At 37.0% G+C, this 70,931-nt stretch overlaps 6 protein-coding genes and 1 pseudogene across 7 annotated transcripts; 4 read left to right on the top strand and 3 right to left on the bottom strand.

Moving 5' to 3' along the window:
* Positions 1–1,508: 1,508 nt before the first annotated feature.
* LOC133866804 (U-box domain-containing protein 52) lies at positions 1,509–6,689 on the bottom strand. The gene is made up of 8 exons (XM_062303449.1): positions 6,423–6,689; positions 6,152–6,237; positions 5,278–5,399; positions 4,950–5,153; positions 4,343–4,679; positions 4,112–4,213; positions 2,691–3,119; positions 1,509–2,445 (listed from the first exon to the last, which is right to left on the bottom strand). The coding sequence occupies exons 1-8, from the start codon at positions 6,601–6,603 to the stop codon at positions 1,702–1,704; spliced, it is 2,205 nt and encodes a 734-aa protein (XP_062159433.1). The 5' UTR covers positions 6,604–6,689; the 3' UTR covers positions 1,509–1,701.
* Positions 6,690–22,636: 15,947 nt separating this feature from the next.
* Positions 22,637–31,478, top strand: LOC133866749 (peptidyl-prolyl cis-trans isomerase CYP57). Its single transcript, XM_062303378.1, has 10 exons — positions 22,637–23,209; positions 23,503–23,681; positions 23,767–23,865; positions 24,069–24,175; positions 24,301–24,418; positions 24,774–24,996; positions 25,972–26,011; positions 27,208–27,406; positions 28,281–28,418; positions 31,003–31,478. Exons 1-10 carry the CDS (start codon positions 22,990–22,992, stop codon positions 31,141–31,143), a joined length of 1,464 nt encoding a protein of 487 aa, XP_062159362.1. The 5' UTR covers positions 22,637–22,989; the 3' UTR covers positions 31,144–31,478.
* Positions 31,479–39,445: 7,967 nt separating this feature from the next.
* Positions 39,446–41,403, top strand: LOC133865947 (protein ALP1-like). Its single transcript, XM_062302474.1, has one exon. The coding sequence runs from the start codon at positions 39,529–39,531 to the stop codon at positions 41,077–41,079; it is 1,551 nt and encodes a 516-aa protein (XP_062158458.1). The 5' UTR covers positions 39,446–39,528; the 3' UTR covers positions 41,080–41,403.
* A 4,940-nt stretch (positions 41,404–46,343) lies between these two features.
* LOC133865508 (glutathione S-transferase T3-like) lies at positions 46,344–47,673 on the top strand. Its single transcript, XM_062301932.1, has 2 exons — positions 46,344–46,798; positions 46,937–47,673. Exons 1-2 carry the CDS (start codon positions 46,379–46,381, stop codon positions 47,342–47,344), a joined length of 828 nt encoding a protein of 275 aa, XP_062157916.1. The 5' UTR covers positions 46,344–46,378; the 3' UTR covers positions 47,345–47,673.
* Positions 47,674–48,406: 733 nt separating this feature from the next.
* Positions 48,407–49,650, bottom strand: LOC133866124 (uncharacterized; annotated as a pseudogene).
* A 2,208-nt stretch (positions 49,651–51,858) lies between these two features.
* Positions 51,859–55,745, bottom strand: LOC133867465 (RNA-binding protein 2-like). 2 transcript variants are annotated; one of them, XR_009900059.1, is made up of 7 exons: positions 55,505–55,745; positions 54,937–55,061; positions 54,553–54,853; positions 54,186–54,247; positions 53,195–53,276; positions 52,471–52,682; positions 51,859–52,073 (listed from the first exon to the last, which is right to left on the bottom strand). XR_009900059.1 is itself a non-coding variant. In XM_062304239.1 (6 exons), the coding sequence occupies exons 1-6, from the start codon at positions 55,545–55,547 to the stop codon at positions 52,567–52,569; spliced, it is 729 nt and encodes a 242-aa protein (XP_062160223.1). In that variant the 5' UTR covers positions 55,548–55,745; the 3' UTR covers positions 52,383–52,566. The 2 variants fall into 2 exon arrangements, 1 of the variants encoding a protein (XP_062160223.1); XM_062304239.1 differs by lacking the exon at positions 51,859–52,073 and having other exon boundaries at positions 52,383–52,682.
* A 10,174-nt stretch (positions 55,746–65,919) lies between these two features.
* Positions 65,920–67,587, top strand: LOC133865463 (uncharacterized). The gene is made up of 4 exons (XM_062301876.1): positions 65,920–66,863; positions 66,967–67,071; positions 67,142–67,219; positions 67,297–67,587. The coding sequence occupies exons 1-4, from the start codon at positions 66,066–66,068 to the stop codon at positions 67,567–67,569; spliced, it is 1,254 nt and encodes a 417-aa protein (XP_062157860.1). The 5' UTR covers positions 65,920–66,065; the 3' UTR covers positions 67,570–67,587.
* Positions 67,588–70,931: the final 3,344 nt, after the last annotated feature.

Below are 70,931 nucleotides of genomic sequence, written 5' to 3'. Positions count from 1 at the left end.
GTTCGAACATGACTTCGCACCATTATAATCCTTTATAGATTCAGATTCCTTCACTTTTCATATTTTCAAATTCTCTGCGTAAGAATTGAAGTCCTACCGCTATTGCGCCTTGCTATCACCTTCAAAATCTCGTTGTAGAATCTCCCAAGCTTGCTTTGTTCTGCTAACTCTAAAATTCTTGGAAAAATAGAGGAAGAGACTTCATTTTGCAGCTTTGAGAGAGCTTTGGCATCTACCATGCATTCTATTGGCTTCAAGTTTCTCCTTTTCTGCCTTTGTAAGTAGATTCTTATCAGTAGGTTCATCGAAACCTTTGTCAACGATATACCATAGCCCCTCTGACAAGATCAAGGTCTCTTCATTTTAACCTTCCAAAATTCATAATTTTCTCCTCCAAAGATTGGAATAACAGAGAGTGAAACATTGAAACTTTCTCCAGTAAAAGACGCCATCTTGTTTTGCTGAATTTCATATCCTTCTAAAGATTCCGATAACGCCCAGATAATATTGACAAACAGGCTCTGATGCCACTTGTTGATTTGGAATAATGGTTAAGACATTGGGGAAATAATCTGCTCCGAAGTCACATGAACCCCATGACAAGTCGGAGGTTCAACCCACAAGCATGACCCTGCTCGGTCATCTCCGTCAAAACACCTCAGATATTTGTCACAACCTTATATGAAGAAATCATCTCGGTGCCTGATCACTTCGGACTATAACATATTTCGGTAGATGGAGCACCTCAGACGTAAAGACTCCACAGGGTACGGAATATATTGAGATCTCCTAGTCTGGATGGAATGAATACTTCTCGGATATTTTCACCTTAGAGAATTGGTCGAAGTGCGATATAATCGCCTCCGAATTTTCTCCTTAAATTCAATAAGTGTTTGAATGCAGTTAAAACTCTATATCCAAGATTCATGGACACAGACTCTATATCCTAATAAGACTCCAATCCCAAGATTCTCGGGATTGACCCTTATCACGAGAATAATGGAATAAGATACCTATCAGTATGGAGTCTATCTAAAGATGTAGAGTACTATTCAACTTACACCCGATTAAAACTCTACGGGGATAAGGTTAAAACCTACTCGATCCAGGACTCAAACTCTTAGTCCAGCTGTGCTTTAAGAACTCCAGTAAGTTTGTAATTGTGAGCCTATAAATAAGACTGCTACTCCATGTATTTACGTATATATTCTCTAAGCTCTGAGATTTTGGATTCTCTATAGAAAGTCACGAGTTGGAACTGATTTAGGCATCAGAGTGGTGTAGTCGGCACCCCCGACTAGTTGTTTGTTATTTTTGCAGATTTGAGGAAAGTACGTCTCAAGAAGAAAATGACGAATTACCAAACGACATGTCACCGTACCGAAAACTGTATCAACAAGGCAAAATATTTTGGATGAGTTGCTACTGAAGAACTCAAGAATGCAATCTGAAAAATGCAGAAATAAATGCAATCTGGAATTATTTCATTAGGCTTTACAGAGGCAGCATTACAAAGAATATGTATTTATAGACTCATTGGACAATTCTAGAGACATTAATTAGTGAGAACCGATCAATACTCACTTAAGTTATATATAGACATAGAACAAGTTCAACAGATATGGAAAGGTACAAGAAAGTGCATTAATTAATTTCTAACAAAACCTAATTTGAGCTTCATGTCCTTGAATGTGAAGTCGATCAGGAATGACTCTGACCATTATTGTTGCTGAATCCATAATTGGTGTGAGTTTCACTATTCCTTCCCAGCTCTCTTAATCGGTTGAGCTCCGGCAAGACAACCGTGGCAAGATCTGGCCTGTCCTTCTTCCTCAGCTCCGCGCACTTAAGTGACAATTTAGCAAATAATAGAGCCTCCTCTACAGGCCAATCTGTCACAGTGGGATCAAGCAGCTCTGCAAATCTATCTCTTTCAATGGCCCTTTGAACATGGTGGGCAAGACCCATTGGGGGCTTGGAAGTGATTATTTGGAGCAGCATAATTCCCAATGAGTATATATCGGATTTTGTTGTCAACTTTCCTGTTTGTTGGTATTCAGGATCTATGTAACAAAAAGTCCCTGCAGTAGAAGTCATGTGGTATTGTGTGACACTGTTAGCCACAGAAGGTGGGACTAAACGTGCTAGGCCAACATCACTAATTTTGCTCACATAATTGCGGTCTAAAAGGATGTTGGCTGGCTTAAGATCCCGATGCACAAGGGGTTCTGGCTTTGCTTGGTGAAGGAATAGAAGCGCAGTGGCAATCTCAGCGGCTATTTTGAATCGTCTCCTCCAGGAAATTGGAGGGCTGTTGCTTCTTCGAAACAACCTGTCTTCTAAGCTGCCATTATCCATGTATTCATAAACCAAGCATCCATACTCAGGGCAGGCGCCAAGGAGGAGGACCATGTTAGGATGTCTAATGCAGCTAAGGACCTCAACCTGTACATGTTTAATTAGATAATAATAATAATGCAAAATTAAAATTGTTTGGTGTCAAAATATAAATGATTAAATTCATCTCTTCTGATAAACTGCAGCATAAAGAGTACTTAATTAAGAAGTGTATGGAGTGCATACAGCCAAAATAATGATTTAATTGGTGCAATAGCACGCTCAAAATAAGTTGTATTATCTAAGAAAACAGATTTAATACAAATGTAAAGACAATTAAATGCATATCATACCTCCTGTTGGAATTGCTTCCTCCCTTGAGCAGCATCAGGTCTCAAAACTTTGATGGCAACCGGGGTGTGATCAAGTCTGCCTTTATACACAGGTCCATATCCACCTTCACCAATTTTCATTGATGCAGAAAACTTTTCAGTTGCTGCTTCAATCTCTTCTATGCTATATGTTCTACACCGGATATCATTATGAGTCAATGCAGACAATGCCCGATTTTTCTCTTCTGCCTCTCGCCTGGCCTTAGTCTCTGCCAGTTTTCTTCTCTGTGCTTCCGTCTCCGCTAGCTTCTGTGCTGCCTCTGCGGCTTCAATGGCGGCCTTGCACTTAGCCTTCTCTAGTTCTGCGATAGCAAGAGCTGCTTCTTCAGCAAGCCTAGCTTCTTCAAACTTGCGCGCCTCCTCCAGCTTCCATTGGTGAAGCTCTCTAGCCTGAAAATTAGTGACACAACATTTTATAGTTGACACTAGTCTAGTAGTATATATACCAATCATATAATATTCTACTCAATAATTATTCATTTAGCATACTCATTTCAATTAAAGAATTTTTAGATTTATATGTTATTCATTAAATAAAAAAATATTATATAATTAATATGACATATCACAGTTTATCTTAGCTAGGTAGATATATATACTCACAGAAATGTTAACTACACTTCTATTAGCAACATCAGTTGCCTCGTAACAAATTCGTAAGATACAAAGAGAAGGATATGATTGCAAATTTCTGAGTGATTTAAGGACTAGCTAGCTTAATTGTAACTCTCTAAAACTCTAAACTTCACAAATTAAATATAAGTTTTATGTAATTTTTTAAGAAGTTAAATAAGTACTTGTATTTATTTTTACGATGGGCTAAGGTCATTATATTTCTTTGGGGATCATTCCCACTGCCTAACAAGATGGAGAGTCAAAGTTGAAGGGAGATAAGAATGCATCCAGATCAGAAAAGCGTATGGAGGTTTATTGAAAAAATAATATTAATTATTACATCTAGAAAATAATATTACATTCTAGCTAGCAAATAACATGATAAAGCCTCCTAACTAAGAATCAACATTAATTATTAATAGAATAAGAAGTAGATATATAGAGGTGAAATGTAATTTAAATTTATGTGGGTCAATTGCGGGGGTTAAGTAGTTTGACATGAGATTGACCCGGCTATTTATTAATCGTGTCTAATCGGGTTAACCTGGTTTGTCCTTAATCTTATTACACTAAACCTTAACCTGCTATATAATTTCGTATCGAATTTATAAGTCGTATAAAAAATTAACAATCCTAGTTTTAATGGTAGGTAAACGAGCTAGTGATGCAATATAATTTATGGTTAAGTTGTGCATAAGAGTTTCTTCTCGTTTAATTTTTTTTTATTTAAAAAATAATAATAAGAAAAAGTGACAATAGAAAATCACCTTATTTTTGGCCGAGATTGCTTCTTTGCAAGCTGAGCTATACATTTCCATGGTTTGCTTTAGCTCGAGCTTCAATCTTTTCATCTCAGCTTCTAGCTCTCGCTGTAATCAATAAACCAGAAGAGCTGATAGTCAAGTTACTTGATGATCATGACCACCTCTTTAGGTTAGGCAATAGGATCGAGTAGTTGTAATTGTAAGATTAACAATCTGTGATCAATTTTCACTTACTGCAGTCTGCCTGGCCGCTGAGGAATCCTTGGGAGAATGCGGTGCAATGCTGAAATCTAAACTTTGGCCGGAGATATCGATCGACCCGAACATCATCGGCCCTGTAATATGATCATGATGAGGGTCATCGGAGACGGAATTGCGGCTAAATGAAGACCTTGACCCACGGTTTGGAAGGTCCATATTTTCCACTGAGAGATTGGTTGGACTACTCCTCGCCCTCTCGCGTGTTGGCCCTCTCGTTCCATCATTGCTCCTTTCGTAACCCATTCTTTCTTGCCCTCCATTTCTCTCCATTCTCTCTTGCCCTCCATTTCTCCACGCCGTCCTTGCATATCTGTGTTTCACCAACAAACAATTTATACAGTTCCAACTCAGAACTCCAGCTCCCATATATATAAATATAGAGGACTCATCTAACTAATAAATGGTTGGAGAGTCCTAAAAGCCGTTTATAATGATGAACATAAGTGTCTAACACCAAACTATTCGTAATTCCTTATGTTCTTTTCTCTTTCTTACTTTCGCTTTTATTCTCATATTTTAGATTTTTACACAAATCTCAGGTTTAATCAATACTTTATATATGGAATGGTAAGATGAGTACCTGGCTCCATTTTCATCCCCGCTGTGGTCAGGTGTTGGTGGAAGTCCGGCTGGATATTGTTGTTTTGGAGGGGTAGCAGTATTAGCCAGAGGCCTTAACGCTGTCCGCGCTGACAATATCTTTCCTTTCGAAATTACATACACAGAGCAGAAATTTGGTGCCGATTTGATTAAACTACCCGGGACATCATAAGCTTTGAACTTCCTGTACTTTCGTGTCAACCCCAACGGTATGCTTTAGTTTATCTTTTCCATATATATATATATATATATATATATAGAGAGAGAGAGAGAGAGAGAGAGAGAGAGAGAGAGAGAGAAGAGAGGACCTGGCAAGAGCATTCCTTGTTGATGCACCAACAACAATACTGCTGATGCAGTTTTTCTGGATATAGTCCAAAAGTGCTTTAGGAGCGTCATTGTCATCGAGGAGAACCTCTTTCAATTGAATCTGAAGTTCAAAACTTAGATCTCATGTTAGTTTGTTGGTGCTATAATTACCTGCATAATATACTTGTTAACCCCACTAATTAAAAAATTAAAAACTTCACTTAATTCTTTTGAGCCTTCATTTTATATTTGTATTCGCTCTTAAATTTCAAAAACTCTCAATTTCATGTATTATTCTTCCTTTTTATTTGTATTTTTCAATTTCACATCCCTATTAGGATTTAAATCCTAACGAAGGGGTGTGGATTTAACGGAATTTTCAAAAGTATGCACACCTAAATCTTTGAAACTTTGCCTAACCCCCCAACTTTCATCAGATTTGTAATTATCTCCTAAACTTTAAAAACTCTAAATTTAATGTATTCATTTTTCAATTTTTTTCAATTTCACCCTTTTGTTAGAGAAAAAAAAAAAATTGCACAGATTTAGTCGTTTGTCAAGATTTAATGAATGAAATTTACAAAAATACTCATGCCTAAATCTTTGAAAATATATATATATATATATATTTTTTAAAAAAATATGTATATTTTAAAAATCTTGACAAGATTTAACGAAAAATCTTGACGGACGGATAAAATTGAAAACTGATACACTAAATTAAAATTAAAAAAATCAAGTTAAGGTGGTGTAACTGCAATAACAGAGTCAAGAAAGTTAAAATTAAGTTTCCCTTAAAAAATACAAATAAAAAATGAGAAGAAGTGAAAATTTGTTGTCATCAAGTGCCATATTTTGAACCAAACGACGTACCCCTTTACGAGCACAATACGCGCGGTAGGGGACGAAGAGCTGTTTGGCGTCAGAGTCGCCTGATTGATCAGCATCACTCGCGCTCTCTGCATGCCTCTCAACGAAAACATAAAATCAGAACCACAAACGAATCAATTCGACTCTTATATATATATATATATATATATATATATATATATATATATATATATATAATCCAGTACTGGGAATTAATTAATTAATTCGATTTAATTATGATAATATTAATTAAGATTAGTGAGAGGGTACCTACGATGTGGGGTAGTGCTGCTTCTGTGCCTAACGTGGATTAGGACGATGACCGGGTTGCTAATCACAAGATGATCAATAGCCCAGCGGACAGCGTGCGGGCTGTTCTTGTCCTTGTCGACGGCCACCGCGGTGGACTTGATGTGTGGAGTAGTATGATCATCGGGAGGGAAGTGAGGAACCATTTGGCGAACCACAGCCACAGCCACAGCCACAGCCACCGCGCGCCCTCTGCCTCTGCCTCTGTCTCTGCCACGACGACAAATATTCCCCCACAAACCAAGATCGATCGATCGATCGATCGAGCAAGGAATTAAGGAGGGGGAGAGCAGCTAGCTAGCTAGCGTGCATGCCTGCATGAAGTGGAAGCCGGACCTAACTAACTCTTAAATGAGACTCCCCGCCACTCGCTTGATTTAGGCAATTTGACCAGGCCATGACGCGGATATACAAATGACCTGGCAGGTCTCAAGAAATCCGTACGCTAGTCATGCGGATGACTATACTATTACTGGGTCTTTGGAGAGAGGTCAGTACGTACACTATATTGGGTTAATCTTGATCATACTTATCTATCCAAACATTAGAACCACAGATAATATCTCTTTAAATTATAAAGTTTTTTTTTGTAATCGACAGCTTATTAATTAATTTGAGATTAATTAGTTACCAATATTTGCTACCTAGCTACTATATATGCCGGCCAAATAGATATCACCAGATTATGGAGCTACGTACCCGTTTAATTAATTTGGTTGTGCAAGCATTTGAAAATGCTTAGAAAGCTTTTTTTTTTTATATCGTCTTGGGGGGCTTTGGCAACCCAATAATTTTTTTTTTTTTTTTTTTAAAAAAAAATTCATATAAAAGACTATTTTTAATATCATGGTCCCATCAAATGTATAATTTTTCAACCCTCATGTGACATGTCTACTCTTACATACGTCAAATCTTTTTAATTTTAAACGTGGGACGTGTCTCGAACTTGCTTTCGGTTTGGAAGCAAGACATATTCATCAACTTGACTTTTAAAAAACGCAATTACACCATGATTTAATTTGCCAAATTGTTCTTCACACTGCAAAAGGGGCAATAGATTGAGGAAGAAATTGCTATGAATTTCATTCCATAATTCGAATTACATATTTTTTTTTTTTACATGTTTATAGCAAACTAGAAAACTTTTATATTCGAAAGGAAAAATTCATTTTAAGATGATTTTATAGATATGCAACTTTTGTATACAGTTATAACTTATAACTTAGTATAAAATTGAATTTAATACTTGTTTGTTTTTATTTTACAAAAGCATGTACACATATAGCAAGACTACATGTATCTATATGCTTATTTATTTCCGAAAGTTTGATTTATCAAAAAAAAAAAATTGGCTCTGCCCCTAAAGATAAGAACGAAAACAGTATGACATTTGCTCTGAGTGTAAAACAAAAGCAAAATGTTTTTCAAATAAAGGAAAATGCATGAGGAACAAGACAACACTATAATTGAAATTGAAGCATTCAAGTTCATTATTCTTCTCACTACATGTTTTTGGGCCTTTGAGGATGATGAAGCTCATATAAAAGAAAAGAAATAAAAGGAAGAAAAGACAAGAAAGAAAGAAGGGATGTGGAAGCAAGAAATTATACAATTACAACGTGGTATTTGACGAAGACATTGTAAGATCAACTCCGATCATCTCCTATCAAAACCCAATAGTGTGTGGTCTCCCATGCTATCATACCTAGCACCAGCAGCACTTTGCAAAATTCGCCAATAGTAGGCCTATCCTCCCCTTTCACTCTCAAGCACCCCTTTGCAAGATTAGCCACTTCCTTCAACTGCACCGCGTTCCCTTCATTCCCTATATGGTTCTCAAGAACATAAAACAATCTATCATCTTTTAAAGAAGAAAGAAAATACTTGCCTAGAATTCTATCCTCCTCCGGCGTTTCAAATGACAACACTTTTTTTTCCTGTTAATAGCTCTACGATGACCACTCCAAAGCTATAAACATCACTTTTGTTAGAGAATAAATCTCTATAGCAAGTCATCTAGGAGCAGCAAGTCATCAAGCCATGTCATCCACGCCAGTCTGCACAGCAAGCCAAATCTCTGCAGCAAGTCATCAAGCCATCCTCTCTGCAGCACAGCAAGCCACCCACGCCAGCACCATTGCCACAAGTCACCAAAGTCATTCCTAAATCTGCCTAATCACTCCTACATCTCCAAAAAGACCATCTTCAACCATACCTACTTGTATTTCTCTTTTAGTTTTTCCTTTTGTACTCTTGTCTTTAACTTTTGTTAAGTCTATATATAAACATGTCTTGTAACCAAATAATGCAATGAAATCAGTAAGATGTAGTCTTTAGTTTTTACCTTGTGTTCTCCTCCTCTTCTTCTTCCCTTCTATGTTTCTCCTTTTCTTTATTTTTATCATAGTATCAGAGCTTGAATAGGCCAATGTCAAATCTATTCAATCCTTCACATGGCAACCACAAACCTCTCCACAACAACCCAACACCCATACAAAAACGTGCACCACCTCTACGGCCCTTCACCTCATCTTCACCTTTATTGCCAGCCACACAGGAAGTTCCAAAGAAACCCAAATCATACCTCTTTGTATTAACATCTACAGCATCACTCACTTTAACCCCACATCTCAGCCGTTCCCAGTCCAAAAGACGCCTAAACACACCCATCACCTGGTCCTGCCTCTCCAGAAACAGTAACATCCATGAAAGACAAACGTCGCCTCTCTGTAGCTCTTCATCAAACACTGGTCTTCAAGGTCTTCAACCCCACTTTCTTTTTTTATTTTGCTGCATCGATACAACACTTCTCAATCTCACCACCCAAACCAGTACACTCAATATTTATCTCAACAACATCCTTCTCTCAAAAACACAATCAGTCCAACAAATTTCTCATTTTGTCTCAACAAAAGCCAACATCCTTTGTGTGTGTCTCTCTCTCTCGGGCACTTGGCAAAATAAGGTGAAGCTGGACTCTTGATTGTCTAGTCAATCCCAACATGGTCTACAGTCTACACATGTCCCAGTGGAAGGCTCGAGAACCTTTAACCATTGGTTTGCATTTCTCTTTTGTGCGTTTTATATATTACTTTGCTTACACTTTTCACTTGTTTTCTTTTCTGTAATTTCGTTGACAGGAAGTGTTTTGGTTGTAATTCTTATGTTTAGTTGAACATTATATATATATAGGGTTAAATACATTTTAGCCCCCCAAACTACCACCCTTTCTCTGGATGGCTCCCCAAACTACAAATGCTTAGATTTTGGCCCTCCAAACTACCACTTTCTGATTTTTTTTTTTTACCCCATCCGTCCATTTATGCCATCAAATCTAACAAAAATTTGGTCATGTGTACAGCACGTGACCATTTTAGCCCAAAAATCCGAAAATACCTCTCTTACACTTTGAAATTCCCACTGTTAAGGGAGAGGTATTTTTGGGTTTTTGGGCTAAAAGGGTCATGTGCCGTGCACATGACTCAATTTCTGTTAGAATTGACAGCATAAATGGACGAATAGGGCCAAAAAATTAAAAAGTGGTAGTTTGGGGGCCAGAATCTAAGTATTGGTAGTTTGGGAGGTCATCCGAAGAAAGTGTGGTAGTTTGAGGGGCTAAATGTATTTAACCCTATATATATATATATATATATATATATATATATATATATATATATATATATATATATATATATATATATATATATATATATATTGGCTCATTGTTGGCCCAATTTCTTGCTTGTGGTAAATGTTCAAAGACCCAAGCCTATTTTAAAGCCATTTAGCTCTTTTCTTGACCCATTGTTGGCCTAATCTCTTGCTTGAGGCAATGTTTAAGACCCAAGCCCATTTAAGTCCTTTGTTGGCTCTTTTCTCTTGGCCCATTGATGGCTCAATCTCTTACTTGTGGTAAATTTTCAAAGACCAAAGCCTATTTTAAAGTCATTTGGCTCTTTTCTTGGCCCATTATTGGCCCAATCTCTTGCTTGAGGCAATGTTTAAGACCCAAGCTCATTTAAGCCATTTGTTAGCTCTTTTCTCTTGGCCCATTGATGGCCCAATCTGTTGCTTTTGGTAAATGTTCAAAGACCCAAGCCTATTTTAAAGCCATTTGGCTCCTTTCTCTTGGCCCATTGTTGGCCCAATCTTTTGCTTGATGTAAGGTTTAAGACCTAATCCTATTTTAAGCGATTTGTTGGCTCAATCTCTTGCTTGTGATAAATGTTGAAAGACCCAAGCCCATTTCACCCTTTTGTTGGCTCTTTTTTTGGCCCATTGATGGTCATCATTCAGGCTTCGAGGTACAGTTTGAAAATCTAGGTCAATCCAAAAAAAAAAAGCAAAAGACAAACTAAAGGAAGTTCCTCCCATCAGTTTGCGGGGGATGTTAGAGAATAAATCTCTGCAGCAAGTCATCCAAGAGTAGCAAGCCAAATCTCTGCAGCAAGTCATCAAGCCATGTCATCCATGCCAGTCTACACAGCAAGCCAAATCTTTGCAGCAAGTCATCAAGACATCCTCTCTGTAGCACAGCAAGCCACCCACGCCAGCACCACTGCCACAAGTCACCAAAGTCATTCCTAAATCTGCCTAACCACTCATCTATCTCAAAAGACCATCTTCTACCATACCTACTTGTATTTCTCTTTTAGTTTTTCCTTTTGTACTCTGGTTTTAACTCTTGTTAAGTCTATATATTTACCTATCTTGCAACCAAAAAATGCAATGAAATTAGCAAGATGTAGTCTTTAGTTTTTACCTTGTGTTCTCATCTTCTTCTTCTTCTTTCCTTCTCTGTTTCAAAAAAAAAAAATGATGATAAGAAGTGTAACGACCACCCCCAATGATATAATATTGTCTGCTTTTGGCTCCCCCGAACCAGACTTTCCAAGAAGTTACCCATCCTGGTACTACTCTCGCAAAAGCACGCTTAACTGCGGAGTTCTGATCGGTTCATGGCCATTACGACTTTAAAACACATTGTGTCAAGGAGTGTGAGAATATACATATAAGCACATACCCCTTCCCATACTCAAGTGATTTGAGATGTCAGAATCACTCCCTCTTGGGACCCAGCGTCCCCACTAGCGACCCTTATGGGATCACCCCATTCTTGGCATCCCAGCGAGTACCCGCTAGCAACCCTCATAGGCTTATGCACGCTCCTTCATCTTAGGTTAGACAATGGCTCTGATACCATTTATAACGACCCACCCCCAATGATACAATATTGTCCGCTTTTAGCTCCCCCAAACCAGACTTCCCAGGAAGTTACCCATCTTGGTACTACTCTCGCAGAAGCATGCTTAACTACGGAGTTCTGATTAGTTCATGGCCATCACGACTTTAAAACGCGTTGTGTCAAAAAGGGTGGGAATATACATATAAGCACATACCCCTTCACATGCACAGGCGATGTGAGACGTCACAAGAAGCAAAAGACAAACTGAAGGAAGTTCCTCCCATCAGTTTGCATAAATCTCTATAGCAAGTCATCAAGGAGCAGCAAGTCATCAAGCCATCCTCTCTGCAGCACAGCAAGCCACCCACGCCAGCACTACTGCCACAAGTCACCAAAGCCATTCCTAAATCTGCCTAACCACTCCTCTATCTCAAAAGACCATCTTCAACCATACCTACTTGTATTTCTCTTTTAGTTTTTCTTTTTGTACTATGGTCTTTAACTTTTGTTAAGTCTATATATTTTACTGTCTTGTAACCAAACAATGCAATGAAATCAGTAAGATGTAGTCTTTAGTTTTTACCTTATGTTCTCCTCTTCTTCTTCTTCCCTTCTCTGTTTCTCATTTTCTTTATTTCTATCAACTTTTCTCAATCAAATTACTTGTTTGTAAGTATTCAAGGTCTAAATATCCAACAGTTCCTTGCTACATTGTGGCTACTTGTACTTAGTCTAGTGGAACTAATCTTGAAGCTCCAAAATCAGACACCTTTGGTGTATAACTATTATCTAGCAATACATTTGAAGACTTGACATATCTATAAATTATAGGTTGAGAAGCTACAGAGTTAAAATAGGACAAAACTTCTGTTGTTTCTGTAGTTATCCTAAGATGAGTTGAGAGAGAGAGAGAGAGAGAGAGAGATGACCTAAAGTATATAAAGAAGATGAAATACTATATGAAAGCATACACTGATATAGCATCTATATGTACCTCAGAAACTCAATCATGTTCTCAATGTAAAGAAAGGAGTTGGAAGATGGAAAACACCAAGAGTGGTAATTTAACTTTTTGACAGAGACACAAGCATTAGACACATGGCAACTCTCCTAAACTAAAGGTTCAATAATGTTAGAATTAAGGTGCATCTATGCAATGCCAATCTAGCTACACCAAGTATGAAAGCCATTCTCCACACCAAAAATAAAAATAAAAATAAAAATCTAAATTTTATTCTAAGAACAATGAATTCATCAAAACTAAGACCATATATGAGTGAAAATAAAACAATAAAAAAAAATACGCTAGTATCTAGCTCAAATAGGATAACAAGTAATAAGATTACTATGTAAGATAAAGTAAACAGATGCTGTTAAAACAAGAACCTTAATAGAGAACAATATTGATGTGTAGGAATAAATATATGACAACATGGGACTCTCGTGAAGAAGCATATGAGATTCTCAAAAACATATTATTTATGAATTTTGTCATCAACAACAATTGGCGTCATCTAAGCTGGTACCGCAGAAGTAACATCAAATTAATATGAAGAGAATGAACGAATGGAAGGAATCTTATAGTTGACTGAAATTCAAGTTCCCTTCTCAATAATGGATGGATTACTCGTCCAACTATTGCATAAAATAATTTGAGATACAGAGGAATTGATTTCTTAATTAATTTCAATAGTAGCTACAAGTTATATACTGATTTACATAAGTGACTAAAGGAAAGACTATTAAAAATTACAATAAAATATTCATGTGTGACAGCCGGCTTTTCTCATCTTCCTTAAATGTTCTGCAATCCCTTGACATACGGATTATGATTGCTCATCATCAATGAGCTTGATGACCACGGCAAGTATTGCCTTGCTGGTTTAGGTAGTTCTTGCCTTTCATGTATAACTAAGTTGCCTTCGATATCATGCTGCTTTAAAGAATGGTATGCGAATGCTAGGGCTACATTGATCATGATTGAGTGATCAATACAAGGCAAATATTGGTCTACTGATCTAGGCAGCATTTTCCTTGCATAGAATATCTGTCGAGGCAGGTTTCCTTTGATAGCCTATAGCCTTGCTGGTTGACATGCTCAATTAATGCTAATTGGTGGGTGATCTTTAGTATTTAATATTGTGGGCATGCAATCTTTGACAATAACTGGCATAGCAGCTGTGTTACACATGGGGGCTGTCGTGGCAGCCTTAGATATCATGGGATGCAAGGCATGCATAGTGGCTTCTGTGGCAGTAAGAGCTACTGCCATGTCCGCCGCCATGTCACTAGACTAAACATCCCCCCTCAAGTTGATAGGGGATGGAATCACTTTCAACTTGGATTTCAAGAAGAGAAACCGGGCAGTGGACAACCCCTTGGTAAAGACATCTGCAACCTGGTCAGTAGTAGATAAAAAGGAGATGAGGATATCTCGATTGAAGACCTTCTCGCGGACAAAGTGATAATCAACCTCTATATGCTTGGTATGTGCATGAAAGACAGGATTGGAGGTGAGTGCAAGGGTACTAACATTGTCACACCAGGCCACATGAGCAACCAGAAGAGGGACTTGAAGTTCACAAAAGAGCATACGAATCCAAAACAGCTCGGCAGTAACAATTGAGAAGGAGCGATATTCGACCTCAATGCTTGATCGGGACACAACTGGTTGTTTCTTAGCACTCCAAGAGGTCAAGCAGTCACCAAGGAAGACAACATAGCCAGAGGTGGAGCGGCAATCATTCGGATTGCCTGCCCAATCAGAGTCGGAAAAAGCATTGAGTTGGAGAGTGCTTTTGGAATAAAATAGGCCATGATCTATAGTATTTTAGAGAGGCTGTAAAGCCAAATTCCGGCAGGAAAGTGGAAAGTCTGGTGTAACAGGCTCGAGGGGCCTACTTCAATCCATATATAGCCTTATGAAGCTTGCAAACATGGTCTGATTTTTACTTGTCAATGAAGCCCAAAGGCTACTTGTAAGGGATATAATATAGGGGTATTCTAGGAAGATATAATATAGGGGTAAATAGGTAAATTAGCTTGGAAGAATTAGTTAGGATATGCTTCTAGAATATGCTTTGGTTAGTTATTTAAAGTCTATAAAAGGGAACCAATATGAAAAGAAAGGCATGAAATGAATATTACAGAAATTTATTCCCTTAGGAGAATTGTTGTTCTTAAATCAGCTTGGAAACTTGGGCATCTCGAATAGCTCATTATCTTGTTCTTATTTCCTCATCTTCAATCCATTATTCATCATTCCAATCTCATTTCCATACAAAAATCCCAAAATATACATAAATCCAAGAAAGGTACATAACAATCGGTATCAAAGCCATTCATTCCTCATCCATGGCTTTCACTGTCTCTGTTTCCCTCAGAAAAAATTTTCCTCATAAAAATTTTCTCTTAGCCTCCGCTATCCACCATTTTTTTTTCTCTCATTTTACAGTCCTCACCACAAAATCTATCATGTCAGTTCTGTGGCCACAGCAAGCACCATTGCTTCGAAAGGCATTGGCGGTGTTGGGCCAACTGCAAGAATCTATGCAGAGAGTGGTGGAGACCACATGCCATTTTGGGCATCACTTGGACAATCTTCATGAGATGGTCCACGAACTCAAGGACGAAGCCGCAATCGACGAGTAATTCAACTCAACAAACCCGAATCTATGTCTTTCTACTTCAAAAATTCTGCCCCCGAAGTTACCTGAACCATTGGGAAGCTCTGCGCATGCAGAAGCAACCAAGGAGGACTTCAAGAAGGCAGACCCGACACCAGGTCTTTTTCTGACTGAACCGCAGAGCCAGCCTTTCCTTGAACCATAAGGGAGCTTCACTGCACCGCCGGCAAAGACCTTGGCCACTCTCACTTCGATTGGCATTGGAAATATCAAGCTGACAAATAGGTCAATCTCTAAACACTGCCAAGGCTAGGATAAGGCGAATTGTGGAGGGTTTGATTACTAGACTAAAAGTCTCAGTGAAGTCAATTCCAGATTGTTGGTCAAACCCTTTTGCAACTAGACAAGCCTTAAACCTTTCCACTGAGCCATCAGCTTTTCTTTTGATTTTGTAGACCCATTTATTATGAATGACATGCTAGTTGTGAGGTCAAGGACATAGAGTCCATGTACCATTAGACAGAAGAGCTTCAAATTCAGCCCTCATAGTAGCATGCCACCTTGAATTAGGAGATGTTATGCTGTAGCTGAAGGGTTCAATTTTTGAAGAAACAGAGTGATAGCTAAGTAAAGGGTACTTAGTGTGGAAAGCTTGGAAATCAAGAAATTGCTTGGGATGAAGGTGGCCAGTTTGTGATCGAAGTGATCATTGGATGAGTAGAAATAAGAGGTGTTGTAATGGGAGCAGATGAAGTTGAGATATGTGAAAGGGAAGTAGAGGACGAGTCTGCCAAGGAGTCAAGTTCTTTAGAGTGTGGAGAGGAATGCAAAGTTGGAGATGCAGAAGTCTCAGCTGGAGGTGGTTCTGCCAGGGAGTGAGTAGGAGGAGTAGAGTGTATATCATGCAGGAAAAAATTAGTAGGAGGACCAACAGAAGGAACAACAGCCAAAGGAGAGGAAGAAAAATTAGAGGGTGCTGCAGGAGGTTCAGATGCTAAAACAGAATCAGGAGAAATGAGAGGAAAAGGAATGGTAACCTCACATGTGGCTGGAAGCTGAGAAGGGACGAGTGCAGTAGCATGATCCTTGGCAGGGAATGAAGTCTCATAAAAAAACAACATGGCGTGACAAATACACTTTGCTGGTGACTGGATCTAAGTATTTGTAGCTGACATATTGATAACCCAAGAAGAGACATGGTTTGGATCTAAAGTCAAGTTTATGTAAGCCATAGGGGCGCAAGAGAGGGTAGCACAAGCAACCAAATACCCAAAGTATGTGGTAATCAGGGGATTGGTTATAGAGCTTCTCATAAGGTGAGGAGTATAGCAGTACATAATCTGTTGATGGTATGGACAGCAGTGAGGAATGCATCAGGCCAATATTTGTTGGAGAGGTGTGCATGAGTTAGAAGTGTCAATCCGGTCTCAAGAATGTGTCTCAATTTCCTTTCAGCAATGCCATTTTGGGGAGATATGTAAGGATAAGTTTTCCTGTGAGCTATACCATGATTGATGAGAAAGGTTTGAAATTGGAAAGAGTTAAATTCACCTCCTCCATCAGATTGTAATTGTTTGATGTGAGTGGTAAAAGTATTTTCAACAAGAAGCTTAAATTTGACAAAGGTATCATAAGTTTCTGACTTGTTTCGAATAGGGTATATCCAACTAAATATGGAGTAGTCATTCACAAACACCCCATAATATTTATATCCGCTAATATATAGAACAGGTGATGTCAAAAGATCAGTGTGAATTAATTCTAATGGACATGTTGAAATTCGGGTGGATGCATGAAATGGGAGTTTCTTCCCTTTGCCCAATTGACAAGAGGAACAAATAACATCTTTATTAAAATCAAAATGGGAAAGAGGCAGTTTATTTCCTTGCACTACTCAGGTTACAACATATGAGGAAGGGTGTCCTAGCCTAAAATGTCAAACCAAAGATGAAGTCTTTGGCCCTGTTTGCTAACCCACTCCCCCCTTTTGGCCCTGTTTGCTGTCAGTACGGTACAGCAAAGAAAACTAAAATGTTGGCTTCTTCAAGAAGCCAACGTTTATTCAATTCCCATTTTACCCCGCATGAATTTCAGGAGCAGTTTTTTCCAAGGAAGGATTTTTTTCATGCCATGCGGGGTAAAATTGGAAGGGATATTTTGTCAGGGGAAAGAGAGGGGGAGGGGCGATACTAAACAGGGCCAAATTATTCCAAGCATGGCTGTAAATGCCTTGCTGCTGCCTTTGTGAGACTTCTTCCCAAACCTGAGAGGATACATCCCATTTTCACTCTTCCCTTCTAGTAGAAGCCTGTGAGTCCGTAAATCAAAGATGTAGAAATGAGTAGCAGTTAAGATGAAGTAGTAATCATTGTCATTGCAGAATTTTTGAATAGAAATGAGATTAGCAGTAACTTGAGAACAATGCAAAACACTTTGAAGAGTAAAATCAATATAAGGAGTATGAAAGGTAATGGAACCAGAATTGGCTATGGCAAGGGTGGATCCATTTCCAACAGCAACAATATCATTGTTTTGAAGTGGCTTCTGGATGTTGAGGTTATCAAGATCATGAGTGATGTGTGCATTAGCAGCACTGTCAGCATACCACTCTTGATCTTCATAGGCTTAGTTTGCAATCATGGCTTGCAATTGAGAAGGGGGTCTTCTACCTTGAAAAGGAGGTCTAAAATATGTTGTTGTTTGTGGACGTGGAGATGAGTACCTTGTTGGAGGAGAATATCTTGAAGGAGGAGGAACAACATTGTACCTGGGGGTGGGGGCATCGGCATTGAATCTGGATCCAAAGTTTCTGGAATGAGCCATTGGTCCTTGATGCCCATGATATCCGGGATGAGAGGGTCGAGGGCCTTGTTTTCGAATGAACAAGGCAAAGGTGTTGGTATCCATACTCTTGGCTTGTTGCTGTTTAAGTAGCATCTCATGGTTCAACAACTCATCTTGAAAATCCTCAAAACTAAGTTGGTTGTCTCGAGTCATGATGGATATTGTAGTGATGAAGCTGTTGAAAAGGGGACTTAGGCCATTAATGAGATAAGTGATTAAATCTTTATCAGGAATGGGCTTGCCAACGGCAGCCAGTTGATCCGAACATTCCTTGGCTGACTGGATATAGTCAAAACAACTCTTAGAGCCCTGATTAAGACTCTGAAGTTGCTTCTTGAGATTTACAATCCGAGACTTGGATTGGTTGGCAAATTGATTTGCCAAGGCTGACCAAACTCTAGTCCATAAATGGTCGACAACACCTTCTTTAACAAGGTGATATTGATCCAGCTTTGGATAGTTTGATCCTTTCTCTGCCAGATTGCAAATTTTGGATTAAGAATTTGCTTGCCACTATCATCAACTTAGAATTGTGGAGGGCATGGATCGGTTCCATCAACAATGCCCATGGATTCTGTGCTACACATAATGGGGAGGAATTGAGTGAGACAGCTAAGGTAGATTGGTCCTTCTAGCTTCTCATTATAGGTAAGGTTTGGTGGAGGAAAGGCAGCAATTGTAGCAAGAATTGGCATGGTAGTAGGGATAGTGTTTGAGGGTGATGTAGCCATTGGAGCAAGAGAGGGTTGCTAGGATCGGTTTAGGCGTGTGCCAGATTAGGCTATGATACCATCAAATAATTTGAGATACAGAGGAATTGATTTCTTAATTAATTTCAATAGTAGCTAAAAGTATATATACTGGTTTACATAAGTGACTAAAGGAAAAACTATTAAAAATTACAATCAAATATTCATGTGTGATAGCCGGCTCCTCATCTTCCTTATGTGTTCTGCAATCCCTTGACATATGGATTGTGATTGCTCATCATCAATAAGCTTGATGACCGCGGCAAGTATTGCCTTACTGGTTTAGGTAGTTCTTGCCTTTCATGTATAACTGAGTTGCCTTGATATCATGTTGCTTTAAGGAATGGTATGCCAGTGATGGGGCTGCATTGATCATGATTAAGTCATCAATGCAGGACAAATATTGGTCTACTGATCTAGGCAATATTTGCCTTGCATAAAATATATGTCAAGGCAGGTTTCCTTTGATAACCTGCAGCCTTGCTAATTGACATGCTGAATCAATGGTGATTGGTGGGTGATCTTCAGTATTTGATATTGTGGGCATGTAATCTTTGACAACAGCTGGCATAGCAGTTGTGTCACACATGGGGTCTGTCGTGGCATGCATAGCAGCCATGGCAGCCTTAGATACCATGGGATGCAAGGCATGCATAGTGGCATTAGGAGATGCAGCCGTGGCAGCCTTAGGTTCCACGACATGCAAGGCATGCATAGTGGCTTCTATGGCATTAGGAGCTAGGAGTGTGCAAATGAACCGATTACCGCCTACCAACCGCCTACCGAACCGCGACCGAACCGAAATTAACCGCCTACCGACTTAACCGAAAAAATTCGGTTCTGTAGTCGGAATAGAATCTTTTTACCGAAAATTGGTCGGTTCGGTAGGCGGTCGGTTAAGCGGTTAACCGAATTTCCGAACCGACCCGAACCGAAAATTAACCGACCGATTAACCGGTCGGTTAACCGACCGCCTATATTGAAAAGACCTTTCTTCAACCTCCAGAAACCGTGTGCATAATGTGCATACAGTGCATTTGAGTATTTCACTATTTGACATTTTGATTTTTGACTCATTTTTCAATTTGGGCACAAAGGCACAGCACAGCCGCACAAGGCACAAAGTAGTTAAACTTGAAATTTGGGCTTTGGAGTTTTGCACAAAGGCACTACTAGTCTGCCACTAGACCACTTTTCCAATTTTTTCTTTTTTTTAAAAAAAAAAAAAAATTATGTAAAACAGTAAAAAGAACTCAAGCCTTAAGGTATAATAAATTAAGAGAATAATTTTGATTTTCGGTTGAAATTTTGAATGGCTTATGGGCTAGTTGATTTTCAAGTGTGGTGGTGCTGCCGTAGACTACCCAGTGGCCGAGCCCTGCTGAGTGCTGAGTGCTAGCTGGCCAAGCTGGGCTTGCTAGCAAGTGGCAAAAGACAAATAGCCAAATGGCCCAAATACTGTCTAAAAAATAAACCATATTGATATAATCCTTAAAATTATTTTGAGTCTTTAACCCATTAAAAAATGAGGCCCAAATTAAGAAGGGCCATAAGGCCCATTTTAAGGCTTAATCTTACCCAAAACCGATTAACCGACCGCCTTAACCGATCGTTAACCGACCCTTTAACCGACCGTTAACCGACCGCCAAAACCGCTTTAACCGCCTAAACCGAAAATTTCGAAATTTTTCCTTGTCGGTTAAATGTCGGCGAATTAACCGACTTAACCGACCATGTTGGTTAACCGAACCGACTTTGCCGATTTAACCGACTTTCGAACCGCTGCACACCCCTATTAGGAGCTACTGCCATGTCTACCACCATGTCACTAGACTTAAGATTGTAGAGGACTTCCTAAAATTTATACAAGAGAAAAAGTGAAGCAACCTGCTCTCTGATATTATCACTGGCAGAGCTAAGAAGTTGCACAAACATGCTCAATTACCACTCTGTGTATGCTACGATGTTCCAGATGCAACATTGGTCGAAGCCCTTGCAACTTCAAACTCTGCACACGCATGTTATGGTTCTAATATTCGCTTTAGTATGTTTTCTTCTTTAGAATGTTGAAAACTGTTGTTCATAGGATTATGTCTTACTGGTTTCACAAATACATTATTTTTTTTTTTTTCTCTTGACAGTGTAATTATAGAGGCAACGCATTTTCTAAAATGAATTAATCCATGACATTCAGAAAATTTATATTATTTTATCTACTTTTGTTTATTAAAATTTAGGATCTATTCTATGAAAATTTAGGCCCCCAGCTTGCTCTGGGTCTTGGGGTAGCTTGCGAGCCCCCCCAGATGGGGGCAGGGTGGCTCGCAGACCACCCCCATACCCAAACCCCTTTTCTTTTTTGTTCTTTTTTTATTTTTATTTTTTAAAAATAATAATAATTTTTTAAGTTTTAAATTTTTAGATTTTATATATTTAAATTTCTTTATTAAAAGTTATACGTGTTATTATTCTATCGATGCTGATGTGTCACACTAATAGAATTCATTAGGTGTTTTGACGGAATTTGGTTGTAAGAACTAAATTATTATTTTGGTCTATCCTGAGGACCTTTAAATTATTTTTTATGTCGGAGGAAGCGATTTGTAATTTAGGTCAACCATATAGACTGATTTTACATTAAAAATCATAACCAAATGACGAAAACAAAAACCAGATGATTTTTTAACAAAGGTGTAATGTGAAAAATCAAAAACCAAAAGATGAAAAACAAAAAATAGAACCAAATGACACACATCTAATTTTTCATTAATAAAAATCAGATGATGAAAACAAAACCTTACGGCTCGTTTGGTTTGCAAAATAGATCTCTAGAATGGAATGTGTCATTATTTTATTTGGTAGGGACCTATTTCTTGGAATAGTTACTCCCATAGAAATAATTATTCCCATAGAAATAATTATTCCCTTACGAAGAGGAATACTCATTTATCTAAAAAAAATGAGAGAAATATCTATTATTTAAAAAATAGACAACGTTTTTCTTTTTTTTTAAAAAAAATTATTTTATTTTATTATAACCCTTCAACCTTTAAAAAAAAAAAATTAAAATGTTGAATTATTGTGAGTGGTCACCCACAATAGAACCCAAAAGTGGCGAGAAATAGACAACGTTTTCGAGAAAAAAAAATTATATTTTATTTTAACCCTTCAACCTTTAAAAAATATAATAAATGTTGAATTGTTTTGGGTGGCCACCCACAGTAGAATCCGGAGGTGGCCTGGCTCTTCTGTGGGTGGGTAGTCACCCACAACAATTAAACGTTTTTCTTATTAGAAAAAAATAATAATAAAAAAAAAATTTCTTATTGGGTGTAGCCAAACTACCCCATAACTCTCGTGAGTTGTTCAGCCACTCCAAGAGCCAAACCCTAAGATGATTTTTTTTATTTTTTTCTTTATTTCTTATTTATATATATATATATATATATATATATATATATATATATATATATATATATATATATATATATATATATATAATAATTTTAGTTTTCTAGTTTTTTTTTTTTTTTGGATATTTTTAACAAGCCGTAGTGGCACGTGTTAATTTTTGAAGTGTATTGACGTGAACTTTTGTCAATTTATAGACAAATGTACTAGCTTCATTTTTTATTTTTTTTTAAGAAAAATGATGAATATTATTGATAAAGCTAGTCTTCTTAGTACACAATCCTGAATAAATGGACATTCCTCTATTCAGATTTTATCTAGCATTTGTGACAAAACAACTTTGGCCAAACAATGAGCCACATTATTAGCTTCCCTTGGTACCAGCTTCATTTTCAGTCTCATAGATACAAATTAAAATTTAAATAGATGAAAATAAAATTGTTGAATCAAACTGATAAAAATGTATTTGCCATGAAATTTATGCAGTAAATTATAATTAAATTCAAATTTTAATAAATCAAACACCCAAATTGTTAGTAACACTAGACTGGATTCGATGGGGTAGCTATTCCATTTTTTATCTATTCCTCCCGGCCAAACGTGTCTTAGGCTTGGTTGGAAACAAACAGCAATCGGGCCGAGCGGAGGCGTTGGGTGGAGACTGGAGAGCGAGAAAAGCATAGAGAAGAGCGAGGAGAAGCTTCTGGAAGGGAAGAGATGTCGACGATATACGTGTTGGAGCCACCGACGAAGGGCAAGGTGGTGTTGAATACCACGCACGGGCCGCTGGACATCGAGCTGTGGCCCAAAGAGGCCCCGAAGGCCGTCCGCAACTTCGTCCAGCTCTGCCTCGAAGGCTACTACCAGAACACCATCTTCCACCGCATCATCAAGGGCTTCCTCGTTCAGGCTGGCGATCCCACCGGTACTGGCAACGGTACGTACTCCCTCCCAATTCAGGTTTTCTGCGGCCTCTAAAGATCAGAGAATACGTTCTAAATTAAGTTTTATCCCCTTACAGTTTCTGTCTATAGAACATAGATTTGAATACCAATTGTTACGGAAAAATATAAATAAATTAAGCTCTTCAGATTTGTTCAATTTCGGAAAAAGTCATTTGGGATAGATTAAATTCGTCAATTCTTACAATACACCACCAGCTGTAGAGTATAGTGGACATTGTAATGTTCAGTGCTGTTTATGGACATCAGTGCTTGTCAAAATTTCCAGGTGGTGAATCTATTTATGGGGGTGCTTTTGCCGACGAGTTTCATTCGCGATTAAGGTTCAAACACAGGGGCTTGGTTGCGTGTGCTAATGCTGGCTCACCAAATTCGAATGGGAGTCAGTTCTTTATATCGTTGGACCACTGCGAGTGGCTTGACCGGAAGAATACTATTTTTGGGAAGGTGATTATGACTTCATTTCACAAACCCTTTGCCAGACATTTTGAATATTCATGGATGAATTTTTGAACTCGTTCATGGGTTTCAGGTGACTGGGGATTCGATATATAATCTTACGAGATTGGGTGAGATTGAAGCTGATAAGAATGACCGGCCATTGGATCCACCCAAGATTATCTCAGTTGAGGTAGGTCGTAGACAAACAATGCGTTGATCTTGGTATTACTTGTCCTTATCTTTCGGTGTTTGAAACTGTCTATGTTTTTCTTATGCTTTCCTGCCGGCGTCTGCTTCCATGATGTACTCTTTTCTTTGCTCATTTAGTTATAAACTTATTGTGTGTATAGAGAGTTTGATGAGCCAGCATTCTTCTTAAAATCCCTGCTTTAGGTGTTATGGAACCCTTTTGATGATATTGTTCCAAGAGCAACTCAAAAGGCTTTGATCAAATCCACAACTGATACTGACAAGAAAGATACAAAGACAAAGGCTGTGAAGTGAGTTTTTTTCTCTGACCCAGTGTAATTCTATCTTCTGTGTATGGAATACAAAGATTTACATGTTGAATTGTGCTATCACTTTTCTTGCCTGATTATGCACATATTATATATCAATAATGCAGAAAGCTGAACTTGCTTTCATTTGGAGAAGAAGCTGAAGAAGAGGAGAAAGAATTGGTGGCTGTAAAGCAAAAGATCAAGAGCAGTCATGATGTATTGGATGATCCTCGTCTTTTAAAGGTAGAAATTCCAAGTAATGAATTGGTAAAGATCCACTATCTGTTTTTAGAAGCTGGATTCAATCTGAGGTTACCTGCTATGGAGTTTTCAGTTATTTGAAATTTTCATCTGTGTCATTCTTATCAAAAACAAAAGAGAGAAAAAGAAAGAAAAAAAATCGTCATGTATCTGTTTCAGTTGATTTCATTGAGGCTTTGTTTGGCTTAGTGCAAGCACAGTCTTCTTAAACAGTAATTTCACTTGTGAAATTCATACTATTCTGAAAAACAAATGATGAACATTATGCATTATGTCTATACCAAAAACAGTTTGACGATCAACACGACATATCTCTAACAGCGCTTTTTGAATGCAGAACTCTTCTGATGTCAAAACAGCAAGGGATGTGCAGTTATCTGTAAGAGAAGCTCTAAGCTCAAAGAAAGATGAGTCACAGAAAGATTCAGAAGCTGAATTTTCTAATTCCCTTGATTATAGTGATGATGATGAGGCCAACTTTGATGAACGAATGCGTCTACAAATACTCAGAAGACGGAAGGAGTTGGCAGATATCCCATCTAAGCCAAAATTGCGCAATGGTATCTTAATCATCTTAGTAACTCAGTAAATTTTCCAAACTGTGGATGCTTGCATAGCAGTCTTTTTTTATTTATTCAACATGGAAATGTATATGAAAGCATACCTTGTACTTGTGGTTCCATCATCATAGGCATCGAGCTGTCATACTTCTTCTAAAAAGATCTCAAAGAATTTCAATGAGTCGAAATACAGTAGAGTAAACCTTGCATAAGAAAGCTAACTTGCTGCCTAGCGAATATACATATAAAAAAAAAAAAAAAATGGCTAGTTTACCTTTTGCATGGTTGTTAAAATTAAATACCTCCCTATCTTCAAAAGTATTTTCTCCTTGTGATAATGAAAACCAGCGTGGAAAACTCCTGTTGTTGCAAAATTGTACACACACAGCAAAGTATATTGAAATGGCAAGCTTTTTAAAAATATTATATTTTCCTACAATTGTGGTTTAGATATATGTAAACTGGAGATGCATGTCAACAAATAATTTGTCTTGTTTTGCTATTTTACTATTTTACTATTTTACTATTCTTGATGTAGAAGAGGCGGGGCCCCAAGTACATGGGAGATGTAGAAGAGGGTCTTGTAAGAGATCACTATCTAGATTTTAAATGATCCAAGAAAATGCTTAAAAAAGAAGAAACAAAATATCTTGGTTGGTGGCCAATTAGCTTCTTCACTGGAATCACTACCTATGCACATTGCACGATAAAGCCATTTAGAAATCAAAATACATTAGTCAAAAATTGATTGTGGGAGTTTCAACCAACAAATGTAACAACTATGCTTAGTGAAGGGGGGATATTTGTCAACATCAAAACCTTGAAAATGACATTGTTATTTAGTGATGTAAGTTAAATAGGTTTGATATCTATTGCCATTGTCTTTTGCTCCCTCCTTCCTTTTCCAAATTATTTTTTGTTCTTCATAATGGCCTTAATTACTGACACAAGTTGCCTTATTATCTGTACATGCAGGGAATTCTAATCCAAAACGCAAAGAAATATCTACATCAAGGTAGACTGTATATGTATTTTTATATATATGTTAGCTATTCCCCAAGGTGCTTGGCTGCAATTTGCATGTGCACATTTATTTACATTGTTAAATTAACATAGACAGGGGAAGCAATAAGGTTTTCAACAAGGTTTGCATGGACATAGTTTGGTACGGAGCTTCAGTTGCATGTCTAAGATCTTTGATTTGAACATGTCATATCTGAAAGTGAAGGCATCGTCAATCTGGTGGCATCCGCCAAAAGAAAAACAAACTGAGAAGTAAGAGGACTCTATGGGACAAGTAGATTTAATGTTGCTTGGAAGAACAAAAATTACAGAAAAGAGCACATTCACCAAGCCATATATGGCTGTTAAAGTCTTAAATATTAAGCAGCAAGCCGCATTTTTAATTTTAATCTCGTTATTAGGTGGATATGTGAATGGAATGAAAGATCCATTACAAATACATCCCCTCTTGGTGTCAATTGAACTCTTAAAACATGATATGTAGAAAAATTCACTTCTTACTTATCAAAAAAAAATGTAGGAAAATTCACTGCAAGGCATAGATTTTTCTTGCTAGATGGTACCTTTCTGTACTTATTAAAGACCCATTTCATATTCTTAGTTGCATGAATGATGATAAATTATCGATTCAGGAAATAGAAGTTTGCAGGAGTGTGTAATATGTGACAGTCAATCACTAACTGCTGATAGGGGCTAAGAGAGGTTGCCTCTTGATTAGTCATCAAGGTTCAATTGCCAGGGTGGGGGAATGGTGTAATTCTTTGCTTGTATAGTAGGAGTGGACATAAAGTCCTTTTCTTTTCAGCAAAGAAACTCCCTTTCAGCATTATAATTTCTAGGAAAGGCCTAAACCATTTGTTCGTTTCTTTATTTCTTTTTTTTCTTTGCATACCACACAGTGCTGACATAGGGTCCTGTGGATACTATGTTGCACAAATGACAGCAAACAATTAGATATGATGCTTGCTTCATATGCATGCAGCTAACCTGCAAGCCTGCCATATTATTGTCTTTTGAAAAATTCAATCAACAAAAGCAAACTGCATTAGTACTTGTCAAATGAGTCATTGAAAGATGAAAACCTCCTCCTCTTGGCCCTTATCCTATATTTTCTACAACTTTGTGGACAAGATAAAAGTTTTCGAATATGTTTAATTTTGAAATATAATTTCATTTTCTTCTCACCAGGCCTAACACTGAAAGCATTGATGATGATGATCAACCAAGGATAGAAAAGCTGTCTTTGAAGAAAAAGGGAATCGGATCAGAAGCCAGAGCAGAACGAATGGCTAATACGGATTCGGACTTACAGCTGTTGGGTGAAGCTGAACGAGGAAGGCAGTTGCAAAAACAGAAAAGGCGCAGAATGCAAGGACGTGAAGATGAAGTAAGTTATGAGTTAGTGGTTCTTATTTATTTCGTCTCTCTTATCTCATCTTATTCCCTAGGTCCTTCCCTTTTGGCAAAAGCAAGTGGACCATTGGAATATGTAAGTGATAGGAAATAATGACCTACAAATGACTAATAGAGACAAAACCACTAATCAAATATTGCCTATAGTGCTCAAACTTGGAATCAAGTGTGAGAAACGTCTTCTAAAAAGTTTGCATGTGAAGGGAAAGAGGCTGGAAATTTCAAGGAAACCCAAATAATGATTTGGATGTCACTAAGATGTCATCAACATTTAGACTAATACCATTCTGTTTCACGCTTGGAGAGCATATCACTTTATGTCTGAGACATTTCCCCTAGGAAACGCATGCCATCAATGGATGAACGAGTTGTTAAATTTAAATTTGAACCCCCTTTTTTTTTTTTTTATCCCAAGTCTTTGGAAATTAGAAAATAGAAATAAACTTGCCATATTTGAGCACGCTGTTTGATTTCTGAGATCATGGAAGAAGGAAAAGAAATATTGAATGTTAGGACAATCATTCATAACATTAATAATTTCGGGTTACAAATTTTTTCCTTGTACTCTTAGGAGCTATATGAACTGTAACATATTTTCTGTTGACCATAGTTTACTTTTATTAAATTGTGGAATTTAACCTCTGGCTGTGATTTAGAAAAAGAGTAAAGGAAAGTGGGGAAAGATGGAGGGGCTGGGTCAGAAATATCTTCTTATATGGAATTTGGGACTGTGTTCTCTGCATCTATAGGACTCAGAAAACTTTAACTTGTGTAATTCTTTATATTCCCCTTATGTAGTTATATGTTTACATAATTTTCTAACTGGTTTCTTGTTTTGTCACTATTAGGTTCTAGCAAAACTTGAGAAGTTTAAGGTCACCATGTCTGGAAAACCCATGGTCTCAGGTAGTGGATCTGGAGATGGCAATGATGAATTATCTGACTGGAAAGCAGTTAGATTGAAGTTTGGTCCTGAACCTGGCAAGGTAAGCTTACTATTTATATGCCATCTCCATTGTGAATTCTTTTCAACTGTTCAAAGGGTTTCAGAAACCATGTAGAAAAAATGAGATCATTCCATTTCTTTGTCAATAGCATTTGAGCACCTATCTTGTGGAGGCATTCCAAAAAACATGGTCTCAGATTAGAAACAATACAGAGTCTGAGCATGGAAGTAATTATTGAAATTAGGTTGTGTTTGTTTTGGTAAGACATTTTTTAGAAAATATTTTCTTCATTTTTTGGTGTTTGGTACATACAAAAAATACTAGTCAAAAGAAAATAATTTCCTAGTTAATAGCAAATTTGCCACTACAGGGAGGAAAATGCTTACGCCTCTGAAGAAGCATAAGCCATTTTCCGAAACTTGTCTCCCCCTCTCTCCCCCATCGCCCTCTCCCTAAGTTGTAGCACCATCCATCCTCGTAGAGGAACCTAATTGTCCCTACCCCCAGCACCACCATCCTCCGCCTCTCGGCGGCCATCCCCCTACCCTGTCATGTTAGGTCCCAGTCAGAGTGTATGGAATACAACAAAAATAAACTACTTCGGGTGGGAGTAACCACAATACAAATCTCCACTTGGGGCTGGAGGAATACCACAATACAAACACAAACTTTCTTCACCTTTCCCGTATTCTAATAACACACATATTATAAATGTACTAATAACAGTTATTAATATTGTTACTTATAATTAAAAAAAAGAAAAAAAGAAAAGAAAGTTGCTAATATTGTTGCTGACGGTTACAACTACTTGCAGTACAATATAACTTCTATTAACCCACTAACACCAACTCCCCTCAACCTCCACATGATCCTATAATTTGCCTCCCCTTCAGAAAAAAAAACTCGTGCTCTAGTTTTGAAAAATACATGAATTTTCTCCACCATTTTTTTTTTAATTCCTAAGCCACAAATGCAATGAATTCTCTTAAAGCCACGATGACTACCATAGGAAGTGAAGTCCTTGGTAGCAATCCCACGTTCAAGAACATGCTGCACCGCAGGACTACCCTTGTGGGTACTCCCTGCTGGAGGTATACTGTCACCAAGGTTGAGCAAGCAGTCGGCATGCTTTACTCCATGAGGACCAGGTGGGTCCATTGTCACGTCCTTGACGCCTTGTTGCCACACCTCACCTTCTTGGTGTCCTACTGAGTGTGTCCTGGAGTAGCATTTTGGATCATTGAAGTATGAAAATGGCCGTCCCGAGAGCCCTCTCTAGTTCATCAAAAGCTCAATAATTTTTCTTAGGGCGCCTTCCATCAGCTGCATGCGCTCAATGGAGAAGCTGGCACCCGTTTCCAGTTGGTTTAGTTCTTCCCTCACTCCGCTCATGTCGGCTTCAAGTTTTTCTGCTCTTTCCTTTGTCGTAGTCATGCTCTGATACCAATGTTAGGTCCCAATTAGAGTGTATGGAATATAACATAAATAAACTGATAATCTCCACTTAGGGTGTGTGTGGGATTGCGATTTCATTGACAAAAGGTGTGATTTTAACCCAAATTGCAGAATATGAATCATTTGGGAGTTGCGTTTTTAAAAAATTGCGATTTGAAAACACATAAAACTGTTTTTCAAATCGCAGACAAGATGGTACTTTTTTGAAAAGACATAATTTTAAAGTTTAAGTTGCGATTTTCAAGGTCAAACTGCGATTTTGTCAAACGCTTAATTGCATTTTCAAAAATCAATTTTTCAAATCGCACATTTTAAAATCGCTATTTTTAAATCGCACTTTTTGAAATCGCAAATCCAAACGGACACTTAAGGCTGGAGAGTACCACAATACAAATACAAACTTTCTTCACCACTCCCCTATCAAATAACATATATATATATATATGACTAATTCTAATGTCATATAAGTGTCCATCAAGTGTCCAAAAAAAAATGATATGGCTTCTAAAAGCCACTTCATTTTTTTATGGACACTTATATGACATTTAGAATTACTCTATATATATATATATACACCCACTATCAACAGTTACTAACACTAAGATATCCCACTAACATTATAACTTTTACTAACCCACTACTTGCAGTACAATATAACTTCTATGAACCCACTAACACTATCCTCAACCTCCTCCATATGATCCTATCACCCAACCTTCCTCCTACGGTGACCTCCACTCCCGCAATGAAACATCATTATCCTCAACCCTGGTGCCACCCTTTTCTGACTGTAGCCTGCCATCCTCCCTGCTCCATCGTAACCCCCTACCCCTCATGATTGCCCCTGTTGGCTGTGGTATTTGGCGTCGTTTGATCATTTTGAGTTGTTTCAGGTTGGTTTTCATTTACAGTGGGCAAATATTTTCGTACCGACCAAACAATTGAAAATCGATGATTTTCTTCAAAAAATGTTTTCCCTTAGAAACCATTTTACGCAAACCTTAGATAACTTCAGCGGATTTTAAAGTGGTTGATTACTTGTAGTTAGCAAAATAGACCCTTCCCCAACTTGAAAGATGTTTGGCACGGTTTGATTTTTGTTCTTAGTTGGCAAATTACCCCCTTAATTACCAAGCGGTTCAATTTTTTGGTGAACCATTTTATGCAGGACCGCATGTCTCGCAGTAATGACCCGAATGACTACGTAGTGCATGACCCTCTTTTGGAGAAGGGAAAAGAGAAGTTCAACCGGATGGTAGCCAAGCAAAAGCGACGAGACCGGGAATGGGCTGGCAGATCTCTTACTTGATCTCATATTTTCCGACTACGCAGGCTTGTGAATATTTTAGACTGATGGAGGTGACGAGGCAGTTTGACTTTGTTATGTAATTTGAGTGCTACAAGGTTGTACAGATTTTTTTAGTCATGCGGGAAAAGATCAGGGAAGCTTCCGATGCACTGATGCCTATCTCGTATAGTTTCATTTTTATTTTTTTTTATCTTAGGAGACAGGGAGAACCACACCCCCCTCCCCCAAAAAAAAAAAAAATGCAAGCTTGTGCCACGTCCCTCGTTTTCTCTGGTATTGATCACCTTATTCTTCAGGCAATTTTTAAAAATATATGCATTTAATTTTGTTTTTTATGTTTTTGTTTTTGTTTTGAAAGATAATTAAGAGCAGGCAAAATTGAAGGACTGGGATCTTCTCAATTTTATCAATTTCATGGTTAAGATTTAAAGTTTGTGCATATAATGGTGTTTTCATATTTATTAAAAAATTAAAATTAAAAGATTGGTTTACATTGACTTTATATTGTTAGATGTACGAACTTTAAATTTTGATTAGAAAATAAATTTTAGTCATTTCATTTGAATGAAGAGGATACTATTAAGATAGGAAGGCCTGGCTTGCAATTAGATTTTGTTCTGGCGGTGTGAATGTATTTGGATTTTGGCCAACCCCACAAATGTAAGAATTGCGTAACAATTTTGGCCAACACGACAATGCAAAGTCAACATCTTATACGATTAAGATAGATCATCATGATTGATGTGTGTTACAATCTTATCCAATGGAATGTGTTAACATAATGTTTTAAACTACAAGGTTTATCGTCTAAGTTGATGGTCTCACTATATATCATAGTCAATGTAATTTAAGGATCATTTACATGCATATGGTAAAAGACAGTCATATGTGTATAAAAGCATGGAAATAGATTATATGTCCAATTCTTAATAAATATATTAGTGAACAAACAGCTTTATTTATATCAAATCAAAATGTCTTACAGAAATAACTGGGATTTATGGCACTATCCCTAACATAATCAAGATATTGAACTACAGTGATTAAAAAAAATCCAATGGAGCTAAAATGGGAACTAGCTAAACTATAGCAAAAAAATGGGGTTTAACGAGCTCATTAAATATGCTTTTAAGACAAAGAGATCCTTCAAACTGGGTTAGAATAACTTCTTTCAACTTAATCTATAAAAATGTCATGTGTCTATTTTGTATATAAAAAACGTGTTTATAAAATATCAAGAATAAAGTAAGAAGCGACATGTTTTTTAAATAAAATTTATTTTAACTTTGTCCGTACTATTTAAAAATTATATATTTTTCACATGAAACACGTGGCATTTTTACGAACCGGATTAGAATAAGTTTCAACAACCTAATTTAGAAGAAAATAATGTCCATGCTCTAACGGAGCTGAGGAGTTGGTGTCGTGGCAGTTTGACTTTTGTTATGTTGAAGAGATTTTTGAGCGATGCGGGAAAATTGGAAGGCCTGGCCCAAGCAAGCGTGAATCTTGGCCAACCCCACGAAATTAAGAAATTGCGTTTGGGTTGACCTACGAATTGATGTTTGAGGGTTAGAGCACAAGAGCATTTCTCTTTCTGTGTTTGTGTTTGTCTTTGACAACAAGGATTAATTTTGTTTGGACCTTTTGCAATTTTTTTTATTATTATTATTATGAATAAAGGAATTATTGTGTCAGCGTGACAACGCATCCTGACCAACACCATCCCAGGAGAAGCACATGGTCCATGTTGACTGCCAACTTGTCAATAGTTGTCATACTTGTGAAGACCTTAACACCTTTGGGCTTCTCCATGCACAAAAGGCTTTTGATTTCGCTATGACAACTTGAATCACTTGATGCTTTTTGGCCGACCTAAAAGAAGTTGAAAAGTAGCTCATCCAATTTTTATTTTATTTTATTTTTTTAAAAAAAAAAAAATAAAGTGTTTCAAATAACTAGAAGACAAGCGGTTTGAACGTAATTGGACAAGGATTCAAGAAAATATAAATTCTTAAATTACGAGAATTTAATGCAGATTTTTTTTTTTTTTTAATATAACGGCATAGAAAAATAGGGTTAAATACACCTCTAATTCTTAAATTTTAAAAACTTTATTTTTTAGTCTCTAAATTTCAATTCGCATCACAAATGATACTTCAGTTTTGAAAAATGACCGAATTAATACCTCAGTCAAGTTTTTTATCCAAAAACTAATGACGCGCCACATGTGGCACTATATAAAAAAATTAAAAATATTTAAAAATTAAAAAAAAATTGAAAAAAAAAAAAAAAACAAGGGGGTGGCTCCTTGGCCACCATGGAGGTGGTCCAGCCACCCCCAAGGACCAAAAACGATCATGAATTTTTTTATTTTTTATTTTTTTTCAAGGGGTGGTTCGGGCACCCTAGACCAGCCAAGGGGATGGCCGAGCCACCCCCTTGTTTTTTTTGTTTTTTCAATTTTTAATTATTTTTTATATTGTGCCACTTGTCAACCTCAGATGTTGACACGTGGTAGACCATTAGTTTTTTGACTGAAAACTTAACTGAGGTACTAATTCAGTCATTTCCCAAAACTGAAGTATCATTAGTGATGGGAATTAAAACTCATGAATTAAAAAATAAAGTTAATCAAAACTCAGGGGTTAAAAAGGTGTTTAACCCTAAAATATAATATATATTAAAAAGGTGACACGTTACTAATGAGAATTGAGTATATTTTCATCAAGTTCTTGCGTTTAATATTGTAGAAAAGCTTTTAAAAAAAAAAAAAAAACTGTATTTTTTTATGCCTCAACAACCTGCCACTTTTTAATCAGTATCATTTTATAATCCGTTCGATGCAAGAAACGACAGACAGATTTTTTTAAAAAAAAAAAAGCATAGTACATTCAGATCCTACATAATTTTTGTCGTATATGGGCTAAACATATGGTAGAGATGGTCTAATAAGCCTCGTTTCATTGAATTGGTGATCTATCTTGAAACCCAAATTGCAGTATTGCACGTTTTTCTTTCATTCGAATTGACACGGACGTACAACTCAATTTTTGTTGTGTAACTTTGTCGATGGACCCAGTCTCTTGGGGGTCAATTCGAGACGTACCAACCAAATTGCTTATTTAAATATATATATATATATATATTTGTAGCTCAATTCCGAGTTTATTTTTGGCTTTTGTAACACGTTAACAACTTTGAAGTGGTACAACATTGCAGGCTAAAGGAATTTACCAAGAAAACTGGTAAAAAATCTATTGGGGAAATCGAAATCAATGGGTGAAGGATATCCACCCATGCCAGCACATGCTTCATCCTTTTCTCTCGAGACTTGGATATGAACGGGCTTCATCAATGGGATTTTCTGCTGCTTTCTTTTCTCCTCAATCCTCATTCTTTCTTTCTGTTTTTTTACCGTCCTTTGTTGACTTTTTCTTTTTCTTTCTTTTTTATAAGTTTTTTTTTTTTTTTTTTTTTTTTAACTTGCCATGTTTCACGAAGGGTCAAAAAAGTAGCCTATATTGTTGAATTTTGTAACCTCGAGGAAGGGGCCGTGTAAGGGAGTATCACGACTCACGAGCGTCCTCCCTTGCCTTTTATTAAATGCTCTCAAATTATTTTTTTAAATTCGAGAAAATTAAAAGTTGTGATTGGAAAAAATTATTTATGAAATTTATTTAACCGAATAAATAGTTGGATAGTCTAAATTTTATCTGGCCAAGTAAATTTTATAAGTTGTCTCTCACAATTACCTTTTTAAATACTCTCAAGTTTAGACAAATAATTTGAAATAATCTTAATCCATAATTTTGATCATTCCAAAAATGCTATTAGTTGATTATTATGACAAAAGTAAAAATTAATCCTTAATTTTTTTTTAGAAGTCTTTATTAATTTAAAATCTGATTTTTACTATCTTGGAGTAGTGTATTTGACAAAATATTTTTGGTTTTGATTTTTTTTTTTAATAGTAATAAAAATTGATTGTTGTGATACATATGTAAAAATAGTTCCTTTTTTTTTTTTTTTTTTTTTTAATGATCGGAATAACGAGCCTACCCCTCTCTCTCCCCAAGGCGATTTTTTCCTCTTTTCAGAAAAAAAACCTCTTTTAAGTGTGAAAATGGAGGAGGGGAGCCTTCCGTTTCCCTCCTCCCCAGTAGGTTGTGGTAGATTTGTTGTTTATAAATAATTTTCCTTCTCCTTTTGGGGGTTGTCGACAACTGAAGGGTTTTTTTTGTCTCGACCTGATCAGGGATGGAGATGTGGTTTTTCGTTTGGTAGGGTGTAAAGACGGGTTTTTTCTCCCGATTCGTGGCGCACGGTGTATGATTTCTACAAGGAGTTCGGGATCAACCGTTGCTGTTTTGTATGGCCACGCCAGTGATGAAATCATTTTGATCTGAGATTTTGGTTTCTTCCATGGATATTCCGACTTGAGAATTTTGATTTTGAATAGGAGGTTTTGATCTGCTGCTGCTGGTTTGGATGGCCATGTTGGAGACGAAATCTCTCGCTCTGTTTGTTTTTTCGTGGTTGTTTGCAGCAGTGCCGGTCTAGGGATTTCCTCTTAAACGACGATTTAGAGCGAAAGGGGTTTCGGCGTTTTTGATTCATCGGTTTCAGCAATGCTGTAACGATGATTCAGGTGCTATTTTCGGGTGTGTCTTTAGGGGTAATCAGGGCGATCTTCCTAGAGCGGTTTCCGGATTTTCTGGAGTCTGCAAACCGTCGAGCAAAATGGGGAAGTGGAGGAAATGGTACAGCTTGTGCATTTGTAGTTTTTTCTTTTTCTTTGTTTGTGTTTGGTTGTTGTTAATGCGGCTGCTGTGTTGTTTGTTTAAGATCAAAACCTGGTCTACAAAAGCCCTCTCCTAGATCTAGCAGAGATATATGTTAACATAGAGGTATCTTTCTGTTTGTCTAGGTTTTTGAGAAGCTGTATTTTGTTATGGTCTTCGTCTATTTGACCTGGGTAGAGGAAACTCTCACCGCAGTATCTCTGACTTGGTGTATTAGGGATTCTTTGTAACCCTGCACATTTGATCAGTTTGATCTCTTTTAATATATTGAAAGGGATTTCTTCACAAAAATAAAAGGGTTCTATTTTTTTTTTTTTTTTTTTGGTTAAAAAAACAGATGAAAATAGTTTCATTTTATTTTTATAAGCTTGCTATCTTTACAATAAAACCTTATAATAGCCTAAATGTATTGTTTTAATTAATAAAGTATGGACAAAAATTTTCTACAAACCGATTTGTAAGAAATTTCATACAAACCATATCTAAGATTGACCTATGTCCAATGACATGTGAGAAGCACACGTTGTTTTAACACCGTGTGTTTCTCACATGTTTTTTTTAATAACATTAATAAAAAAAAAAAAATGTGATTCTTACATGCTTAATTAACACACGTTCAGTCTTATACGTGGGTTACAGAAAATTTTCTAAATCTAACTCTAACACTAAAATCAACTCAAGTTAGTTATGAATCTCAATTGGTTTAGCCGTAAATGGTAGAAGGGCTAGAAAACAAAATAAATTTATTTTCCTTTCTCTATCTTAATTACATCATTAAAAAAAGCTAAATATCATTTATTTGTAAGTATTTATAAAGCTGAGAGAAATTTAATTTCTTGGTAATGAGCTATTAGATGGAAAACCCTTTGTATTTTTTTAAAAAAAGAATAAAAGAAGATCATATTCATATCCATCAAACTCCACCAAAAACTAGTCAAAAACTTGCAATTTCCTCGTCTAAATGGAAGAGAAAACATATTCGATCGATGACCATGAAAGTCAAGTCTTCCATATTTTATTCAATCTCCTCTTATATATGTTTGAACACTTAAGGTAAACCATCAAAGATACTCATCGTTAGTCTTTTTTAATTATTATTTCCTTATGCTTCAATTACAATGCATGTGTTGTGTTTTGAGTAATGTTGTACAAACTAGTAAATATGCCAAAAAAAAAAAAAAAAAAGGCTGGGGTGATAAAATTAATTTTCGAGTGATAACACCTTTTTTCTTTCTATTTTCAAAATAAAAATATTAACAAACAACTCAAAACAACTCCGAACAACTTTCACATTTATTTTACATAAAAATATTTTTTTAAAAACCAAAAAACAAAAAATACTAAGGGAACCAATTATATTAAGTGTTTTGTGACAAAAAATTGGTCTGTGTGGTTGGCCTAATTTGCAAATCAATTATTGTGGTATAAAAAATAGTTTAGAGGTTCATGTGGTAGGTGAAAATGACAATTTACTTCCTTGAGTTAATTTCCGTCCACAAGTTAACACAATTTGTTTGGTTGCCATCTCAGGCCCAATAAAAGCGCTACATGTGTCACTCTTTAATAAAAAAAAGAAAATGTAAATATATTAAATATATAAAGCTAAAAAAATAAATTTTTTTTTAAAAAAAAGTGTGGCACGCAGCCGCTCCTCCCTTTATATATATATTCACATTTTTATTGGGTTTGACACTTTGACGTGGTAACCAAACGGATTCTAATGAGTTGTACAGATGAACTGAGTCTAGTGAGTAAATTGTTATTTTTCACCTACTCTACGTGGAATTCTGAATTGTTTTTAATACCACTGAAAATGATTTATAAATTATACCGACAATAAGGACCAATTCTACAATTTTTTTCCTTTTATTTTTAATGAAAAATATTTGAGGTATAAGTAATCATAAATACAACGGTTGAGGAGTTAAGAATTTGGTCAAAAAGGAAAAAGATAACCAGAAGAAAAAGACTCCCAACAAAATTGTCAAAAGTATTTTTATTTTGTGTTGGATGATCCTTTCCCCCGCTCCCCCACAGGCCCCAAGGGTCATATATATGTACCGTTTAATTTGCGTTTTTGCCCATTTCGCTGACCATCCAAATCAGCACATCAACGCCCGCCGGGATTCTAGATACCTAGATCCACTTTCTGGCCCACCCTTCAATTTGGCAACGCTACTCTTTCCGTAAATTGTCTCAGAACCCTCCAAAATAAATAAATAAATTTATTTAATTTTTTTTTAAGTAAAAAAAAAAAAAAAAAAAAAAAAAAAAAAAGTGAATAGGGATATTAGACCCTTCATTCTTCCCAAGTCGGCAATCCATTATAGAGAGCGCAAGTTCTAACTACTTTTTTTTTTTATTATTATTCAAATTATTAGTAATTTGAGCAACATAAATTTTGGATGGTTACACTTTAGGGGTGGAGCAAGCATTTAAGAGGTAAAATTGAAAAAAAAAAAAATTAAGAAGGCAAAACTAAAAAAATAAAAAATTTAAGGGTAAAATTTTAATTTTTTTTTTTTTGGAAAATATGGGGTTGAAGCCCAAACCCTTCCAAGTAATAAGGTGGCTCAGCCCCTAGTCACGATAATGTGAGAGAACTTGTATGAGTAATAGATACTTAAGCCTATATATATTTTTTTTTCTCTTTTTAAAATTAATGCAGCTAAATTATTTGAGCTCACATATATTATTTAAATAGTTAAAAATTTAGACAAAATTACTAGAAAAACTTACATAAAATTTATTTAGATATATAAGGGCTTCTTTGGGTGTGTGATTTTTTTGAATTGCATTATACTATTATTTACTATATTCAAAATTATGAATACAAAAAAATTTATTTTTTTAAAATTATATTTTAATGGTTTAGAGAACCTGAAACAATTTTTTTAAAAAAAAAAAAAAAAAAAAAAAAAAAAAAAAAAAATTTAATAAAATTAAAATTAAAAAAATTAAAAAAATAATAAAATACCTGAGTTACCAAACATGCCTTACGAAACATTGAAAAAACAGACTTGCAAGAATCCAAACCGCGTTATCCCAAGTCACCGTCCATACCTACCGTCAGCACTCAACACCTCCCCACATATACTATTCTTCACACTTCCCCAGAACCGCGTTCACACATGTACAGTTGATTTTTTCCTGCTCCTATGATAACTGGATTTCATTCGGTGGGTTGGTGGTCCATCGCCACTCATGAGCCTGCATTGTCTTTGACGCAATAATTTTTTGGACCGGCTATAAGCCTATAAGATATTAAGATTAGTCAATAATATATAATATTGAGGGAGTTAAAAGAAAAAGAAAAATGTCCAATCCTTTGTCAACAACGATTTTCAACGGGGGAGGGGGATGGGGTGTAAATTAAGGACAATGGAGCGGTGCGCAGATGATAAAAAATAAAAAACGGTAAAGAAAATAATGTAAAAGAACTCGACGACTCGTCTCAAACATCCCCATTTGTCTAATCGCTCAATCTTTAGTTCACACATATAATCATACAGCTGAAAGCCAAAGACTAAGCTTCCTATCTCCTTCGTCATCGTTTTCTCTCGTATTCATCATCGTCTATATGAAACTCCCTGCGGTCCTAACCCCAGAAGACTTGCCCCATCTTTACAGCTTGCTTTACCAAATGAATGATATTACCAACGCGAGGAAGCGGCAGAAGAGGAAAGATGAGGAAGACGGAGACAGTGACGCCGAGAAAGAACCCGACAAGAAGAAAGATTTGAAAGGTATTTTCACCTCCTTGTTGTTGTCTGAGGAGGAAGAAAAGCGCGACCAAGAAGAGCTCGACAGGGCAGCCGAGGAGGAGAAGCTGTTGTTCGAGTCAAACCACAAGAATAAGACAAAAGCCATGGGCGAGTACTACTCCAATTTACAAGACTATTACATCGAAGCCGAGGAAGTGGAGAGGACCAACAGAAAGAAGTCCCGCCTCATGGCCGGTGCGGTGGCAGTGGCCGTCGCGGACTCTGCCTCCGATGGGCTCCAGAAGACCGATAAAACGGAGAAGCGCGGAGGCAACGTTGGTGGTGGTGGAGGTGGGGGGGGTGGACACCGGAGATTGTGGGTCAAGGACAGATCGAAAGCTTGGTGGGACGAGTGCAACAGCCCGGACTATCCCGAGGAAGATTTCAAGAAAGCCTTCAGAATGGGGAGGGCGACGTTCGATATGATTTGCGAGGAGCTCAATTCGGTCATCGCCAAAGAGGACACGACTCTCCGCAACGCGATTCCGGTCACCCAAAGGGTGGCTGTGTGTTTGTGGAGGTTGGCCACCGGTGACCCACTTCGCCTCGTCTCCAAACGCTTCGGCTTGGGCATATCCACTTGCCACAAGCTGGTTCTCGAGGTTTGTTCCGCGATTCGGACGGTGCTAATGCCCAAATACTTGCAGTGGCCGGACGACAACGCGTTGAGGAAGATCAAAGACGAATTCGAATCCATTTCGGGAATACCCAATGTGGTGGGGTCTATGTATACCACGCACATACCCATCATTGCGCCCAAGATTAACGTGGCGGCTTATTTCAACAGGCGCCACACGGAACGGAACCAGAAGACGTCGTACTCGATCACGGTTCAAGGAGTTGTGGACCCAAGAGGGTCGTTCACGGATGTGTGTATTGGTTGGCCTGGTTCGATGCCTGACGATCAGGTGCTTGAGAAATCTGCGCTTCACCAAAGGGCCAGCGGCGGGCTTCTCAAGGGCGTGTGGATTGTCGGGAGTTCAGGGTACCCTTTGATGGATTGGGTTTTGGTGCCTTACACGCATCCCAACCTGACTTGGCCGCAGAATGCGTTCAATGAGAAGATTGGGGAGATCCAGAGGGTCGCCAAGGACGCGTTTGGGAGATTGAAAGGGAGGTGGTCTTGCTTGCAAAAGAGGACCGAGGTCAAACTCCAGGACTTGCCTGTGGTGCTCGGAGCCTGTTGTGTTTTGCACAATATCTGTGAGTTGATGAATGAAGAAATTGACCCGGGGCTGCAGCTTGAGCTTGTCGATGATGAGATGGTCCCCGAGGTTCCTTTGAGATCGGTAAGCTCCATGAAGGCTAGGGATGCCATTGCTCATAATATTTTGCACCATGGAATCGGGGGCACTCGTTTTGTGTAGTGAAAATAGTTGGTGTTTTGCTCATTCATTCTCCTAGTTGTGTTATACAAGTCATTCATCATTATGTTGTACAATATAAGCATATATAGTTTGTCCCTTCCACAAACGGGGATGGTTGTAGTCTTTGTAGGCTTAATTTATACTTGAAACATCACAGATTCACAGACATGTCTTAAACTAGGTTCCATACTTCCAATTACCAAATAAAAGATCTAATGAATAGATTTTAAGCAACTTGGCAATTCTTTTGCGACCCCCATGTATAGCAAGATTATTTTTTTCTTCATATTTTTCCTATATATGGTCTTTTGAGTTTGATGACAATGCTTTTCACTTCTATTTCAAACATATGCAACTTCATGGCTAGCAGATGACTACTTCTTGATGTGATTTGTATTGCATGTTACTGAGCGTAGGTTGGGAAGTAGGAAAATTTCTCCATTTGATCTCGAGTGCCTTGACCTTGTCTTTTGTTCGATGCTGAGTATTTCATGATTTCATTGGTAGATTTGATGCTCGGAGTTTAAAGAGAAGTTCATTTAGCTAGAGGTTGAAATGTTGTTGTTTTTTGCATTAACTTGTACAATATTGGGAAACCAATCTTTGGTAGATTGTTAGAGAACTGGCATGGAAGTTTGAGTTTACGTGTTCCTGACTGTAACAGATGTTTGTAGCATGTTCTTGAACCATATAGTATGATTTCATTTCCCTGCCCTTGGAGAAGTTTGAATTAGTAGGACATCATTCTTGCACTATATATTTTATGTTCTCTGTAGTTTTTTACAACGGTTTAGAATTAATTTCAAGTTTTCAATGAGAAAGAGAGTGAAATTAAGTCTAGACTGTTGATAAAACTATAGAAAATCTCTTTTAAGTTTTTTTAAGGCACTAGGCCAAACCCTAATCAAAATATACCTCTGCTTCTGTGTATTTTTGGAATATAGCGATTGTTCAATTCTGGTTACTTCAATCTCTCTCCCTGCATATCAAGTCAAGATTATTAATGATGACACCCTCAATTGCCTTGTCATTTGGCTGCCTAAAGTAATAGGCAACTTTCCTGTGCCACAACAGAGTGACATTAACCCATAAAAGATGGTGTTTAGTAGGAATTACTTGGCTCTTTTGTTTTTTAGGGGAGCTAAAGTTAAGGGAGGTCATAATAATGTGTGCACTGATCAAAGAATTCACAAACATGTCGCTCTCAATCTCCAATCACCTTCTTATATAGTTTAATTTGTAATTCACCTCCTCAAATTGGTGGCATGTGCCATGCCACAATCTATGAAGTGGAAGGGCCGTGAAGCGACAAGAAGAATCATATATACGTCAATAACGTGGCTTTTACTATAATAATATTGCATCTGAAAAACAATTTGAAAATAATTAGAGTGTTTTGAATAAAAAAAATTCTAAACATGTAAAATTGATTATTTACGCTTACTTCCGGCCAAAAGGTGAATTTTTAAGGTGGGCCGGCTTGATAGATTTTAAGGCCTAAAGGCAACAAGTTTAAATGAGGATTTTTCTTATATCTAAATATTGATTAAATGGTATTTTATTTAAATATTGATATTTTTTATTTTTTAATTAAAAATTTTCAATCTTCTCGCTTTTTGGAATGGGAAATTACTAATTAAATTTTTCTAACATTTCATTTTTAATTGATAATATGGTTAGTTAATGCGATCTGTCTTGTGACATTGTCGATGTTAGGTAGGATTTTATTAATTTTAATTTTAAAAAACTTATTTATGCAAAGGCAATTGTGACAAGAATTGTTAATAAAATGCAATTAGTGATATATGCACTTGGAAAAAAAAAAATTAAGTCTTTTTACGTGATGATTTAATGCCAACTGCAACACTTTCTTTTAAAACTCTGTAGTTTTAAAAATAAATCCAAACCATCAATATCATAGTAGATACCGCTAAGTCCACGCCTGCTCTTGACATGGCGGTAAGAGTTGGTTTTCGAGTGGCTGCCAAAAAATGAGGGAAAGGGTCAAAGCCGGAGGGGAGATTAGGCGAGAATAGAAGTAAACTAAAGGCGCATCTCCCTTAGGGGCGTGACGGGCGTGTCCCCCTCCAACAGTTAAGAGGAAAGTAACCCGTTGGACCCTCTCTATCTCCGTTCTCCCAATCAAAGAATCCCAAGCTGCTGCCCAAGACGACAAAAAGAAGAAAAAAAATCTGGTGTTCCACTTCTTGTGGCTAGAGTGCCTGCTGAGAATGGTGACCAATCTCTGATCCTGACATCAGTGAAAGCTCCAATCGTCCCTGTGATTCACTTTTGATGAATACATGTATAAGAATTCTTTGGTTGTTATGTTCTTTGAAAAGCTCTGGCCAAATTACGCATGAAGCAATCAAGATCCTCCAGGCATTGGGGGTCAATTGAATAGGTGTGAGACGAAGGATGGACATCACCTGACATGTTGTGCTATAAACATGGAGGCGGAGGCCGCCGCGAGCCATGGCCAACCAAATGAAATTGATAGAGAAAAAAGAAATTATGGGCACAAACTCGAGAAGAAAGAAATAGAAGGGAGAATCCGAGAGAGAGAGAGAGTGAGAAGGGGCCTTCACTTGGCCTCCTTTTTATAGGTTCGCAACGCGTGAATCAAAATTTAGTGAAAAATCTAACAAATAGCTGTTTAAATTTCAAAATGAACTTTCAGCCCCTTGTCTCCTACCACTTGTCAGCCTTGTGATCAAGGCACGTCATCCAAAAGGTTGACTCCTCGTTGTCGAGGGACGCGCCATTATCGTTCCACCTAAGAACATTACTAGCAGCTTCCCTACAAGGGATCTGTTCTCTAAATTTTAGGAAAAATTTTAAGAAAGTCAAAAAAACCATCCCACAGCAGCTTCCCTACAATTATCTGTTCCCTATGAAGTGAACAGTGCTTCCCAATGCATTGGGAAGCACTGTTCACATCCCAATCAATTGTTTATTCTAAAAATATAATCTCTCTCTTACTTTATCTCTTTCTTTTCTTACTTTTAATTAAAGTAAAAGTAACAAAATAATACTTTAATGATATAGGGAAAAATGAAGAAGAAGGGAAGGGAAGCTGCTAGGAATGCTCTAACAACACGAAACTGTAAGAGCATCCACATCAAAGTCGGTAATTCAAACATTTCACCAAATAATAGAGAAATTCCTCAAAACCTGTCGTGCATCGAGCTGGCCATAATTTCCACAAAATAACTCTTGTCAGAAAGTCTCTCTAAATCTAACGCACATCTGCTCTCACGCCATTCATTTTATATCATTTTATTTCCTTTCTCCCGCTTCTTTCACTTTCCTCCGCGCCTTCCAGTTTCTTTTCCAGCTCTCTTTGGCGCCTTCTTCTCACTGTGTGCTTTGCTTTGTGCGATTTCTTCACTGAGGGCGATTTCTTCACTTCGTGCGATTTCAACGGAGACTCCAGCTCGCGCGTTCCAGCTCCACCGTTGCTTCGGTACCACTCTCTCTCCCTCTCTCTCTCTCTCGGTTGCTTGGGTTCTTGGGGTTCAGTTCAAAGGGGGATGGGGCTATGAATGGGTTTAGTTCAAAGGGGTATGGGTTTTCTTTTATCCCCATTTGCAGCTTGATGAGTTTGTTGATATTTCTTTGTATGGGTTTCTTAGATTAAGTTTTATTTGTTTGCTTTGAGTAGCCTCTGTTTGGTACCAACCCAGTTTGTATCTTCCTGGTTCAATGCATGAAAATCTTGTGGCATTTCTTTCATTTGTGTTGTTTTGAGTAGCCTCTGTTGCTTATTTCTCTCTACTGTTAAAAAGTTCTCCTTTGCCTTTTTCTCTCTACTTGTGTTGCTTACTCCTTTCTTAAAACAAATTGTGCATTCTTGATTTTGGAAAGTGGATTTGTTATTTAGATGAACAGTTCCTGTTTATGGGAGCAGAGATGGAACATAACTCCTTTTGGCTTTTCAATTTTTTTAATATCATCTTAATACACACATATGTATTGCACGACACCTTGTTCTCTTGATCACCAGTGCATTCCTGAATCTGAAATTTCAGCAAATATACATGGTTACTAAAGAGGACGAAAGCAAGAAATCAATCAAGCACATTTGGTTTGATAAGGAGCAAGATATCATAAGGAGAACTGCATATTTACAAATGGGGCAAACTGCAATTTGGGGGGTTTTGGAGCTTTTGCTGGTTTTCTTGGCTTTGTGCCAGAGCATTATGATCACCATGTTTATAAACACTAGGGGAAGAGGGGTTGGATTATTTATAATGAATACTTAATTAGATTAGGTCCCCTTGCCTTAATGGGCTACAGTTTTCATTATTTCTCCATTTTTATACTTCAAGAGCCGTTGATTGCACTAACACTTGAGGCTTTAACATATAAAATGAAATTACAAATCGAACTACATAAATATTTGTATTCCTAGCCTCCTCCCTCTCTGAATTTCATTTCATTATTGATTTCTTCCATGTTTACTACTAGACTATAATTGGACTCATTGATAATATTCCATTAAATCATTCTAGCTAGCCTTCCCATCCCATCGTGTTATTCCATTAAAGGTTGACAGCTGCTTGTACCCTTCCTCTTTCTGGTTTTTGTTTTTCATTTCGTAAAAGAAAGGTGTTTGTTTAATGGTTTAGATTTAATTTAATTTTCGTTCTTCTTGCAAACAATTTGATTGCACATCTCTTGGTCCTCTTTCTTTCCTTTCATAGTGTGATGTGCTGCATAATTGGCGGGTGTGGTGTTGACATCATCGGCTATTGGCAGATTGTCTCCATGCATGTTTTGGGAAATTCCTTTGCTGACAGTGTGTGATATTGTGGCATGATATGCTGCATAATCAGTGTCTACATCATCAATGGTTGGCTGATTGTTTCCATGTAGCTCTTGAAGCTTCCCTTTGCTAGCAGTGTTTGATATTACAGCATTAAGTGCTGCAATATCGACAGATGTTGTTTCCTTAGGCAGCTTAGTGGTAGTTGTTTTTGGTGCAACGTGTGCTGCCTCAGTGGCAGTGTCTTAGTGGTAGTTTCTTGGGCTACTGTGTTGACAGCAGCATCTTGGGCTACATCGTGGGCTGCTGTCAACACATTTACAGAGTTAGATATAAAGACATCCTAACTCTATTATAAATTGGTTTGATAAGAAGAAATCAATCAATCACATTTATTGTTTAATATTTCTAGAGTTCATGCTAAAGCTACTTGTGTTGCTTATTCCTTTCTTAAATTGGTTATTTTGTTTTATTGTTTAAGGTTTTAACTAAATTTTGGTGTGTGGTTTGGATTATGGGGGCTGATTAGTGATGGATTCACAAACTCCTCAATCCGGTTACTACACCAATCTTATAATTGGAGATGATCTTGGGTTTGAATGCACAAATGAAATCAGTCAACACCAAGAGGCTTCACCCCAAGTTGAGGTTGAACCTACTATTAAAAAATCGTGTCGGGGTAGCAACTTCACCATTGCCGAGGACAATTTGCTTGTGGAGGCGTGGCTTTATGTTTCCATGGATGCCGTTCAAGGAAATCAGCAAAAACATAAGGTTTATTGGGAAAGAATTTGTGACTACTTTCACGAACACAAGACACTTGGAGCCAACCGTAATCAGACCTCTCTAATGAATCGGTGGTCAACGATTCAACTTGCGGTAAACAAGTTTTGTGGCTTCTTAGCCCAAATTGAAAAGAGGTCACAAAGTGGCTTGACTGAGCAAGACAAGGTATGTTCTAATTATGGTCTTGAGTGTGTTAAGTGGTAGATACATTGAGCACGTAAGGCACATATACTGTCACATTATCATGTTTAGTGTGCCTATTGTAAAGATTCTAATTATGTTGTATTTGCTAATGAATTTCAGATTGGCCAGGCAAGACTAATGTATTTAGATATTCAAAAATCACCCTTTCACTTTGAACATTCGTGGCTTATTTTGAGGTTTCATCCAAAATGGATGGCTCACATGGACAATGTAAAATTGAAGAAAAAACCAGTTGTGATAAATCTAGGTGATGAGGAAGCCTCTCACAAAGCTTTTGAAGACATAGAGCGACCAATAGGCCGGAAAGCCGAAAAGGAGAAACGAAAGAGCAAAGAAAAATCGAATCCAAGTGTTATTGCAATACTAAGTGACATAAATGAAGACAAGAAGAAGAAAATGAAACTGTTTGAGGAAGCACGTGAGCAAGACAAAGAGATGTTTCTTCTTAAGCAAGAGGAAGTGCGCCTTAGAGATGAGGAATTGCGCCTTAGAGAAAAAGCACTTTGAATGGAAGAACAGAGAGAGATAAAAGAATTTATGTTGATGGATATAAGTCAATTGGATGAAGATGGCCAAGAATATGTTCGCCGACGCAAAAAGGCAATCCTTGAAGGTCAAATTCACAATCCTTGAAGGTTGCAGTGGCCCATGCTTTTAGTGTAAGCACCACACAAAATTATGTCCTATTTTGCTAGGCTAGGACTTTTGACTAGGATTATGCTTAGAAATTAATATCCATGACTGCTTTGAATAGGTTTTTGATAATCCTCATGTAATTTAAATGATATGGGTGGAATATGGTGGTGTTGTTGAACATTAGTTTTTTGGTGGGTGGAATATGGTCATGTTGTTGAACATTAGTTTTTTGGTATTTGAAGTTTGTTGCAACAAGAATATGTTGGATTTATTTTGGTGCCTTCCATGCAATTAATTCTTCATTCAATACTAGAATCAATTCTATTCGGTGGGTTTACTCGATCCAGTAGCCTCTTTTTGGTTTCCTCTCATCTAATAACCCCAATCAATGCTTATTTTCAAGTATAAATGCAGCTACACTTTAATACGTGACCCATGAAGAGCAAAGTACATCATAAGTAATAATCTTGGACAATTACAAGAATCTTCCAGTGTCCAAAGTAAATTATCCAGCTTATTTTAAATTCACATTGGTACTTACAAGATTCACGTTACAACAGAGTAATTTGTTTACGAGATTGCATTTTTCTATAATAAAACCATTAGTTTGGTACCCATCAATAGAAGGTATTCAAGCAAAAGAACTTCAAAAACACATGTTAAGCAAAAGCTTTGTCTTTTCAATTCTGTCATTGGTTGGAGTTATTTGTAAAACTAAACCAAAAAACCGTAGGTACACCATGGTTGGTAGACAATGAGTTTTGAGTTAGAGTTAGGAAATGACACCCATAATAACATTATAAACATATTTAGTCATTACAACACATAATACCAAAAATAAAAAAAATAATAAAATAATAAAAACATAACATGCAAACATAACATGCTAATATTAATAACTAGTACAAAATATCCATAACTAATCTGTAGTTCTTATGCCTCGCTATGTAGTTGCCATAAGTGCTCGACAAGGTCCAACTGGAGTTGAGAATGAGTTTCCTTGTCTCTAATGGAATGATGGCGTTGAATGAACTCACTAAAGTCATTTGTAGCCCCGAGTGTCACTGGTTCAAGTGGTTCATTGAGTTGTTCATATTCAAAGTCGTCGTCTCTGTTATTAGTCCGCTCATCTTCAACGATCATGTTATGTAGAATTACACATGCCATCATAATGTCTTTGAGCATTTTAAGTTTCCAAAATCGTGCAGGTCCATGTACTATTGCAAATCGTGCTTGAAGTACTCCAAATGCCCGCTCCACATCTTTCCTTGCCGACTCTTGGGCTGCAGCAAAGTGTTTTCTCTTATTTCCTTGTGGAGATGAAATTGTTTTCACAAATGTCGCCCACTGTGGATATATGCCATCAGCAAGGTAGTATCCCATATTATAGTTATGACCATTAACGGTGTAGTTAACAGGAGGAGCACGCCCTTGAGCAAGGTCAGAAAATATAAATGACCTTTCCAGTACGTTTATATCATTATGAGATCCAGGTAAACCAAAAAAAGCGTGCCATATCCAAAGATCATATGAAGCCACTGCTTCCAAAATAATAGTTGGTTCGTGATAATGACCAGAATACATACCTTGCCATGAAGTTGGGCAGTTTTTCCATTTCTAGTGCATGCAATCAATGCTCCCCAACATGCCTGGAAATCCACGGTTTTTGCCTTCGCTAGCAATCTAGCGATGTCTTTATTGTTTGGTGACCTTAAGTATTCTTCTAAAAAAACTAAAATCACTGCTTGAACAAACCTTTTAAGACTCTTAACGACAGTGGTTTCTCCAATCTTCAAGTATTCATCCATAAAGTCAGCTGTAACACCATATGCAAGCATCCTAAGTGCGGCGGTAATCTTTTGAAGGGAAGTAAGACCGAGCCTTTGGGAACCATCTCTTTTTTGGACAAAATATGGATCGTTGGCTTCAACCGCGTATTGAATACGGCAAAAAAGATCATGACTCATTCGAAATCTCCTTCGAAAATATTTGTGAGGATATATTGGTGGTTCAGCAAAATAGTCACGAAAAAGATCTTCCCCGGCTTGCAAGCGGTCACGCCGAATGAAAGTGCGACATTTTTTAGGACGACCATGTGATGTTGATATTTCTTCTTCCATAGCAAGATTTGCAATTATCTCTAACTCTTCATCAGAGTCTGATTCCATAAGAAGCATTTTGTAAAAAGAAGAACGAGCCATAACAAGAAAACAAATATTGAGAGTCAAGATGAGTTCTACCGAGTTCTTCAAGAAGGTTGAGTTGAAGAACTCTCTATGAGTTTTGCTACGTTTAAAATTCGGACTTCAATCAACTTTGGTTGGTATTTGTCATGTCTTCTTTACTATCAATAAATTCATCTTCTGCTTTGTTGTCTTCAAGCAACGTCCAGTTCCAGTTTTTGTTTGATATTTGTCATGTCTTCTTTATTATCAATAAATTCTTCTCCTTTGTTGTCTTAAAGCAACGTCTAGTTTCAGTTTTGGTAGATATTTGTCATGTCTTCTTTATTATCAATTAATTCATGTTCTCCTTTGTTCTCTTAAAGGAACGCTTAGTTTTGTTTGATATTTGGCATGCCTTATTTATTATCAATTCAAGTTCTCCTTTGTTGTTTTAAAGGAACGCTCAGTTTTGTTTGATGTTTGGTATTTGTCAAATTTATTATCGATGTCAAATTTATTATCCTCAACAAGACAACAATTGGACATTCTTTATCAAAAAAGAAAAAAAAAAAAGCAAAAAGAAATCGTTGGACGTTCATCTCTCTTTGTCTGGTTGTTGGACATTAAAGTGTAGTAAATAAGTTGCTTGGCTGGTTGTTGAAGACAATAAAAGTCCTGGCTAATTGTTAATCGGTTCAATTAATTTAATTAAATCACAGTGTCCTCAACAAGACAACAACGTTGGACGTTCTTTAAAAAAAAAAAAAAAAAAAAAAAAAAAAAAAAAAAAAAAAAAAAAAAAAAACGTTGGATATTCATCTCTCTTTGGTTGGTTGTTGGACGTTAAAGTGCAGTGGTTTGAGGGATGAGGGACGTTAAACGTTGGACATTCATCTCTCTAATTGTTAATTGGTTCAATTCATTTAATTAAAGCACAGTGGTTTGAAAGTCCAGGCTTATTGTTAATTGGTTCAATTAATTTAATTAAAGCACAGTGTTGAAGGGAATTAACATTGGATGAAGGTTAGGAAATTTAAATTAGTTGATGAAGGAAATCAATTTTTACAGTTAAAGTAGTTATTTTCAAAACTAATAAAATATAATATTTAGTTAAAATAGAGAAATATTTAGAGAGTTTGATGTATGAAGTTTTTTAAAAGTAAGAGATAAAATCAAAAAAGTAGATTATTTAAATTAAATTTGAAAAAAATTTTAGAGAGGTTGATGAGGATGCTCTAAGGCAACGCTTTAATTCTAGTGGATGCCGTTATGGCGCGATCCAAAAAATAAAGGTGTAGGTGGCAAAATTGTCGGTCCCCAAGGCACCACATCGTTGGCGTGCCATAATTATCATCTGTTGTCACCGTTTCAATTCCCAAAAGCAATAATCATCATAACAGTCGGCATAATAAATGCATCAACACCAATTCAAAATCTTTGGTTGGGGGGGGGGGGGGGGGGGAGATCGTGGAACGTATGAACCCATGCAGGATAATTTGTTGCATATGCCCTCGTCATAATTTTCATAGGTCGACGTAATTACTAATTTGCTCAAAGAAATTGGGGGACAACTGGAGTATTCAAATGTCGAAAGGACCAATGACCAGTTGAAGGCCCATCAACCCAAAGGCAGCCTTTAGCTCGGACTCACCAAGCAACATACACACGTGATACACTAAAACCCTACCTCTCGCATACGCCCCAAACGGTAACACTTCTATAAGAATGATATCCTCATATTTACGGATTTGCTTATTTAAAATTTGCTCAATGAAGAAAGCAACTGTTGGAGGCACTCCTTCAAAAGAAAATAAGTAATGAACCTTAACTGTTTTGCCCGTTTCGATTCCACATGATGAGGGAAAGAACTGTTGGAGACGACACCCGAAGGGAATTAAATCACAAGGATGCGCTACTCTCCATATTGATCCCTTTGGCCTTTTGCTTAGTTGAGCTTGCTTGCCAACTAAAGACAAAAAACCTCTATAAAAGGAAAAGCGGTACACATCACAAGTACGCAAGCTCTCTCATTCTTCTTGCTTACATTTTGTTCATACATCCTATCAATCTCACTCTTACTAACTTAAGTATCTAATATGGTTCCGCCATTACCCCCTGGTGTGTCACTTCGACCCTCGGTCTTTTTAACAGATCTCTACATCAGGCGTTCGAGATGTTTGGTCACTGTATTAACAACAACTACTACTACTACGAGTGTCAGAATTAAACCCATATGATTACCATTTTTCTTGGCATTACAAAGAGTTGGTCACGATTCAGAAGAACCGTCGTGAAAAGGGCTCAAGCCAGCAACATCTTTAGGAACGTCATTGACTCATTGGCATAAAACTTTCAGCTGCACAACCGACTTTTCGCAGTACTCATTCTGTTGACTTCAAATATACAAGCATTGTGCAATATTTCCATGTTCCATACTACAATCACAAAACATTCTTAATTAATTCCTCAGGAAAAGTATAATCGATTACGAAAAACTACTCATTTTTAAGAGGACAAAGTTTTCCTCTAAATTCTTCCAACCCAGCCTATAAATTGTCATGTGTTCCTTGAACATGAAAAAAGCACATGTTTTTTTAATAGCATTAAAAGAGTAAGATGAAATTGTATTAAAAAATCCATATGCTTCTCACAGTCATATGATCAAGGACACGTGACAATTTTATAGGCCGATTTGGAGAAAATTCCTCCCACACATGAATCTATCCTTTTTTAGAATTGTCAGATATCTCAGCACAAATTTTACTTATATAACTACAATGTTGGAGCATTAAAAAAAATGGACAAGAAAAATCCACCACCAAACATACATACACATGACAAAGGTCGAGCTTTGATAAAACTGTTTCTAGTTCAGGATGGACAAGCATTTTTCTGTTAGTAATTGTCATCCCAGTCAGGTACTTGTGGTCAGCGTAGAACCGCATCGCCTTCCTCATCATGATCAGATGGTTGACGGAATGGAAAATGTGCAAATTGGATGCTCAAGGCAGGAGCGTCAGGTTTTTTGTCATCAAATTTGTAACCTGAAGGAAAACCCACATTTTTGCAGCGTGATTAAACTTAAAATTGATTGAGAATTTTCAGATATCAATTTTATTACGCATGATACAGCATGTACATTACCATATTAAAAAATCAATTATCTAAATCGGTAGATATATAGCCATGCATATGGAATATTGATTTACAACCCAAAGTGTATTTTGGAAACTTAATTAAACTAAAATCTTAATTAAGTTTATCAATGTGCAGGTTGTTCCAGTTGGTGTCTATAAGCTGGAGTGTTTAGTACTTCTTGAGTTTAGTTAGTAAAAATTACCCATTCATCTAAAAAAATAAACTTAAATTTGAAGGTCTGAGAAAATGGACATATGAGCATACAGATGCTGCTGGTGAAATCACAGGTTTATATAACAAAGAGATGTTCTGTTTCCTTGTTCCATTATCTCTTAAACCTTCCAAGGGATAAAAGACCATCCCCACAAGTATTAGCAGTTACATCTCAAATGATAATAAATTATTATATATGATTTACCTTGAATAGCTTCCATAGCAGTCAGAGCACATTTAGGGTCGGCAAACTCCACAAAGCACAAAACTGTAGCCTTGTCTCCACTCTGCGGTTTACTTGTTGATCAGATGATTAGTTAAACATCGAAATAGAATCAAAAGAAGATACCATGAAAATGTTTTATTTTCAAAAAACGTGTAGCAACAATAGCTATTCACCCTGAAAATAAAATAATGACAAGTTGATATGTACAAGAGTATTGCTTGGATTTATACAATGACACATGAACAGAAAATCTTCTAATAAGCTGAAACCTAACAGTTGTAAAATATGATAATTATAATAGAGGGCTAGATAGACCAAATTAGCAAAACTTGTACAAATCAAATGACTGTCTCTAGTTAGATCTTCATTCTTTTCTAAGGATAAATGAGCAGAACTTCTCAGGAATCTAAAAATAAGTCAAACATTACTTTCTAGGATTTCTTGTGATTTACCTCTTTGGAGTGGGTTTCAAATAAAAGGAAATCAAGTTCTTAAAAAGTATCGCCGAGTAGACTTAATAGTCATCGGATTCTAATCTATTTTACGCAACAACAAAACACAAACCTTTAGGCAAGCAACATAAGACAAACCAATGCTGCTAACTCTCACATACGCACACCAATCTCTCTCTCTGTCTCTCTCTCTCTCAACACACACACACACACACAAAGAAGAAAACAAGAGGATGATAACAAGGCAGTTAACAACTCCTCATTTTGTCAATGCAACAACAAGAAAAATCAAAAAGAAATGTTGGAGTATTCTCTCTCACACACACACAAAGAATAAAAAAAGAGGATGATAACAAGGAAGGGAGTTAATAATTTCTTGTTTTGTCATTGCAATAAGAATAAAAATCAAAAAGCATGTTGAACTTATATTTCGCACAAAAGCTCAAAGGAATTTCAGTATTCAAGACTCAAGGGGTGAAAAAAAGTAAAGAAAATAGGAGGTAAATCTGCAGACTTACACGTCTGGGCTCCTTGTGAATAACTTTAATATCTTTATAGCCAATAAATGGACGGAAAAGATCTATAATCACAAGTCAAGGTTCCAAATGACAGCAGAAAGCAATATAGCTAATTAATCTTCAGGAACATTTGAGTAACATTTCCATACCTCAGAAGGCACATTTCTAATTCTTGTTTTTATTTTTTCCTTGTCAAAAAGAAAGCACGTTTCTTTCATTTAGAAACAGTTCTCACCAAATGAAGGATGAAAAAGCATGTCATCAAAATTCTCACTGTTACCCAAATTTCTCTTGCAATAGTAATATAGCACCGAGCAGCACAAGATATCACACAACAATAACACATACATGCTAATGCAAAGGATACGACCCACTTCTCTTCTGGTACAGTTATTTGGAAGTTTATCAACAAACAGAATGTTTGATTCCCTAGCTGAAACTGGGAAGCCGTCAACTTTTCTCAAAGAGCTAGGTATTTCATTACTCATGGAACGAATTCCCGGACTAACACCTGGTGCAACATCTCGTCTTTGCTTTGGATCTTCTAGAGGAGATGGGAAGCCATTTGTGCTAGCTGCTGCCGTTACACCACCAAGACCAGGATCGGGACGAGCTCCAGTACCCGAAATATCATCAAAGCGATATGTGCCAGGTTGCAATGAGTTTATCTGCACATAAAGCCACACAAGACATATCTTTGTTACACATATTATAGATATAATAACTCGGGCCCTAGCTCTCAATTGCTTACATCTTTCTGCAGGAAATTTGAAGAAGCACCAAGCACATTAGTAGAGCCCAAATTAGGATAAGACGGCAATAGTGGTGCTTCAGACGACAGGTAGCCAGGAAAGCTGTGCCTTGCAACACTGGATACTAAAATAAATGCCGATAAATCTGTGTTACTATCAATTGTACAACAACACACGAATAGCAAGACAAACTTGCATTCTATCATGAGGACAGTATCAACTCTAAATGAATTTCATACCAGAACAGTCTAATTTACTATCAATTCGAACAATAATCGTCACATAACCAATAGGGGTGCACCTTACACGCCTGATAATCGTGCAAACATGGAACTTAAAATTCATGAAGTAACGCCAAGTTTGGATTCTGAGAATTTTTTAGGAAATGAAGGAAAAACGCAAGGTTTTGTGTCCTATCTTGTTTGAGTCTCCACATAGAATGAAAAACCCGACTAACAAATCAAATTAGTTAAATTCCATTTCTTGGCAGCCAAACGGAGGGATAGAAAATTATCCCTATGTCTCGCGAGGTTTTATGAAAATTAGAATCGGTGGAATTAGGGTTACCTCTGTCCTCGGATGCACCGTATCTGTAGTAGGGATCCGCCATGGCTTCTAACAGCTTCAGCTACTCGTTGGAGCCTGGCCTAAGGCGCCATTGATAGTTGCTATCTGTCCTCCGGTTGAAACGACGCAGTTTGACAGGGAAGGGCTTTGGCGTTTGGCCGGTACTTCTGGTTTTACACTTACGGGACTTCGGGTTGTGTTCTGTCACTTCTGTGCGTCTAACCGTCGACCGAACACTAACAATAGTTTGTTCGTATTTAATTTTTCCCCACATTTTTAATAAAAACTACAATTAAGTCTGTATAACATACTCTTCAATAAATGTTAACTCAATATTTATCAGATTTTTTTCTCTATATTCAAATAACTAAAGAGTGTTGTAAAATCAAAGAAAATAACAAAACAAGATAAAGAGATTGTAAATATGAAACTAGTTCTTCAGGAACTATGTATGATTCTTCTCTATAATTGTGTATCTTTACATACAACTCAACACTCCCTTTTATAGACATGAAATCATAATGGAAAGTTAAGGAATATAAAAGGGTAATACATGAATTAAAATGGTACATCAATGTATTACATTAATGTTATTAAATTCTAGAAGATGACATGAATGTGTAGAATTTCAAGAGATGTAACTAAATTGTCATCCACTAAATATATGAATGCATTTATAACACTCTCCCTTGGATGACCATACACTAAGAATATGCCTCGTTAAAACCTTGCCAAGGAAAACCCAGTGGGAAAAAACCTGTGGCGAAGGAAAAATAGTACATTATTCTTGTGTGTCGTCATATGCTTTAGGATTGCCTCATTAAAACCTTGCAAAGGAAAACTCAGTGGGAAAAACCTTAGCGAAGGAAAAAGAGTACAATCAGTATAATCATTTTACTCCCCCTCATTAAGATAAAGAGCTTCAATTGTTTATGATGAAAGATCCTTGAGTTGGCGCATTTCAATGTTATTCACCAACTTCTTAAATGTTGCAGTTGGTAATGTTTTGGTAAATAAATCTGCTAAATTGTCACTTGATCGTATCTGCTTCACATCAATATCACAACTCTTCTGGAGCTCATGTGTATAAAAGAATTTTGGTGAAATGTGTTTTGTTCTATCACCTTTAATGTATCATCCTCTGATCTGTGTGATACAAGCAGTTTTATCTTCGTATAATATTGTCGGGCTATCTTTGATTGTGGATAAACCACATTTTTCTCGAATGTGTTGAATTAGTGATCTTAGCCATATGCATTCCCGACTTGCTTCATGAATTGCAATAATTTCTGAGTGATTTGAAGAAGTAGCAACAAGTGTTTGCTTAACAGATCTCCATGAAATAGTAGTACTTCCACATGTAAATAGATATCTTGTTTGAGATCTACTTTTATGCAGATCAGAAAGAAAACCCGCATCTGCATATCAAACTAACTGTGAATTTGAACCTCTTGGATAAAATAATCTCATGTCAGTTGTTCCACGAAGATAACGTAGAACATGTTTGACCCCATTCCAATGCCTTCGAGTTGGTGCAGAACTGTATCTTGTTAGTAAATTAACTGAAAATGCTATATCAGGTCGTGTGCAATTTGCAAGATACATGAGTGCGCGAATTGCACTAAGATATGGTACTTCAGGACCAATAATTTCTTCGTCATCTTCTTGAGGGAGAAAATGGTTTTTTTTCACATCAAGTGAACGACCAACCATTGGAGTGCTCAAATGATGAGCTTTCTCCATGTAAAAGTGCTTCAGGATTTTTTCTGTGTATGTTGATTGATGAACAAGAATTCCATTTTGGAAATGTTCAATCTGTAAGCCAAGACAAAATTTTGTCTTTCCAAGATCTTTCATCTCAAACTCATTTTTTAAATAAGTGGCAGTTTTTGTGAGCTCTTCTTGAGTCTCGACAAGATTTAAATCATCTACATAAACTGCAATGATAGCAAATCCAGATTATGATTTCTTAATGAAAACGCATGGACAAATTGGATTATTCTCAAATCCTTCTTTCAATAGATATTCACTAAGACGATTGTACCACATGCGTCTGGATTGCTTTAACCCGTATAAAGATCTTTGTAACTTGATAGAATAAATATTTCGGGATTTTGAATTATATGCTTCAGACATTTTGTATCCTTAAGGGATTTTCATGTATATATTATTATTAAGTGATCCATATAAATGTATTGTAACCACATCCATTAAACGCATATCCAAACTTTCTGTAACTACCAAGCTAATAAAAAATCTAAATGTAATTGCATCCACTACAGGGGAATATGTTTCTTCATAATCAATACCTGGTTTCTGCAGGAAACCTTGTGCAACAAGTCTTACTTTGTATCTCACAATTTCATTTTTCTCATTACACTTTCGTACAAATACCCACTTGTATCCAACAGGCGACACACTTTTAGGTGTTTGGACTACAGGTCCAAATATTTCACGTTTTGCTAGTGAGTTCAATTATGTCTGAATTGCTTCCTTCCACATTGGCCTCATTTCTACGTCGACATTCTTCGACGGATTGTAGTTCAATATCATCATTACTTCTGGTAATGTCAAATGCAACTTTAAATAAAAATATGTTGTCGACAACAATTTTGTTTTTATCCAATATTTCTCCTGTACTTATATAATTTATTGAGATCTAATTATTTTCAGGTACCTGTTCCTCTTCAGGGGGTAACTCTTTAGGAGATTCCTCTTTAAGAAGTTCATCTTTAAGAGGTTCCTCTTCAGGGGATTTCTTTCCAGGAAAATTTTGTACATAAAGTTTGGATGGATCAATTTTCATTGCTTGTTTTGTGGGTAAGGCCTCTTCAGGAGCGCCGATTTCATTTCCTTGTGCTTTTCTCTTCTAGGGAATCTTATCCTTTGCACCAATAGGTCTTCCACGCTTTAGGCATGCCTTAGACTCATTTGCTGCTGTATTAGTTAATTATCCTACAGGGAGTTCTATCTTTGCTGGAGTATTAGCAGCTGGAATGTGAGACTTAATTATTTTCTTGTTGTTAGTAAATGCATCCGGCAATTGATTTGCAATACTATGCAAATGAATGATCCTCTGAACTTCTAGTTCACATTGATTTGTACGAGGATCAAAATGTGATAACGTCGAATTATTCCAAGTGATTTCTTGTCGCGCTTCTGGCAACGACTTTTCTTTCCCTAGTGATGAGAATATATTTTCATCAAAATGACAATCTTTAAAACGTGCTTTAAAAATATCACCAGTTAAAGGCTCAAGGTATTTAATAATAGAAGGAGAATCAAAACCAATATAAATCCCAAGTCTACGTTGAGGTCCCATCTTAGTGCGCTGAGGTAGAGCAATTGAAACATATACAGCACAACCAAAAATGGGAAAATGAAAAATATTTGGTGGTTAACCAAATGCAAGTTGTAAAGGGGAATATTTTTGGTAAGATGTTGGTCTGATCCGAATTAATGATGCAGCATGTAATATTGCATGTCCCCAAGCAGAAACAGGTAGTTTTGATTTCATAAGCAAAGGTCGAGCAATTAACTGAAGTCGTTTAATAAACGATTCAACTAAACCATTTTGAGTATGTGTATGAGCAACAGGATGTTCAACATTAATACCGATTGACATGCAATAATCATAAAATGCTTGAGATGTAAATTCACCTGCATTATCCATCCGAATAAGATTGAATTGGATAATCAGGAAATTGCGCCCGTAGTCTAATTATTTGGGCAAAAAGTCTAGCAAATACAACATTACGAGTAGAAAGCAGGCAAACATGTGATCATCTAGTTGATGCATCTATTAAAACCATAAAATATCTAAATGGCCCACATGGAGGATGAATCGGCCCACATATATCCCCTTGAATTCTTTGTAAAAATGATGGAGATTCAACAATTACCTTAGAAGGGGATGACTTTATTACAAGTTTACCTTGAGAACATGCAACACAAGGATAATCACTTGATAAAAGAATCTTCTGGTTCTTTAATGGATACCCATGAGAGTTTTCAATTATTCGACGCATCATAATTGTTCCCGGATGTCCAACACAATCATGCCAAAGCATAAACATCTTTGGATTAGAGCACTTCTGGTGCATCACAACATGTGATTCAATTGTTCTTATTGTTGCATAATACAACCCGGAAGAGAAAGCAGGCAGTTTTTCCAATATGAGCTTCTGGCCCGAAATTATTGAAGTAATATAAAGATATTCATCACTGCCTTCATTAGTAGTTTCAACATGATAACCATTTAGACGAATATCCTTAAAACTGATTAAATTTCTTCTAGATTTAGAAGAATACAAAGCATCGTCAATACAAAATTTTGTTCCTTTTGGCAATATGATATTCGCTCTTCCAGAGCCTTCAATTAGGTTTGATGAACCTGATATTGTATTGACACTAGCTTTGTTTAATATTAAGTATTGAAAATATTTTTTATCTTTCAGAATCGTGTGTGTTGTACAACTATCTGCTAGACACAAATCTTCACCAATTATTTTGGAATTAATCATTCCACCATTATGACCCATATCTCCATATATAAATAAAATAAATATTAAATTTCATTAATCAAAATAAAATAACAAAATACAATTAAAACTGACAACGTAAACATAACATAATGAAAACGTATATATATTACTACAGGATTACTGTGTTTAGCAAAATTCATTTCAATCCATTTTTCTTGTTCTTTTATGGATGCTTAATATAGGTCTATCAGATGTTTAGACATACGGCAGGTACGTGACAAATGTCCTTTCATACTACATCTGTAACATTTATCGATCTTTATAGTTCTTTGTATGTTTATTCTGTAAACCTTTGTTTTTATATTCTTTCATCTCAGTATAGTTCCAATGAACATTTCTTTTGTAAGAATTATGAGTACGTTCCCATTGACCTATATATATATATTTTTCTACCATGTCCACGTCCACAATCATGGTTTCCTTTATTACCATGAAATGAGGTTCCATTTGCTACAGGAAATGGTGTAGAACTTGTTGGACGAGATTGGTGATTTTTCATTAATAGCTCGTTGTTTTGTTCAGCCACTAGAAGACAAGATATTAGTTCAGAATATCTTGTGAAATTACGCTCTCGATATTGCTGCTGCAGGAACACATTCGAGGCATGAAATATGATATATATATCATCATAAGTGACTTTTTCACCACAAAGTTTTAACTGTGAGCTAATTTTAAAGAATGCAACAGGTGCATCCAACCATAATGAGCTTTTTGGGAGGATAACTGTCTTCTGGTACTCGTATCTCTCCCTTAAATTATTTCACAAGGTCAAGGGATCTTTTACTATAAGGTACTCATTTTATTTTATTTTTTAATTCATCATGCATATGATGGCGAAGAAAAATTATTGCTTTAGCGCTATCCTGCTGGGATGCTTGATTTTCATTCATTGCTTTTGCGCGATCCTGCTGGGATGTTTGATTTTCATTCTTAAAAGTATTTTCAAGATTCATAACATCAATATTCATAGCATTATAAAATGATAACATTTTAGTTCATATTAATCTCATATAGATCATAAGATTCATATGTTTTAATATGATTCTTAAAACACTAAAAATTTCTAAAGCATATGTTAGAATGTTAATTAACAAAATAGATAATAAGGTTACTAAATGTTAAAGAGACTTACAATGAATTAAGAATATCTCACGGATAGCTTTTGATGTTGAAGATCAAAAGAACACAACAATTGGCTAGAGCTTCGTGCTGATAACATGTTGTAAAATCAAAGAAAATAATAAGACAAGATAAAGAGATTGTAAATATGAAACTAGTTCTTCAGGAACTATGTATGATTCTTCTCTATAATTGTGTATATTTACATACAACTCAACACTCCTTTTTATAGATATGAAATCATAATGGGAGGTTAAGGAATATGAAAGGGTAATACATGAATTAAAATGGTACATCAATGTATTACATGAATGTTATGGAATTCTATAAGATGTGACGCAGCAAGAATAACAAAAGAACATAAAATAAAAATAAACCTACGTTAATTCAGAGTCTCACCAAGTTATCGAAGATGAAAGAACAAACCAGCGTCTCACTGGCCTTGGCAGCGTCTCACCACCAAAAGATAGATGAGTCACACTTCAAAGAAACAAACATAATTTTCATAACATCATCAACTGTCTACTACAATAGAATATTATGTTTAAATAGACTCAAAGACTAAACCCTAATTCTAGCCCTAATGTGACTAAGGGCCAAGCCCATTATTAAATTACACATAAATTAAACTAAAATGACTGACTTTGGACCAAGCCCATAATAAACTTCAAATAAAACTAACAATCTAATTAAAACTAGGGGTAATTACCTTTTCCCCCCATGAACTACCGGCCAGTGTCATTTTGCCCCCACGAACTACCCCTTCGACCAAAATAGAGCATCCAACTACCAATTTGACACCGTTTGCCCCCTTCCGTCAGTCAGACCCGTTATGTCCGACGGTCAACTGCTCACGTGCATGTCAAGTGCCGTCTACCCCATTTTTATTCCGAAAATGCCCTCCGGTACGATTAAAGGCGAGAATACCCTTATTAGCGTGGAATACCTCAAATGCCCTTGAATTTTGTTTCATTCTACCCTAATCTGCGCCGCACACTTCACTATTTTCGGATTCAAACCACACTTCACTTTGAACACTGAAAACCCTAGAACTCAATCCTCATGCAATCTTCAAACATCAAAATCAGCCTATAACAACTACCAATCTGCTACAAGTAACTCTGTTTGTTGGAGATTTTCGGAATTGTAAGTACTTTTTATTTAATTTGTTTGTTTTCATTGTCTCTGATCAATGACCTGTTGCTTTGTTATTGTTGATTTCTTTTTGTTGTTATTTGTTGGTAGTACCCGATAGATTTGCTACTTGGGATTTGGTTTTATTTGTTTAGGGTTTCCTCTTTGCCTTAAGTGGTCCCGCAGTGGTCGGCCCTTTGTCGGTCAGTGGTTCTTTTTTTTTTTTTTTGTTCGGAAGTGGCCCCCTTTGTTACTTTGTTCCCCTTTGTGTGTTAAAGTTCACCAATTTTCCCCTGAAGTGGTCCCCTTTGTTCCCCATTTGTTTGTTGTGTGTGTTTTGAAATTGTTTAAGGTTTTTTTTTTTCGATGAATAAAAACTTTATAAAGCACAATCTCAACATCCAACAAACACTCCAGTGAAGACTGGAAGCACTCCTGCACTACTCCTCAACGAAACACAACTAATAAAGCAACAAGCTACTACACACAACCAAAACAACAGAACAGAAAACAAACACTGCAGCAACCACAAACACCAGAATCAAATATCAAAACCAGAAAACCTCCGGGAACTTCATCTAGTACATCCGAATTATTGAAATATAACTAAAGATATTAATCATTTGACTCTACAAATTACAATTTATGTAAAATGTAAAATAATTTCATATGTAGGGTTTATATATACTTTTGAATTAATTGAATTAATAAATACTGTTATAAAAATATGTGAAAATAGGCTCTGCCCTATCAATCTTGACAGGGCAACGATCATCATACTTTATTTATCATTTAATTTACTTTGGTATTTCATACATTACATATTTGATTTAGCGCATCTTAGGGTGCATCTTAGGGTGCATCTTAGGGTGCATCACAATACTCAAGAGTCTCGTTATATTTTCAAATTCTCTTAGAAAAAATTTATCAATAGAAAACATTCAGAAAACATAAAGTTTTAAAATCGCATTATCAAAACCATCTTCTACTTAGTGGCTAAAGCATCCCTACAAGCCAACCAACAAATAAATGAATGCCGAGGAATGGCTAAAGAAAACCAAACCAAATTCAGTGTTGGTTAAAATAATTGATCATCTACAACAGCCAAAGCATAAAATTTCATGCATTGGAGAAACTACTGTAAATATAACTATCTACAACAGCCCAACCTTCTTTTTTACCAAGGTTCTTTTTCTTCAACAATTCATGTGCCTGAAAGAGCAACAAATATGCAAATTCTTAAATGGACAATCTAGCACTCATGAACTTCAAAATCAAAACTGCATTTAAATTGAACAGGAAGACATTACCATGTTTATCCAGTTCAAATAAGATATTAGCAAGCCTCAGCATAAACCAAATAATATATATATATATATATATATATATATATATATATATATATATATATATATATATAGAGAGAGAGAGAGAGAGAGAGAGAGTTCTTTAAAGGAGCGACACTGTTCAAAATCTGAAAATTCAACAAAAACATAATAAGCATTCTATTTGTACCAAATGCAGTAAGTTGAGGAAAACACAAGACAAAGACTCATATGCCTTGAAAAACCAAGTAAACGCAAATCCCCTCAGGCTCATCCAACACAAGCACTAGGCATAGGCATATAGGATCATACATGCAAATATTTGCCTTCACTGAAGTGTATGTGTGTGTGTTCTTGTGGCTTCACTTGGCATTAGAGAAAGTACTATTTTCCGAATAATTTCAAGTCACTAATCAACAAAGTAGTTTGACTTCATTGTTCAGAAGTGACCGTGAAACTCTTTGTTAAAAAGTTTATGACCTATAAACTTCTAAGTTTTCGAAATAAAATTTAAAATTTAAAACTCAATTCAGTGTTTGTATGTTTTATGTGCAGTGTCAATCAATCCTATCACTTGAACAATGGCAAACAACGATGTCATTTTTAGGGTTCATTACGGGGGCCGGTTTGATCGGCGATACAAATGCACCTATGTTGGAGGGCAAATAGGGTTGTATGAAGAGTCGTATGACCTAGATTGTTTGTCTTTTTTTGAGATCGAAAGAGTAGCTGGAAAATTTGGATACGAACCAGGTGACCTGGTGTACTATCGAATACCCGGAAGAGAATTAGATGATGGGTTGGTTTTATTAACATCTGATGAGGATGTCTCCAGAATGGCCGATGTCTTATTAGGCCATACACTTGTATTACTGTACACGGTGTCTTTTGCAGATGCTGGTGCTGAAGTAGGGGCAAATGAGGGTGAGGGTAAGGGTGAAGATATTGTGGAAAGTGGTAATGAGGAAAGGAGGTTGAAGGTTGTAAATGATCCATACTGGCATGCATTGATGAGTGACGATGACGATGCATGGGATGGGGCTGATGAACCAGAAGCTGGTGGTTCAAAACGTGATGATGATTATAGTCCTCATTTTGATGATGAGGGTGATACTGATGAGGAGGATGGTGGTCATGGGGAGGGTAGCCATGAAAAGGCAGCTGATGTTGGTGGTTTAAGTGGTTCGGCTACTATGTTGGATGATGAGGAAGAGGATGAGGTATCCTCTAACTTAGCTAGAAGTGATATCCTCATAACTCCCCCTAAAAGTGATGAGGAGTATGAGGCGAGTAGTTGGCCTAAGTGTGTTACTAGGGTTTCCCAGTTTCAGGATGTGGACATGGAAGACCCACATTTGGATGTTGGCATGTCATTTGAATCTGCTGCTCAATTCAGGAAAGCTGTGAGAGAATACAATTTGTTTAGGGGTAAGGATGTTGTGTTCACAAAAAATGATGGGGATCGGGTTATTGGAGTTTGTAAGAGTAGGCCCAAGGGTTGTCCTTGGAGAGTTTATGGTTCACTGGTTACGGGTGAGAGAACTTTTATGCTTAAGTCACTGAACCCTAAACACCAGTGTACACGATGTTACAAGTCTTCGATTGTAACGTCTAGATGGATTGCAGACAGAATGACCCACAAATTTAGGACACAGCCAAACTATCCAATTGCAGCTCTCTTTGATGATGTAAAAAGGAAATGGAATGTGGATGTTACTCCTAGACAACTGTACAGGGCCAGGGTTAAGGCGAAAGAACAGGTAGAAGGTAAGCACAAGGAACAGTACAAGCGGCTATGGGATTATTGTGCAACAGTAAGACAAATGAATAGAGGGAGTACACTGTTGATGAAAGTTGAAAGGCCTACGTTAGACGTCCCACCTACTTTTCAAAGGTTGTATATGTCTTTGGCAGCATGCAAGGAGGGTTTTAAAAGGGCTTGTAGGCCCGTGATAGGTGTTGACGGCTGTTTCCTTAAGGGACATTTCGGGGGGCAATTGTTGGTTGCTGTGGGAAGAGATCCAAACGACAATATTTATCCGATTGCACTGGCTGTGGTTGAAGCTGAAACCAAGGATAGTTGGTCCTGGTTTCTAGAGACTCTAGTGGGGGACCTTGGTCCAAATGGCTGTACTGGGTGGACATTCATTTCTGACAGACAGAAGGTATATTAAAATATTGTCTTTTCATACATTTTCACTTGTGCATTTACTTTCATTGACTCAAATCTCTCTTTATTTATTTTTAATTTGTCTTCTATTGTTCTTTGCCTAGGGGTTGATACCAAGCTTCGAGGAGGTCCTACCAAGTGCACCGCATCGCATATGTATCCGACACTTATATGCAAACTTTAGGGGTGATGGGCACAAAGGATTGGTGCTAAAAGACAAGCTGTGGAAAGCAGCTGCTGCATATAATTTTTATGGGTATCAAAGGGAAATGGAGGCGCTGAGGAAATTGAGTCCAGCTGCCCATGCTTATTTGGAGAAGATTGACCCCCGTACCTGGGCTAGGGCTTTCTTTGACACCACCCCAAAGTGCGACTTGATCATGAACAACTTATGCGAGTGCTTCAACTCGTACATCATCCATGCCCGAGACAAGCCAATCATTACCATGCTGGAGATGATTAGGAAGAAGTTGATGATGCGATACCAGAAGAAGAGGCAAGGAATAAGGGAGTATGTCGGGGAATGGTGCCCGAAGATATTGGCAAAGTTAGACCAATGTGGAAAGGATGCTGCGGAATGTACTTCAACTTATGCTGGGGATGGAATCTATGAAGTGTTGTGCAGTTATGGCACATTTGTGGTTAGCTTGACGGACCGTGTTTGTGGGTGCAGGCAGTGGGATATGACTGGCATTCCATGCCCACATGCCATCTCAGCCATTTTATATCATTCTGCAAAACCTGAACAGTACCTGCATCCGTATTACAGTGTTGAGAATTACAAAATGGCTTATGACCCAATGATATACCCAGTGCCAAGTGAGGACCAATGGGTCAGAACCGGGCAAGATGAGGTTCACCCACCCGTTATTAGAGCTACCCCAGGCCGGCCCAAGAAGCTCCGGAGAAGGGGTCCAGATGAGCCAAGAAACCCACATTGCATGAGGAAGGGTGGTGTAAGCATGAGATGCTCGAAGTGCAGGACAGTTGGCCATAATGCTAGGACTTGCCCTAGGAGGAAGAGGAAGTCCACTCCAAGCACTGCAACAGAGTTGAACTTAGATGATGTAAGTACATATATCTTAAATACCACTTTTTATTTTTTTATAACAAAAGACAATTGCCAACTTTGTTAATAATTTTCCTAACCTTGGTTGTTTTGTGTCGCAGATTCCTTCTCACCCAATTGCTGATGATTCACAGCCTACGGAATCATCTACAGCTGCACAACCTGTTTCACAGCCCAAAAAGAGAGTTCCACCTACTACTGTTGATGTAGGTATCAGTAACATTTGTTATTACAAATATATATGTGTTATTTCTAATGACGATGTTACATATGTAGCCTACTTCAACGAAAAGGAGTAAGACAATGGCTCCCTCAATGCATACTCGGGCATCACAAAGAGCAAATTCCACAGCTGTAAGTAAATACAGCTTTCCACCCTATACTTTATATGTAAATAGACTTTGAATTACTAATAAGAGTGTGTTGCACAGGCAAAATCTGTTGCTGCAAGGCCTATTAGGAGGTCTGGTAGGTTGATGGCAGCATTTAAGGAGCCCGATCCCAACAAAGAGATACCCACTATTGACCTAACATGTGATGATTCACAACCAGCAGTATGCACTCGGGAACCGGCCAGGGCACTCGGAGTTGTCATTCGAGAACCAGTAAGGAAGCCAGCAAGAGTGGTGGTACCAACAGTGGAGAAGGGTATACGAAGAATGGAAGCTAAAAACAAAGGGAAAAAACCAATATGGCAGCCTTGATGTGTTTTTATAAACTGTTGTTGGAAATATGATAGTCGACTATGTTGGTTTGTAGTTGGAAATATGATAGTCGACTATGTTGGTTTGTAGTTGGAAACTGTGTTTCGTTTGTTGTTGATAGGAACAGTTTCTTGATGTTGTAGTGGGAAATATGGACTATGTTGGTTTGATGTTGTTGGAAACAACTTGTTTAGGTTTGAAGGAAAATATGCAGGAACAATACTATGTTTTCTGATTTGTATGTTGGAACCTATTTGTTCAGGTTCCAAAACAGTGTAGTTGGAAACAATTTGGTTTGTTGTTGATAGGAACAATTTTTTGATGTTGTAGTGGGAAATATGGACTATGTTGGTTTGATGTTGTTGGAAACAACTTGTTTAGGTTTGAAGGAAAATATGCAGGAACAATGCTATGTTTTCTGATTTGAAATTATGCAAAAATACCAAAATGTTATGTTGATGATGCCAAAATGCAAAGTTGTACAGGAAACTATTTGTTCAAGTTTCGTATGTTGGAAGTATAGGTCAGTATTTTAGCATATGTACAAGGAATAATGAATCAAATTGGGGTTGTCAAAAAGCTATTTTGATGATACCAAATTTCATGCCAGGAAATTATACACATTTTTTACATTTTCGAAAAGAGGGAGACAAACATTACAAGTACACTACACATTACGAAGTTTACGAATACACTAGTTACAAGGTTTCAAAGTTACAAATACACTAATCATTACAAACATATTAGTCATTACAATTTTTCAAGGTAGCTGTTTGTAGGACATATGTCCTTGACTGACACCATACAAGTTGCCCCAAAACACAGCTAAGAAGACAACAAAAAAAACCCAAGAAAATGCCAAAATTCTGCTATTTGTCTTTGCAATTTTCACTTGCATGTCATATCGAATTGCTTTGATCTCTAGCTTGGCCTTCAATTCTACAACTTCCTTGTTCAGCATAGCGTGCCTGTGTTGCACACGAGTCAATGCTCGTCTAGCATGTTCACACATTTCAGAATCTTTCCATTGGAAGAATCCGCAAGACCGACCAACCTATTCAATTAGAGGTCTCATGAACAAAGTTAGTTTTTCAACGTTAAAAAAAGTTCAATGGAAGGCCAAGTATAATTAAGAGTTGATACCACTTTACTTACTAACATAATTATATTATAGGGGTAATTAATGTGGAAACAAGCATACAATGCAATTATGATACATATAGAAATGATGTACATATTAATCTGGCTCTTTTGGAATTTAAGCATGATCATATCTATAAATTAAAAAAATAGAAATCTAACATACATGACTAAGCTCACTGACCTCTTCTCTTTCGATTTGTTAAGATACAGTACATGCATATCACAAAAAGTGGTGCTTTCAATTTGCTTATCATTTAACCAAACCAAATACAACATAATGCTACTGAAATTATTTACAATGCCAAATAGTGGTGTCATTATTGCTAAAGTCCTCAGCAAATGACGAGAAGAAAGATATTAATGCTCTGATTTCATGAATTATCTAAGAGGTATTCATCATGCAATCATTGTCCGAACACAACTAAATAATAACCAATACCTCATTTCAGGATAATTTAACCAAAAACCACTCGAGCAAAAGAAAGAAAAAACGACCCATTGTCTTCAGTTACCCATTGTCCGAAAACAATAACCCCAAAACAGTTCAGGCAAAAAAAAAACACCTCATTGTCCAAAAACAGGAAACCAAGGAACAAAAAAAAAAATAAAATAAAATAAAATAAAAAAAATCCTAAGACAATAATCTAAGATCTAACTTTCAAACCCTAAAAAAATTACCCATTATCTATAAAATATAAGAGAATAAGCAGACGAAGAAGAGGTACTACCCATTATTTACAGATCCATTAAAAAAAAAATCTTACCTCATAGTTCACACAACCGTAGAACAAGCGGCCGAAATTTTCATCGGTAAAGGAAGTCTTCAAAGGTGCAGGTACTCCACACCGGCAGATGGGCTCTCCGGATGTTGCTTCGCTCTTCCATGAACAAGACATTGAAGCTCTTCAAGGACGACTCTTTCAGCGGGCTACTGCTTTGAAGTTGAAGTGGAACACCAAAGAAAATGACGTGAAAGAAGCTTCTGTTGCTTAGTTTGAATTGTTTTGTTTTGTTTTTCTTTTTTTCTTTTCATAAGCTTTAATCTACTGTACCGGAGGGCATTTTCGGAATAAAAATGGGGTAGACGGCACTTGACATGCACGTGAGCAGTTGACCGTCGGACATAACGGGTCTGACTGACGGAAGGGGGCAAACGGTGTCAAATTGGTAGTTGGATGCTCTATTTTGGTCGAAGGGGTAGTTCGTGGGGGCAAAATGACACTGGCCGGTAGTTCATGGGGGGAAAAGGTAATTACCCCTTAAAACTAAATAACTAATTTATTCTTTTCTCAATCCGCATCAATCTCCCCTTCTTCGAAAAAGAAACTCGTCCTCGAGTTTAGATGAGAATGCCTATGAATGAGCCCCATTTGTAAATTCTGAGACGGGCTTTTCTCTTATTTCTGAACTTGCTGCTGAATATGAGCTGAGGAATACTGAACATTGTTGCAAGGGGTCTAATAGAAATGTTGTCTTTTTGTTCTTTCGTTGGTGATACCTGCAAGCAACCTGCAACTTTGAAAACATGTGAACCAAGTATTTGACCGGCTGACCAGAGTTCCTCTTCTCCTTTTTTTTTTTTTTTGATTAACGTTTTTTTTTTTCTCTTGTTTTGCTTCTGACGAGAACTTTGAAACATGCTCCCACTTTTTGTTTGTGTTTCTTCTACTTTTGATCGGTTACTTTCTTCTTTGACCATCAAAACCAAGGAGTCTTGTAGCTTTTATTTTTTTGTCTTCTTCCTCTTCCTCGTTTATTTTATTCTTCTTCCTCTTTCTGAACCAAGCATAAGGAACGAAAAGTCTTCTGCCATGTCGTTCAACTAGATTCGCACAGTCGAGTCGCTCCGTAAAGGCCAAATACTGAGCGGATGGAAGGCAACCCGACAGGGTAGGTCGATGGATTGGCGGACTGGCGCGACTGAGGGTGGTCGTTGGTGGCACCGATCGCCGAAGAACCGGTTGGGAAACGGTGTTCGGCTGATAGGAAAATCTGTCCTTCGAATCATAATTCTCTGTGTGGTTCTTTGAAACTCCAAGAAAATCTCTAGCAAGGGAAAGGGTATTCGGCTGATTACTGGAGGACCAGGTTAGTCCCTTTTGTGGGATTTTGGGTGGTAACGGTGGTGATGTGGAATGAGGCAGAGACAAAAATTCTAGTGTGATGGTGGTTTGCCGTGCTTGGATGGGTTTGTGAATGAAGGCTGAAAGGTGTGATTT

Source organism: Alnus glutinosa, chromosome 4, assembly GCF_958979055.1.
Source record: "Alnus glutinosa chromosome 4, dhAlnGlut1.1, whole genome shotgun sequence".
In the NCBI taxonomy this organism is placed as follows: Eukaryota; Viridiplantae; Streptophyta; class Magnoliopsida; order Fagales; family Betulaceae; genus Alnus; species Alnus glutinosa.
The sequence above is the reverse complement of the archived record's forward strand: the minus strand, read 5'-3'. Positions and strand labels throughout refer to the sequence as shown.

Excerpts from the sequence above, each read along its gene's own strand:
- LOC133867465 (XM_062304239.1), bottom strand. The coding sequence starts at position 55,547 with ATGGCGGATCCCTACTACAGATACGGTGCATCCGAGGACAGAG. Across the intron at positions 55,062-55,504 it reads CGGTGCATCCGAGGACAGAG|TATCCAGTGTTGCAAGGCAC; the intron begins GTAACCCTAATT and ends CATTTATTTTAG. Across the intron at positions 54,854-54,936 it reads CAAATTTCCTGCAGAAAGAT|ATAAACTCATTGCAACCTGG; the intron begins GTAAGCAATTGA and ends CTTTATGTGCAG.
- LOC133865947 (XM_062302474.1), top strand. The coding sequence starts at position 39,529 with ATGAAACTCCCTGCGGTCCTAACCCCAGAAGACTTGCCCCATCTTTAC.
- LOC133865463 (XM_062301876.1), top strand. The coding sequence starts at position 66,066 with ATGGAGGCGCTGAGGAAATTGAGTCCAGCTGCCCATGCTTATTTGGAG. Across the intron at positions 67,072-67,141 it reads TTCCACCTACTACTGTTGAT|CCTACTTCAACGAAAAGGAG; the intron begins GTAGGTATCAGT and ends TTACATATGTAG. Across the intron at positions 67,220-67,296 it reads AAAGAGCAAATTCCACAGCT|GCAAAATCTGTTGCTGCAAG; the intron begins GTAAGTAAATAC and ends TGTGTTGCACAG.
- LOC133865508 (XM_062301932.1), top strand. The coding sequence starts at position 46,379 with ATGGATTCACAAACTCCTCAATCCGGTTACTACACCAATCTTATAATT. Across the intron at positions 46,799-46,936 it reads GCTTGACTGAGCAAGACAAG|ATTGGCCAGGCAAGACTAAT; the intron begins GTATGTTCTAAT and ends AATGAATTTCAG.
- LOC133866749 (XM_062303378.1), top strand. The coding sequence starts at position 22,990 with ATGTCGACGATATACGTGTTGGAGCCACCGACGAAGGGCAAGGTGGTG. Across the intron at positions 24,176-24,300 it reads ACAAAGACAAAGGCTGTGAA|AAAGCTGAACTTGCTTTCAT; the intron begins GTGAGTTTTTTT and ends TCAATAATGCAG. Across the intron at positions 24,997-25,971 it reads TAAGCCAAAATTGCGCAATG|GGAATTCTAATCCAAAACGC; the intron begins GTATCTTAATCA and ends CTGTACATGCAG.
- LOC133866804 (XM_062303449.1), bottom strand. The coding sequence starts at position 6,603 with ATGGTTCCTCACTTCCCTCCCGATGATCATACTACTCCACACATCAAG. Across the intron at positions 6,238-6,422 it reads AAGCAGCACTACCCCACATC|AGAGCGCGAGTGATGCTGAT; the intron begins GTAGGTACCCTC and ends AGAGGCATGCAG. Across the intron at positions 4,214-4,342 it reads CAGCGGCCAGGCAGACTGCA|CGAGAGCTAGAAGCTGAGAT; the intron begins GTAAGTGAAAAT and ends TATTGATTACAG.